Source organism: Balaenoptera physalus (genome assembly GCF_965194825.1).
Source record: "Balaenoptera physalus genome assembly, chromosome: 4".
Taxonomy (NCBI): domain Eukaryota; kingdom Metazoa; phylum Chordata; class Mammalia; order Artiodactyla; family Balaenopteridae; genus Balaenoptera; species Balaenoptera physalus.
Window position 1 is genome coordinate 75921815 of NC_138891.1, and position 64752 is coordinate 75986566.

The 64752-nt window shown below is 41.3% G+C and overlaps 1 protein-coding gene across 1 annotated transcript; it reads left to right on the forward strand.

Moving 5' to 3' along the window:
- Nucleotides 1–14561: 14561 nt before the first annotated feature.
- On the forward strand, nt 14562–55412 carry MUC13 (mucin 13, cell surface associated; the record flags this gene model as incomplete). The annotated part of the gene is made up of 12 exons (XM_082460979.1): nt 14562–14569; nt 17804–17976; nt 27897–28019; nt 29162–29268; nt 32712–32767; nt 42965–43116; nt 46821–46946; nt 47287–47416; nt 48061–48098; nt 49713–49797; nt 51987–52188; nt 53773–55412. 11 exons carry the CDS (start codon nt 14562–14564, stop codon nt 52186–52188), a joined length of 1200 nt encoding a protein of 399 aa, XP_082317105.1. The 3' UTR covers nt 53773–55412.
- Between the last annotated feature and the right edge of the window lie 9340 nt (nt 55413–64752).

The window sequence follows — 64752 nt, forward strand, 5'->3', positions numbered from 1 at the left end:
ACCCCTTGCTGCTTGGGAAGGACCTCAGCAATTGTGATTATCCTCCTGTTTGTGGGTTGTCTCTCTAGGGTGTGAGTCTTGAGTATATTGCCTCCCCGCCCCTCCTACCCATCTCATTGTGGTTCCTTCTTTATATCTTTAGTTGTGGAAAATTATTTCTGCTGGTCTTCAGGTTGTTCTCATCGATAGTTGCTTTGTAACTAGTTGTAATTTTGGTGTGTCCATGGGAGGAGGTGAGCCCAGGGTTTTCCTACTCCACCACCTTGGCCACACCTAATAGCAGACTTTGTATTAGCAATAGGAAATGAATTTTATGTCCCATCTCTTGTCTCTGAGGAAATGCCAATGCTTCAACATTTTCTTTTTTTCTTTTTTTTTAACATCTTTATTGGAGTATAATTGCTTTACAATGGTGTGTTAGTTTCTGCTTTATAACAAAGTGAATCAGTTATACATATACATATGTTCCCATATCTCTTCCCTCTTGCTTCTCCCTCCCTCCCACCCTCCCTATCCCACCCCTCTAGGTGGTCACAAGTCACAGAGCTGATCTCCCTGTACTATGCAGTTGCTTCCCACTAGCTATCTATTTTACGTTTGGTAGTGTATATATGTCCATGCCACTCTCTCACTTTGTCACATCTTACCCTTCCCCCTCCCCATATCCTCAAGTCCATTCTCTAGTAGGTCTGTGTCTTTATTCCCGTCTTGCCACTAGGTTTTTCATGACCTTTTTTTTCCCCTTAGATTCCGTATATATGTGTTAGCATACTGTATTTGTTTTTCTCTTTCTGACTTACTTCACTCTGTATGACAGACTCTAACTCCATCCACCTCACTACAAATAACTCAATTTCGTTTCGTTTTATGGCTGAGTAATATTCCATTGTATATATGTGCCACATCTTCTTTATCCATTCATCCGATGATGGACACTTAGGTTGCTTCTATGTCCTGGCTATTGTAAATAGAGCGGCAATGAATATTTTGGTACATGACTCTTTTTTTTTTTTTTAAAGTTTAATATTTATTTATTTATTTATTTATGGCTGTGTTGGGTCTTCATTTCTGTGCGAGGGCTTTCTCTAGTTGCGGCAAGTGGGGGCCACTCTTCATCGCGGTGCGCGGGCCTCTCACTATCACGGCCTCTCTTGTCGCGGAGCACAGGCTCCAGACGCGCAGGCTCAGTAGTTGTGGCTCACGGGCCTACTTGCTCCGCGGCATGTGGGATCTTCCCAGACCAGGGCTCGAACCCGCGTCCCCTGCATTGGTAGGCAGACTCTCAACCACTGCGCCACCAGGGAAGCCCCATGACTCTTTTTGAATTATGGTTTTCTCAGGGTATATGTCCAGTAGTGGGATTGCTGGGTCATATGGTAGTTCTATTTTTAGTTTTTTAAGGAACCTCCATACTGTTCTCCATAGTGGCTGTATCAATTTACATTCCCACCAACAGTGCAAGAGGGTTCCCTTTTCTCCACACCCTCTCCAGCATTTATTGTTTGTAGATTTTTTGATGATGGCCGTTCTGACCGGTGTGAGATGATATCTCATTGTAGTTTTGATTTGCATTTCTCTAATGATTAATGATGTTGAGCATTCTTTCATGTGTTTGTTGGCAATCTGTATATCTTCTTTGGAGAAATGTCTGTGTAGGTCTTCTGCCCATTTTTGGATTGGGTTGTTTTTTTTTTGTTATTGAGCTGCATGAGCTGCTTGTAAATTTTGGAGATTAATCCTTTGTCAGTTGCTTCATTTGCAAATATCTTCTCCCATTCTGAGGGTTGTCTTTTGGTCTTGTTTATGGTTTCCTTTGCTGTGCAAAAGCTTTTAAGTTTCATTAGGTCCCATTTGTTTATTTGTGTTTTTATTTCCATTTCTCTAGGAGGTGGGTCAAAAAGGATCTTGCTGTGATTTATGTCATAGAGTGTTCTGCCTATGTTTTCCTCTAAGAGTTTGATAGTGTCTGGCCTTACATTTAGGTCTTTAATCCATTTTGAGTTTATTTTTGTGTATAGTGTTAGGGAGTGTTCTAATTTCATACTTTTACATGTACCTGTCCAGTTTTCCCAGCTCCACTTATTGAAGAGGCTGTCTTTTCTCCACTGTATATGCTTGCCTCCTTTATCAAAGATAAGGTGACCATATGTGCGTGGGTTTATCTCTGGGCTTTCTATCCTGTTCCATTGATCTATGTTTCTGTTTTTGTGCCAGTACCATACTGTCTTGATTACTGTAGCTTTGTAGTATAGTCTGAAGTCAGGCCAGTGCATACCCATCATGTCAAAAAAGAAGAGAAAAGTGGACTTCAAGTGCCATGCTTTTAAATCCCAGTATGGATTATTTTGTAGTATGGAGTATGGATTATTTTGTCATCAAATTCGATGGCAAAGCATTATTTATTATGCAACGACACTATTGGTGGGCTAAACTAATAGATTATGTTACTTTACCCGACTAAGGATGTATCACAGTATTCCCAACTCACAGGAAAGCGGCCATCAGGAAAAATAGAAAATTTTAAATGAATTATCTCATTGCAGCAAAATTTCCCCATAAAATTAAATAATGAAAATGAGGCTGCAGTCAAAGCAAGTTTTCAAGTGGCTCATTTGTTAGCCAAGCGAGGAAAGCCAATTAGGGATGAGTTAATTAAATTGTTTTTGATTGCAGCAGCCAAAGAAATGTGTCCAGATGAAAGAAATTTATTTAAGACTGTTTCAGCAAGAATAGTTGCTCAGAGAGTTGAGAACATTGGGAACAGTGTCAATGGTCAATTAATAAACAAGGCAAATAATTTTGAGTGGTTTTCCTTGGCTCTTGATGAGGTGATAGATGTTACCAGTACTACTCAGTTGTGGTTTATTCAAGGAGCCAGTGACAAGTTTGAAGTGATGAATAATTAGCCTCTATGAATAGCTTCTGTGGAACAACTATAAGAAATAATATTTTCAAAATGAAATTATCCACTTTAAATGGGTAAATATATGATATATAAATTAAATCTCTATAAAGCTATTTGGTAAAAAAATATTTTCAAAGAAATTGTGAGAACACTATTTTCAGTATAAATTGAAGTAGAATCTGCTAAGATATGTTACAACTGAAGGTGGTAGAAATATGTGTGGAGCAGAAAAAGCTATAGTTGGATTCATTTACAAAGCTCGTGAAAATGTTAGACATTTAAAGCCTATGGTTATTCATTATATTATTTATGAGTGAGAATTTTGTGGAGAATATTTGAATATACCCTGTGGTATAGAGCCGGTACTGTTAACGATGAACGTCATTCACTGTCAGTGGACTTAACCATCGCTGGTTCTGTGAATCTTTGTCTAATACAGAAGCTAACATCCTGACTTATCCTACTATAAAGCGGTTTCATGGCCGAGCAGTAGTAAAGTTTTATTGCAAGTTTTTAAGCACAGGGCTAAGATGAAAATCTTTCTGAGTGAGAAGAACTACTCTCAAATACTGTCAACAAACAAGAATGGCTTTTGAAGGTATCTTTTGCTAAAGACTTGGTAATGCTTCTTAATGAATTCAACTTACAATTACAAGGTAAAACAGCACTACATGCAAATTTTATACTATGGTTAAGTTATTTTAACAACAATTTAATAATGTTGTATACTTCACAAGTAATGTCAAGCTACTTTCTATACTTCCCCTGCAGTCAAAATTTAAAATGAGAAGGAAGATCTTCCTATCTAGCCTTTTATTGAACAAGTTTGCTGACCCAGAGCTAAGTCACAGTTCTACCTGTGCTTCAGATTCCTAGCTATAATATATGTATTATAATAGTAAATCTTCTTTATGATTTTGAGTTAATAAGTGTGAAGTGAAGAGTGTAGAATGGTGGCACATGGTAGGTGCTTTTTAAGTGTAAGTTGTTATTAATAACTATATTTCTATAACTTCTTAACTATGCAGAGATGTGGTCATTACAAAAGGTTATCTGTAGGCAGAGGGAGGCCTCTGGTGAATAAAAATTTCCTTTAAGACAGTCCTCTTTTTTTTTTTTTTTATAAATTTATTTATTTATTTATTTATTTTTGGCTGTGTTGGGTCTTCGTTTCTGAGCGAGGGCTTTCTCTAGTTGCGGCAAGCGGGGACCACTCTTCATCACGGTGTGCGGGCCTCTCACTGTCGCGGCCTCTCGTTGCGGAGCACAGGCTCCAGACGCGCAGGCTCAGTAGTTGTGGCTCACGGGCTTAGTTGCTCCGCGGCATGTGGGATCCTCCCAGACCAGGGCTCGAACCCATGTCCCCTGCATCGGCAGGCAGACTCTCAACCACTGCGCCACCAGGGAAGCCCAAGACAGTCTTCTTTAAAATTGCTGGAGGGATTTCCATCTAATCCATCCCAGATTGCATTTTAAATTTTTTACTTTTTGGTGGCAGGTTTATTGAGATATAATTCACATACCGTACAGTTCACTGATTTAAATTCAATGCATCATCACAGCCAATTTTAGAATATTTCCATCATCCCAGAAAGAAGCCCATACTTCTTAGCCATCATCCCCTAATCCTCCCGCTTCCCCCTAGCCCTAGGCAACAACTGATCTACTTTCTGTCTCTACAGATTTGCCTATTCTGGACATTTAATATAAATGGAATTATACGATATATGGTCTTTGTGACTGGTTTGTTTCACTTAGCCTATTATTTTCAAGCTTTATCCACATTGTACTTTATTCCTTTTTATGGTGGAATAATGTTCCACTGTATGAATATACCACATTCTGTTAATCCATTCATCAGTTGATAGACATTGGGTTCTTTCTATCTTTTGGCTATTGTGAATAATGAACTTTCATGTACAAATTTTTGTGTGGACATTTTTTTTCACTTCCCTTAGGAATATATCTGGAAGTGGAATTGCTGGGTGAAATGGGAACTCTAACTTTCTGAGGAATTACCAGACTTTTGTCTAGAGTGGCTGTACCATTTTGCATCCCTACCAGAAGTATATGAGGATTCCAATTCCCCACATCCTCACCAACACTTGCAATTATCTGTCTTTTTGCTTATAGCCATCTTAGTGACGATAAAGTGATATCCAGCTCACTTTCAATTGTCTGGGATGATGTATTGGGGAAAACTACTCTTCCCACCACTCCACACTGGGTCCGTGTGGGAACAACACCCTGGGGGCCCAGCCCTGCAAGAGCGTCAGGGTATTTGCACTAAAACGTAACTTTTTCTCAGAGGAGAAAAGATTCCCAGAGATTGTGCCCCATTGGTAATTAGTTTTCAATTCACAAACCCACACATTTATACTACCCTCTAAGTAAGCATTATTGAGAGATGAGGAAATATTTTTCAAGGGACTACAAATAGTTACAGGGCAGATTATTACAAGGCATCTTGACTCAACAGGAGCCAGGACAAGATCACTTCTAGAGAGAAGTTCTGTAGACACTACTGCCCAACCCTACCTCCCACCACCCACTCCCCATCCTTGTGATTTCCAGAGACACCAAGGAGTCTTCTGGGGAGAGGGACCAGGGCCGGTGGGAGAGAATTTCCAGAAAGGAAGGGAGAGTCTCCCTGAGGAGGCAGACCTCCCCTCATGGCAGGAGGTCAGAGGGAAGGGTGGTTTCTGGTCCTGCCCTGTATGACAGCTGCCACCCAGAGTGGAGCAGAGATTGGGATATTTGCCTCCAAAGGAAGCCTGCCAATCGGGGGCGGTTTATTGCTTGCCTATGTGCACTGGCCTCTGCTGGGTGTTGTGCTTATCAGGTGCACTTTGCAGAGAGGGTTTCAAGGTGAGGTCTTCCCATTACGTGCTCCCACCCCACCCTGCGTGTGCCCTGCATAGCACTTTCACAGTTATCGCAGAAACGCTAATTTCAGGTCATTGCTCTATCCGCAGAGCCTGGAACAGCATCTGGCAGTTGTAGATGCGCTAAAGTGTTCAGTGAGTGAAGGAAAAAACCTAGACTTGACACTGGCTGGTGGAACCCAAGCGTAACACCTCACTGTATCTATTGTTTTGTAATTTATTTATACTTAGTAAATACAGTATTGCTGAAAATTTCCTTTGTCATAGTGACTATGTAATATTCTTCTCACGAACTCAATAAATTTGTCTTGACCAAGCTCTAGCTTTTGGACATTTTCATAGTTTAAATTTTTTTCCTATGAAGAATAATACATCCTTGTATAGATGTTTTTGAGCACAGGTCTGACTGTTTCCTTAGGATAAATTCCTAGAATGGAATTGCTGGGTCGAGTGGTAGGTCCACTGTTAGAGGCCTGTGATGCATATCGCCAAATGTCCCTTCCCCCAAAGGCTGTGTATGAGGGCTGTTTCCCACACACCATTGTCTTCAGCAAGCATTGTCATTCTTTTCATCTTCTCAGTAAAATAGGCCCATAATCAGAGCATCTAACTGACTCCTGATGCTATGCAGCCTCTCAGGAGATTGCTTATGAATGCATGCCCAAGTTTTATTTCAAATTTGTCATAAAGAAAATAGTTCCTGAGATAGCCAGATCAAAGATTCCTTCTTGGAAGAGACATTTTATAGGTAATGAAGAACAACAGCAACCAAAAAGAATGTCTGGTTAAAGATCATTGGGAAAGTTGCAGGTCGAGTTGGAGCCTTGAATGTCAAGTTAAATGTCATTACACTCTCCACAGACTGACAGTAAGCTGGCGGTGGGGGGCAACTTCCCAGGAACAGGTGCTTATCTGAGAATAATTCAGTTATCAGAAAATAACTCAGAGTTCAGCTCCAACACAGGCTTGGTTCAATTTTCTCTTTTACTACTTTCATGTGACATTTGTCATGTTGTTGATATTTCATATTTCTGTTTACTTATTTCTATTTACCTGTTTGTTTCCCCCGCCCCCATGCTTTTAAAAGCCCTCCTCCTCAACATCCACCCAATGATGTGTCCTAACATCGTGTTTTCCATACAGGATTCTTGACAAACCATATATTGTCTCTACTCTTTTCTTCCATAATTTGTTTTCTTGATATCGACATTTTTTCAAGACCTAAATGAATTGACTTTTAAAATAAACTTTACATCATCACCTCAAATAAAACACTAGTTTCATTTTCCATGAATAGAAAGTCACCATAAAATAAATACAATAAAAGTGAAGTGTGATTGGATTCTAGGTGGGTATCTGTGATTACAAAAGGCTCTTTGAGCAGTTCTCTTCCTTGTAGTGGGAAATAACGCAAGAAAGAGAACAGTTAAAGATATATTAGCCGTAAATGAGATTTTACAATCAGAATGACTGAAATAAATTTGAAATTGCAATTAACTTCCCCTTCTAAGTGAACCAGTATTCTCGAATGCTGTGTCCATGGACCATTTAAAATTGTCTGTGTGCCATGAGCACAGTGGCTCTCACACCTGAGCTGCAGCAGCTTTCCTGGAGTCTTGTTAAAACACAGATCACCAATTCAGTAAGTCTGGGCTAGGGCTTGAAATGTGCATTTCTTTCTCCCTCCCTCCCTCCCTCCCTCCTCCCTTCCTTCCTTCCTTCCTTCCTTCCTTCCTTCCTTCCTTCCTTCCTTCCTTCCTTCCTTCCTTCCTTCCTTCCTTCCTTCCTTTCTTTCTTTCTTTCTTTCTTTCTTTCTTTCTTTCTTTCTTTCCTTCTTTCTTTCTTTCTTTCTTTCTTTCTTTCTTTCTTTTCTTTCTTTCTTTCTTTCTTTCTTTCTTCTTTCTTTCTTTCTTTCTTTCTTTCTTCTTTCTCTCTTTCTTTCTTTTCTTTCTTTTCTTGCTGCGTTGGGTCTCCATTGCTGTGCGCCAGCTTTCTCTAGTTGCAGCAAGCGGGAGCTACTCTTCTCTTTGTTGTGGTGTGCGTACTTCTCATTGCAGTGGCTTCTCTTGTTGCAGCGCACGGGCTCTAGGCACGCGGGCTTCAGTAGCTGCAGCATGCAGGCTCAGTAGTTGTGGCGCACAGGCTTAGTTGCTCCGCGGCATGTGGGATCTTCCTGGACCAGGGCTCAAACCCGTGTCCCCTGCATTGGCAGGCAGATTCTTAACCACTGCGCCACCAGGGAATGTGCATTTCTAAAAAGTGCTCAGGCCATGCTGGTCCAGGGCACATACTCCAAAAGGCACAGCCCTCATTGCCTCGCATCTCACTTTAGGAAGAACTGGCTGGGGGAGGCCGACAGGTGCAAACCAGAAACAACTGCAACTCCAAACAGGTGCAAACCTACTCCCGTTCATTGTGACCATTTTCCTCTCAAAGAGCAACAAGCCCAGGCCCAAGGCTGGCATCCCTGAGAGCAGTGCTGTAATTTCTAGAACCACCCACTTCCTCTAGGAGGAAAGCTGAATTACAGTGTGTGGCCAGGAGAGAGCTTTCTGGCCTTCATAAAACCTCCCCAAAATTGGCAAGCAGAGGAGGAAGTAGATGAGAAGCCACACTACATCCTTGGGAATGCCCCTCCATATGACTTCTCCCAGAGCTGAATTTTCTGAAGACCGATATTCAAATGGAATTAATGAGTCCACAAAATGTGACTCTCTCCATGATGAGAAAAAAAATTTTTATTGAGAACTGACTAAACTCAGTGAAGTGAGTAGATAAGTGATTGTGAAGTTTTACAAGCCACACCTCCAAAAGCCAGTGCCTCGTCCTTTTGAAGGCCGAGGTGTTTGAAACGCAGTTCCAGGGATGGAATGCCCACGTGTTGGCATTGGAACCTTCCTCTGAGCCCTTGACATCACCTGTATGTGAGAAGAGAAAATCTCAAGAAGAGAGCTCAACCATGATACTGCCTCCCAACAAGTCAATCACGTTAATTGGTCCATGTTTCTCTTTAGGGCCTATCTTTATAGAGGCATATTTTTCACATAATTAGATATATAATGAAAACCTTGCCTTTAAAAAAAATTTTTTATTGAAGTATATGAAGTGTAGTTGATTTACAATGTTGTGTTAATTTCTGGTGTACAGCAAAGTGATTCAGTTATACATATTTATTCTTTCCCATTATGTTTTATCACAGGATGTTAACTATAGTTCCCTGTGCTATGCAGTAGGACGTTGTTGTTTATCTATTTTATATATAGTAGTTTGTATCTGCTAATCCCAAACTCCTAATTTATCCCTCCTCCTCCCCCTTTCCCCTTTGGTAACCATAAGTTTGTTCTCTATGTCTGTGAGTCTGTTTCTGTTTTGTAAATAAGGTCATATGTATCATATTTTAGATTCTACATGTAAATGATATCATCTGGTATTTGTCTTTCTCTGTCTGACTTACTTCACTTAGCATTATAATCTCTAGGTCCATCCCAGTTGCTGCAAATGACATTATTTCATTCATTTTTATGGCTAAGTAATATTCCATTGTAGATATGTACCACTTCTTCTTTATCCATTCATCTGTTGATGCACATTTAGGTTGCTTCCATGTCTTGGCTACTGTAACTAGTGCTGCTATGAACATTGGGATGCATTTATATTTTCGAATTAGAGTTTTCTCCAGACATATGCCCAGGAGTGGGATTTGTTATATCATATGGCAACTCTGTTTCTGGTGTTTTAAGGAACCTCCATACTGTTCTCCATAGTGGCTGCACCAATTTACATTCCCACCAACTGTCAGTGTAGGAGAGAGAACCCTGCCTTTTTCACACACTGTCACAGTAGAAGAAGCACTCTCCCTTATTGCTGTATCTAGGCTTCCCTTGTGCAATGCTGTCATGTGTTTCATCAAGGATAGTCACCACATTTATTGCTCTGTTCTTGAATATTAAAAGTTGTCTTAAACTTTTTATAATATACATAATAGTGCAGCAAATGTATTTGTACATATACTTTTCCCTTGAACTGAAAACATTTCCTTAGGATACAGTCTTAGAAGTGAATTTCTCAGTCAAAAGGTAAGAACATTTTTATGGCTCTTAATATTTGTTGCTGAATTGCCTTTTGGAGGGGGGTGGTGTAGCATTTGCAAGCATGTTAAATTATCTGCACCCTCACCAGAACTGAACATTATCCGTGTGAACACTTTTAACAGATGTAAAATGTCATTTCTTTTTTGTTCTAGTTAGTAGCATGTCTTTAAAATGAGTGAAAATTTGAGTATTTTCCCCATATTTCTTTTTTTTTGAATGTTATTTTATTTATTTTTTTATACAGCAGGTTCTTATTAGTTATCCACTTTATCCCGTATTTGTTTACTAACTTTATTTTCTCTCTGTGAATAATTTGATTATGACAATCAACTTCTGGAAAAGAAATTATCCAAATGCATGGTGAGTCTGAAGACCCAGAACGATATCTTATTTACTTGCATTCCCTGCTCCCTGAACCTTCGTCCATTCTTTCCTTTAATCCATAAACATTTCCTGAGCACCTGCTATGTGCCAGGTGTTCTGGGTGCTGGGGACAGAGGAGTGAACGTGGCAGGGAAGCTCTCATGGGAGATGTGGCATGAGACGGCTCTCATGGGCAATAGACAACCAAAACAACAAAGAGACAAAGTCATTTCATACATATTGAGGCCATCGAGGAAATGAACTGGGCTTGGATAGTCAGGTGTCTCTTTTAGTCGAGACCACCAAGAAGAACCCTCCTGTCATTCTCCTGCTTAAATGTCCCCAAAGCTTCCTGGTTTTGCATGTAGAATAAAATACGCATTCCCTGCAGGATCAGGCCACAGTGTGCTTCTCTGACGTTACCTCCTTCCAATCTCCTCCAAAATGACAGTGCTCCTCAAACACCAAAGTTGTACTCATTGTTCCCTCTGCCGTCAATGTTCTTCTCCGATGTTTGAATGGTAGCCTCTTTCTTAATATCAGGTCTGAGTTCAGACATCAGCTCCCATGAGAAGATTCTGCTTACCATCCTTTATATAATAAAGAAGTACCTTCTACCCCACAGGTCACTATCCCGTTATGTTTTATTTTCTTCATAGCATTTATCACGCTCTGAAATTATTTTGTTTTCTACCCACCCCTTGGCCCCTGTAAGGTCCAGGAGAATAGAGACCACCACCATCTTGTTCACTGCTTCATAGATGTGCCTGACAGATGTACAGAAGTGCCTCAAACATCTGATATCAATTGAACAGCCACCTGAACTTTATTCCTGTAAAGTATCCATTAGGTGAAAACTTAATTTCAGTAGATATGAATGCCAGGATTGGAAATGGTTTTGTCAAAGTGTCACCAGTTAAACACTTGAGTTGGGAATATCGCTTTCCCACAAGCCATTTCTCTGGGAATGGTTTACTGAATTAGAGAGGAAAATAACTGATCAGCTTCATTTATTATCCAAGCATGATACTGATAATCAGTATTAGTGAATCTGAGAAGACTATGTATCAAGGGACTAGAATTAGTGAGAAGCAGTTAAGGGCAGTTGAAATTTCTTGCAACATTTGATTCTGTAGACAAAAAATTCTGTGGGCCTAGTTATTTAATCTCGATAGAGATTTTAGGTTTCTAATGCCTTGGAGCCTTATGATGATACCACCATGTTGCAGAATCAAAGTAGCTGAAGAGGGGCTCTTGGCAAATCAAATTCCAATCCTAAATGGCTTTGACACAGCTCTCTTCTGTTTACCCTATGTCTGGATAGTCGGATATAATTTAAATTAATGGGCCCGTCCTGTCCCTCTCCATAGCCAGTAGATCATTGATAAGGTCCCTGCTGAAGTGTAGTTCTCTGGTGACCAGGTAATTGTGGGTAAACTTAGCTCTTTTTAGATGATTCTGTGACAAAGTCACCTAAACAGACCGTTGTTTCTATGGGAAAATGGAGTCTGTGTTTTCCACTTACAGGTATCTAGAATATAGCTGGTGTGGTGCTAATAAATACCACCCTTTTCCTTGCCCACATTTTGAATCATGTGAGAATTGAGACAAAGAATATGGCAGATGGAGACAAAATATCACTTTCAACAGGAGCTTATTTTGGAGAATGTGATTTAGGGCTTTCTAATACTGAATCCTTACCTCCCAGCTACAACAGTCCTGAATACCCAGGTTCTCTCCCAGAAGGGTAAGGCAGGATTGGAGATGAGTATTCCCAGTTTATGCTTCTGAAATAAGTCAGCACACCTCACTTAGGGCAGAGTCAGTAAAGGCACTGAGAGGCCAGGAGCGTGGCGCTCACTGAGCTGCTCCACAGGGAAGGAAACATCAGCAATGAGGAAGAAGCATTTCCACAACTGAGAAGCTCTATGTACTTGTCTCTATAGTCCTGGCGTGTTGCAGTCTGGTGTGGCCTGGGTTCAAGGAGGCCTAAGAAAAGACGACTGTGGATTCATACGTTCAGGACTACCTGACCTTCTTGTTGCACACGTTTTGCCAGGTAAGGCCAGGGAAGAGTCAGGAAAGCAGATGCCTAGCAGACCTCCATCCCTTCCTGGTCATACTTCCTTGCGTCCTCAGCAGAGAAGTGGAGTAGAAAACCACAGTAGATATCGACACTGTTGTAATAGAGTGGCATTAGCGGACCCTGGCGGTAGTGCTCTGTGGATACTACTCTCTTGATATCTTGAAACCAGAAAAAGGTAGAGCAGTGAGACAGGATTTGAGACCCTGCAGCTAATTATGTGACCTCAGGCCACTTTCTCAATTTTCCTAAATTCCTGGTTAGGCTTTTATAAAGTGAATGCACTAGGTTGAAATGCCATGTAAAAATGGCAGAAAGGGAGAACATATTTGCAATACATATATAAAGAATACTTGACAACTCAAAAATAAGGAGACAACTCCACTAAAAATGGACAAATGATTTGAAACAAATATTTTTAAAAAGAAGCGATATGAGTGGCTAAGAAGCACATGATAAGGTGCTCCATATCATTTGTCATCAGGAGATGCAAATTAAAACCAAAGTGAGATACCACTACATACCCTTTAGAATGGTTAATATTATAAAGACTGAGAGTAACCAAGTGTTGGCAAGGATGGGTAGCAACTGGAACTCATATGTTGCTGATGGGAATGTAAAATGGAACAGCTTTGGAAAACAGTTTGAGAGTTTGTTAAAAGTTAAACATATACCTGTCATATGCTACAGCCATTCCACACCTAAGTACTTACCCAAGAGAAATGAAAGCATATGACCACACAAAGACCTGTGCATGAATATTCATAGCACCTTTGTAATAGTCAAAACCTGAAACAACCCAAATGTCCATCAACAGATGACTAGATAAACAAACTGTAGTATGTTCACCATATCTATACAATGGAATACTCTTCAGAAATAGGAAAAAACAAACTATTAATATATACAATAACATAGATGACTCTCAAAATAATTGTGCTGAGTCAAAGAAGCCAGACCAAAGAATAACCCCCTCCCAAATGCAGTGCATCTGTATGACTCCATTTGTATCAAATTCTAGAAAATACAAATTAATCTGTAGTGACAGAAAGCAATCAGTGGTTACCTTAGACTGGAGGTGTGGGGAAGGATGAACACAAGAAAACTTTGGGGAGTTATGAGAACATTTGATATCTTGATTATGGTGATGGTTTCATGGGTGTGTGTACGTGTCAACGCTTTAAATATGTGAGTTTACATAAATTGTACCTCAATAAAGTTGCAAAAGAAGGGAAAAATAAAGAAAGGAAGCAGGGAAGGAAGAAGAACTGACACACAGTAATACGGATGAATTTCACAAAACATCGTGCTGAGGGAGAGAAGCTGGACATAAAATAACACATACTGTACGACTCTGTTTATATACAATTCTAGAAAAAGCAAACTAATCTCTAGTGACAGAAAGCAGGTTGGCAGTTGCCTGGGGTTGGGGGTGGAGGAAAGAATAGACTGCAAAAGGGCAAGAGGAAACTTTTGGGTGTGATAGAAATGTTCTGTATCTTGATTGTAATGGTGGTTTGACATGAATATACATCTATCAAAGCTCATTGAGTTTTACACTTCAAATGGATTGATTTATTGAAGTAAATTATACCTACCTAAATAAAGTGAGTTTTAAAAGACAAAAAGAATTTTAAAAGGGCTTTGTTTAACTCTTGCTGCCAGGAATCATTCAAGCTGAGAATAATGTACCACGTATGGGCCCAAGAGGTGTCTTTGCTCAGGGAAAAATATTTAAATGAGCCTCTCAGCTGTGAAGAGTAAATCCCAAATCCTATTCCTGAATGAAGATTTTTGGGACAACAGGGAACTCGCCTGCTGTGTAATATAAAAATTTTTGTTTTCACTAAGGTTAGAGTGAAAACTCTGGCTAATATTCACGAGGTGTTATTGGCTTCATTCCTCTGCCTGGGGCCAAATGCAGGGGGGTGGGGGTCCTGGATTTTAAAGAGGGAGGACTGGATTAAGAAGAGCTTCATCCAAGTGATAAAGCTGGTTCCGGAAACGTGGTGAGAGGTCAGGGGCTGAGGAATAAGAGGTGAGTAGAGGACCTGCGAAGGGGGACCTGGCCCATGAACAACCACGAGTCAAGAGATCAAGTCATCTGTTTTAAGCTATTCTCTTTCTGCACTGTATTTTCCCCTCCTTGATCTGTCACACACAAACTCTCAGTAAAGTTAAGTTAAAGGTTACAATTTGATATTCACTGCTTTTGAGGACATTAATGGGGGGTCATGTCCAGGTACAGTGATATCTGGGGAGCCAGGGAAGCTTGGAGACATGAATACAAAGTTGCTAGAAGTGACCGTCAGAGAGGCCCAGAGTGGTGGTCCACAGCGAAAGGTGATAAAAGCTCAGCAACAAACAGTCTGGAGAAACACATGAGGACTCCTCAGGGATTCTCAGAACTATAGCTGGAGGAAACTATGGATTTCCTGCACTCCAGTGGAGTGAGAAGAGCACAGACTATATTACTGGGTGTTTAAAGGAATGGTGACCTCCTAAAAGGTGGTAGCTTGGGGATGTTTGGAATATAAAGAGATTAACTGACACCCCCCCTCTGCCCCCCAATCTCCCAAGGATGTTTGGACTGTCCTGAGTTATTTTGGACTATGAGACAAAAATAATCCGTAACTCCTGGTTCGCCTCTTCTATCTCAAAAGCTCGGAAGGGACCTACGCTATATGACCAAACCCTAACTAGTAATTGCCTTTGTCTGGTTTGACGTCAGTTAATTACTGGACTTTGAACCTGAGAGAGAGTTAAAAAGAAAGATAGCTGGAGGGAAATCATTTTCTCCCTGGATTACCTAGCAAGAACATCTAAAATGAAAGCCTTCATTCACCTCAGTCTTCTTGCCCTCCTGCTTTCTCTAATCTCAGGTAAGGAACATTTAAAAATTTTAAATTCTTTTAATCATGTTTGTTGTCTCTGGGATAGAATCAGCAGGCTTAAGCTTAATTCCCACGGCCCCATTAGGTGGACTATTTTGTGGATGAAGTTTCCTCTCCAACTGGGCTCAAAGACACAAGGCATTTCAGTCTGTGATGAAGGCAGGTAGAAGAGTAGTAAAAGAGGCTTCTGGACTAAGATTTGGGGTTCAGCAAGCCAGAGATTTGTCCCTGAGAATCCTGAGGCCAGACAAGAACAACTTGGTAGTTCCAAGGGCTCAGTGCCCTAGAATCTCCTTCTCTTTAACCTCCAGATGTCATTTGGGTCCTAATGCAGAGCAGGGACCTGGTTTAATCCCTGAATGTGGCATCAAGAGTTCTTTTTTGCCCCTTACTCATGGGAGTCAAGGCTTACCTCTGGGCAAATCCCTTAATCCCTCTGAGTATTGGTGGGCGTTCCTGTCAAATGTGGATGCTCATATCTATTCCACAGGCCTGCTGGGCACAGAGTAAGCCCTTGATAAGTGAGAATAGTAGGAGGAACGGGGTAGCAGCTGTTGAGATGGCCAGCTGGTGAACTATTTTCTTGCTCCTGGGAGAGCATTTGCCTATGAATGACTGGTTAAGCCCAGCCCTGTTCAAGGTGAAGAGCCAGATTCTGTCATCCAGGGGCTTCCAGACCCAAGGGGGAATTAGGTAACATCTTCAGCAGTTTTCTATATCCAAAGGTTTACGAATAGCTTCCTCACTAAAACTTTTCCTTTTAATAATTTTTTTAACCGATTATCATTGTCAGAGCTCTTAGAGACAATTAAGCGTTCTAGAAAAGTGATTATAGGATCACTAAGAGTGCACTACCCCATGTGTCCAGGGGTTCCTAAGATTTGAAAAAAGGCAGCTTTGATGATCAGCATAGCCCTTAGGGCAAAAACCATCTATATTCATCTTATTCTTTAAAAAGTTCATGTCTCTAGCATTATGAATGGGTAAACATCACTAGAAAACATTTTGAAGAAGTTTAATACATTAAATACCTTAATGAGGTATTTTTATTTCATCATTCTTTAAACACAACCCCTTCCCTACCATCCCTCAGCTAATAAGCAATGTAATGGAAAATTGGGGCAATTGCTATAAACTGTAAAAAGACAAAAGGAGGCCATGTGAGGTAGTAAACAGCTCCACCTGGTGGCATTTTCAATTGCCCTCACTGAGAACTGCTCTGAGGAATATTAAACTCAGATTGACAGTTCTGCAACTACAGGCATAAATGATATTACATCTTGTAATAATATGACATGTTGATATTAATATATAATTAATATTTCACATTATAAATTATATTAATATGTTATAATTAATAATAATACAATAAATAATATTAACTCTTCATCATATTTTTCTACAAGTTGAGCTAACAGGCCAGATACCATCATATTTTTCAGTAACTTTTTTTTTTTTTTGCCGTGTCTCGCGGCTTGCGGGATCTCAATTCCCTGACCAGGAGTGGAACCTGGGCCACGGCAGTGAAAGCCTGGAATCCTAACCTCTAGGCCACCAGGGAACTCCCTAGTAACATTTTTCCAGTTTTGTCTGTTTAATTTTTAATTTTATTTATTGTGGGTTTTTTTTTAAAAAAGTAGTCATGTATTTTCATTTTTAATGTAATCCACTACATTTATTTTTCAGAAAAAAAACGGATTGGGTACTAATTAGTATTAAATAATAGCAACTGTCATTATATATTCAATGTTATGTCTTCTGAAACTTAATATCTTTGTTCCTCCGGCCAAGAACCAAACTGTTTCAACCTCAGCTGCCTCTTCTGCCACAGGTATTCCTACAGCTGCTACCACCACCGCGAGCGATCCTACTTCTACCACAAACACTACTACTCCTACCACCACCACGAGCGATCCTACTTCTACCACAAACACTACTACTCCTACCACCACCACGAGCGATCCTACTTCTACCACAAACACTACTACTCCTACCACCACCACGAGCTCTCCTACTTCTACCACAAACACTACTACTCCTACCACCACCACGAGCTCTCCTACTTCTACCACAAACACTACTACTCCTACCACCACCACGAGCTCTCCTACTTCTACCACAAACACTACTACTCCTACCACCACCACGAGCGATCCTACTTCTACCACAAACACTACTACTCCTACCACCACCACGAGCTCTCCTACTTCTACCACAAACACTACTACTCCTACCACCACCACGAGCTCTCCTACTTCTACCACAAACACTACTACTCCTACCACCACCACGAGCTCTCCTACTTCTACCACAAACACTACTACTCCTACCACCACCACGAGCTCTCCTACTTCTACCACAAACACTACTACTCCTACCACCACCACGAGCTCTCCTACTTCTACCACAAACACTACTACTCCTACCACCACCACGAGCTCTCCTACTTCTACCACAAACACTACTACTCCTACCACCACCACGAGCTCTCCTACTTCTACCACAAACACTACTACTCCTACCACCACCACGAGCTCTCCTACTTCTACCACAAACACTACTACTCCTACCACCACCACGAGCTCTCCTACTTCTACCACAAACACTACTACTCCTACCACCACCACGAGCTCTCCTACTTCTACCACAAACACTACTACTCCTACCACCACCACGAGCTCTCCTACTTCTACCACAGACACTACTACTCCTACCACCAAAACGAGTACACCTACTCCCTCCACAAATATCTCAGGTAAGAGCAATTCCCTCAAAGCTTCTCACTGAGGAGTCACAGTATTGTGGAGGATGGTAGGTAAGTTTGTTCTACCAGCGTAGGGAAGTGCATATAAAGAGACCCAAGGTGTCCTTGGATATGAACCCCTGGAATTAAAAAGTCTGGGTCGCACAGGCTAATAGTAATGGCAGACATGCTAAAAGATTACCTGCAGTTCCATTCTCCTTTCCTCAAGTTATTTGCTAGATGTGGAATATTTTTATGAACTTGGACTTTATAAAAGCTACTTTTCCAGCTTCCCTCTCCCTAGTAGATTTTTGCAAATAGTTTCAGCTTCTCTGAGGTCAGGTGCAAATAAGCACTGATTCTCCAGCCCCACTGGTCTAGATCCCTGGTCTACTGAAGGAAAGAGTCACTTCTACCCTGATTCCTCATCAAATGTTATGGAAAAATATGACATTACAAAGGTAGCTGATCACAATTTAGAATTTGAGTTAATTCATGGAATTTGAGCCTAAGAGATTAAAAAGCCAAACAACAGCAGTACTCAAACAGTCCTAGACATGATCAGAGCCATGGTCCAAAGGACAGATGTTTGGGGATACTATCTAAGAGATGATGATTGACCTCAAGCCCAAGTTACTGAAACAGAAAGCACTTGCCTCATTTACCAAAGTTTAGAGCAGTGGTCAGTAAACCTTATCAGTGAAGGCAAACTAATAAATATTTCAGGTTTTGTGGGCCATGATAAGGTCTCTCTTACAACTACTCCACTCTGCCATATTAGCATCAAAGCAGCCATGGACAATATACAAATGAATGTGCCTGATTGTGTATCAGTAAAACTTTATTTACAAAAACAGAGGACTGGCCAGAATTGGCTCACAAGTTATAGTTTGCCAACCCCTGGTCTTAAAGAATCCTCAAACCTAGGCTTAAAGGGTCTAGATAAACCCTGTTATTCTCAGTTAGGGAAACTGAGGCCCAGTGAGGGCAGCAACTTGCCCAGGGTCAAAGAGCAAGTTGATGTTTCCCTATACTTTCTTCTTTTGGCTTCCCCAGTGTTTTGCAATAGATCTAAGAAATGGATGGTTAAGCAAATGGAGCCAGAGCCTGTATCAAAACCTGGTTCCCAATCATCTTTCATGTTTGCAGGGGCCGCTCTGAAGGCTAGGTCAAGAGGGACACAGCTACACAATCAGTTCTCCTGCAGTCAGGAAAGCGAGCTCTTCTAAGCTATTTCTGCTTCCCCAGACACTCTCTCAGAGTAAGGCAGTCTTCTTGTGCTCTGACCCTACACTAACTATGGGGCATGGGCCAAATCACTTCTCTCTTGGCTTCAACATACTCACTGGTAATAAGATGTGATTGAACTAAATAGCCACCAAAATCCTTTTCCCACTGTAACATCCTGTGATTTTATTCCTGGCACACAGAAAAACTAACAAGTCTGTCCTCTATTGCCAGGGAGAAAGCACACCAGGAGTTATCTGACCAGTATATCCAGAATGGAGCTGCCCTCAATTTCTTCCCTAGGATTTGCCAAATCATCCTGGCAATGTGGCTGAGGCTTTTTAAAAAGCCATTTACTTTACTTAGAATATTGGTTTACACCTTCTCAGAGAGGTGACCCTTACTGTTATTTATGAGGTACTGCACTACGCCTCCTGTGTCCCATGTAGACTGTTTTTTTCACTCTTAAAAATTTTATTTTCAATAGACTTTGTTTTTAGAGCAGCTTTAGATTCACAGCAAAATCAAAAGGAAGGTAGAGTTCGCATATTTCCCTACCCCCACAGCTTCATAGCCTCCCTTATTATCAACTTTCCTCACCAGAGGGTACATTTGTGACAATTGATGAATCTACATTGACACATAATAATCACCCCAAGTCCAGTTTACATTAGGGTTTACTGTTGGTGTTGTATATTCTGTAGGATTGGACAAACGTATAATGACATGTATCCATCATTATGGTATCATAAAGACTATTTTCACCTTCCTAACAATCTACTGTACTCTGCCCATTCATCCCTTCCTCCCTGCTAACCCCTGGCAACCCCTGATCTTTTTACTGTTGCCATAGTTTTGCCTTTTTCAGAACGTCATGTAGTTGGAATCACACAGTATGTAGCGTTTTCAGATTGGCTTCTTTCATTTAGTAATATGCATTTAAGATTCCTCCATGTCGATTTTCAAGGCTTGAACACTGACTAATATTCCATTGTCTGGCTGTACCAGTTTGTTTATCCACTCACCTACTGAAGGACATGTTGGTTGCTTCCAGGTTTTGGCAGTCACGAAGAAAACGGCTATAAGTATTCGTTTGCAGGGTTTTGAGTGGATATAAGTTGATAAATAATAAGTGATTACTTAGCATTTACACTGAGTAAATACTAAAGCATGCACTTGTGGGGTCATATAGTTAAGAGTATGTTTAGTTCTGTAAGAAACTGCCTACCTGTCTTCTAAAGTGGCTGCACCATTTTACACTCCCAACCAGTATCAGAGCTCCTCACCAGTACTGTTTTATTTATTTTTTATAAAAGTTAATTAGGCCCATAGTTATGGAAAAAGAAGCTTAAATGGGGCAAAAGTATATGCAGTAAAAACTAAATAACCCTCCTATCCTAGACCCCTAGGACCCAGACCCCCAGTTTTCTTCCCCAAAGGCAACTTCTGTGGCCAGTTTTTTGTGTTTGTGCAAATACAAACACATAGACTTATATGTTTCTATGTATTCCCTCCTTTTTAAAAAATATTTATTTAGTTAGTTAGCTTTGGCTGCATTGGGTCTTCGTTGCTGCATGCAGGCTTTTCTCTAGTTGCGGTGAGCAGGGGCTACTCTTTGTTGCGGTGTGCGGGCTTCTCATTGCGGTGGCTTCTCTTGTTGTGGAGCACGGGCTCTAGGCACGTGGGTTTCAGTAGTTGTGGCATGTGGGCTCAGTAGTTGTGGCTCACGGGCTCTAGAGCAAAGGCTCAGTAGTTGTGGCATGTGGGCTCAGTAGTTGTGGCTCACAGGCTCTAGAGCACAGGCTCAGTAGTTGTGGCGCACGGGCTTAGTTGATCCGCGGCATGTGGAATCTTCCCAGACCAGGGCTTGAACCAGTGTCCCCTGCATTGGCAGGCAGATTCTTTTTTTTTTTTTTTTTTAAGATTTTTAGAAATTTCATGTAAAGTCTGAAACATTTATATTAACATATTTCCATACAAATAACACAATGAAAGTTTAGTATTAGTTGTTTTGTTTGTTTTTTTATACTGCAGGTTCTTATTAGGCATCAGTTTTATACACATCAGTGTATACATGTCAATCCCAATCCCCCAATTCAGCACACCACCATCCCCACCCCACCGCAGTTTTCCCCCCTTGGTGTCCATATGTCCATTCTCTACATCTGTGTCTCAATTTCTGCCCTGCAAACCGGCTCATCTGTACCATTTTTCTAGGTTCCACATACATGCATTAATATACGATATTTGTTTTTCTCTTTCTGACTTACTTCACTCTGTATGACAGTCTCTAGATCCATCCACTTCTCAACAAATGACTCAATTTCGTTCCTTTTTATGGCTGAGTAATATTCCATTGTATATATGTACCACATCTTCCTTATCCATTCATCTGTTGATGGGCATTTAGGTTGCTTCCATGACCTGGCTATTGTAAATAGTGCTGCAATGAACATTCCGGTGCATGTGTCTTTTTGAATTACGGTTTTCTCTGGGTATATGCCCAGTAGTGGGATTGCTGGGTCATATGGTAATTCTATTTTTAGTTTTTAAAGGAACCTCCATATTGTTCTCCTTAGTGGCTGTATCAATTTACATTCCCACCAACAGTGCAAGAAGGTTCCCTTTTCTCCACACCCTTTCCAGCATTTGTTGTTTGTAGATTTTCTGATGATGCTCATTCTAACAGGAGTGAGGTGATACCTCATTGTAGTTTTGATTTGCATTTCTCTAATAATTAGTGATGTTGAGCATCTTTTCATGTGCTTCGTGGCCATCTGTATGTCTTCTTTGGAGAAATGTCTATTTAGGTCTTCTGCCCATTTTTGCATTGGGGTGTTTGTTTCTTTAATATTGAGCTGAATGAGCTGTTTATATATTTTGGAGATTAATCCTTTGTCCGTTGATTCGTTTGCAAATATTTTCTCCCATTCCGAGGGTTGTCTTTTCGTCTTGTTTATGGTTTCCTTTGCTGTGCAAAAGCTTTGAAGTTTCATTAGGTCCCATTTGTTTATTTTTGTTTTTATTTCCATTACTCTAGGAGGTGGATCAAAAAAGATCTTGCTGTGATTTATGTCAAAGAGTGTTCTTCCTATGTTTTCCTCTAAGAGTTTTATAGTGTCCAGTCTTATATTTAGGTCTCTAATCCATTTTGAGTTTATTTTTGTGTATGGTGTTAGGGAGTATTCTAATTTCATTCTTTTACATGTAGCTGTCCAGTTTTCCCAGCACCACTTATTGAAGAGACTGTCTTTTCTCCATTGTATATCTTTGCCTCCTTTGTCATAGATTACTTGACCATAGGTGCGTGGGTTAATCTCTGGGCTTTCTATCTTGTTCCATTGATCTATGTTTCTGTTTTTGTGCCAGTACCATATTGTCTTGATTACTGTAGCTTTGTAGTAGAGTCTGAAGTCAGGGAGTCTGATTCCTCCAGCTCCATTTTTTTCCCTCAAGACTGCTTTGGCTATTCGGGGTCTTTTGTGTCTCCATACAAATTTTAAGATGATTTCTTCTAGCTCCGTAAAAAATGCCATTGGTAATTTGATAGGGATTGCATTGAATCTGTAGATTGCTTTGGGTAGTATACTCATTTTCACAATGTTGATTCTTCCAATCCAAGAACATGGTATATCTCTCCATCTGTTGGTATCATCTTTAATTTCTTTCATCAGTGTCTTATAGTTTTCTGCATACAGGTCTTTTGTCTCCCTAGGTAGGTTTATTCCTAGGTATTTTATTCTTTTTGTTGCAATGGTAAATGGGAGTGTTTCCATAATTTCTCTTTCAGATTTTTCATCATTAGTGTATAGGAATGCAAGAGATTTCTGTGCATTAATTTTGTATCCTGCAACGTTACCATATTCATTAATTAGCTCTAGCAGTTTTCTGGTGGCAGTTTTAGGATTCTCTATGTATAGTATCATGTCATCCGCAAACAGTGACAGTTTTACTTCTTCTTTTCCAATTTGTATTCCTTTTATTTCTTTTTCTTCTCTGATTGCCGTGGCTAGGACTTCCAGAACGATGTTGAATAATAGTGGTGAGAGTGGACATCCTTGTCTCGTTCCTGATCTTAGAGGAAATGCTTTCAGTTTTTCACCATTGAGAATGATGTTTGCTGTGGGTTTGTCATATATGGCCTTTATTATGTTGAGGTAGGTTCCCTCTATGCCCACTTTCTGGAGAGTGTTTATCATAAATGGGTGTTGAATTTTGTCAAAAGCTTTTTCTGCATCTATTGAGATGATCATATGGTTTTTCTTCTTCAATTTGTTAATATGGTGTATCACATTGATTGATTTCTGTATATTGAAGAATCCTTGCATCCCTGGGATAAATCCCACTTGATCGTGGTGTATGATCCTTTTAATGTGTTGTTGGATTCTGTTTGCTAGTATTTTGTTGAGGATTTTTGCATCTATATTCATCAGTGATATTGGTCTGTAATTTTCTTTTTTGTAGTGTCTTTGTCTGGTTTTGGTGTCAGGGTGATGGTGGCCTCATAGAACGAGTTTGGGAGTGTTCCTTCCTCTGCAATTTTTTGGAAGTTTGAGAAGGATAGGTGTTAGCTCTTCTCTAAATGTTTGATAGAATTCACCTGTGAAGCCATCTGGTCCTGGACTTTTGTTTGTTGGAAGATTTTTAATCACAGTTTCAATTTCATTACTTGTGATTGGTCTGTTCATATTTTCTGTTTCTTCCTGGTTCAGTCTTGGAAGGTTATACCTTTCTAAGAATTTGTCCATTTCTTCCAGGTGGTCCATTTTATTGGCATAAAGTTGCTTGTAGTAGTCTCTTAGGATGCTTTGTATTTCTGCGGTGTCTGTTGCAACTTCTCCTTTTTCATTTCTGATTTTATTGATTTGAGTCCTCTCCCTATTTTTCTTGATGAGTCTGGCTAATGGCTTATCAATTTTGTTTATCTTCTCAAAGAACCAGCTTTTAGTTTTATTGATCTTTGCTATTGTTTTCTTTGTTTCTATTTCATTTATTTCTGCTCTGATCTTTATGATTTCTTTCCTTCTGCTAACTTTGGGTTTTGTTTGTTCTTCTTTCTCTAGTTTCTTTAGGTGTAAGGTTAGATTGTTTACTTGAGATTTTTCTTGTTTCTTTAGGTAGGCTTGTATAGCTATAAACTTCCCTCTTAGAACTGCTTTTGCTGCATCCCATAGGCTTTGGGTCGTCGTGTTTTCATTGTCATTTGTCTCTAGGTATTTTTTTATTTCCTCTTTGATTTCTTCAGTGATCTCTTGGTTATTTAGTAACGTATTGTTTAGCCTCCATGTGTTTGTCTTTTTAACGTTTTTTTCCCTGTAATTCATTTCTAATCTCATAGCGTTGTGGTCAGAAAAGATGCTTGATATGATTTCAATTTTCTTAAATTTACTGAGGCTTGATTTGTGACCCAAGATGTGATCTATCCTGGAGAATGTTCCGTGCGCACTTGAGAAGAACGTGTAATCTGCTGTTTTTGGATGGAATGTCCTATATATATCAATTAAATCTATCTGGTCTATTGTGTCATTTAAAGCTTCTGTTTCCTTATTTATTTTCATTTTGGATGATCTGTCCATTGGTGTAAGTGAGGTGTTAAAGTCCCCCACTATGATTGTGTTACTGTCAATTTCCTCTTTTATAGCTGTTAGCATTTGCCTTATGTATTGAGGTGCTCCTATGTTGAGTGCATATATATTTATAATTGTTATATATTCTTCTTGGATTGATCCCTTGATCATTATGTAGTGTCCTTCCTTGTCTCTTGTAACATTCTTTATTTTAAAGTCTATTTTATCTGATATGAGTATAGCTACTCCAGCTTTCTTTTGATTTCCATTTGCATGGAATATCTTTTTCCATCCCCTCACTTTCAGTCTGTATGTGTCCCTAGATCTGACATGGGTCTCTTGTAGACAGCATATATATGGGTCTTGTTTTTGTATCCATTCAGCCAGTCTATGTCTTTTGGTTGGGGCATTTAATCCATTCACGTTTAAGGTAATTATCGATATGTACGTTCCTATGACCATTTTCTTAATTGTTTTGGGTTTGTTTTTGTAGGTCCTTTTCTTCTCTTGTGTTTCCCACTTAGAGAAGTTCCTTTAGCATTTGTTGTAGAGCTGGTTTGGTGGTGCTGAATTCTCTTAGCTTTTGCTTGTCTGTAAAGCTTTTGATTTCTCCATCAAATCTAAATGAGATCCTTGCCGGGTAGAGTAATCTTGGTTGTAGGTTCTTCCCTTTCATCACTTTAAGTATATCATGCCACTCCCTTCTGGCTTGCAGAGTTTCTGCTGAGAAATCAGCTGTTAACCTTATGGGAGTTCCCTTGTATGTTATTTGTCGTTTTTCCCTTGCTGCTTTCAATAAGTTTTCTTTGTCTTTAGTTTTTGCCACTTTGATTACTATGTGTCTCGGCGTGTTTCTCCTTGGGTTTATCCTGTATGGGACTCTCTGCGCTTCCTGGACTTGGGTGGCTATTTCCTTTCCCATGTTAGGGAAGTTTTTGACTATGATCTCTTCAAATATTTTCTCAGGTCCTTTCTCTCTCTCTTCTCCTTCTGGGACCCCTATAATGCGAATGTTGTTGCGTTTAATGTTGTCCCAGAGGTCTCTTAGGCTGTCTTCATTTCTTTTCATTCTTTTATCTTTAGTCTGTTCCGCAGCAGTGAATTCCACCATTCTGTCTTCCAGGTCACTTATCCGTTCTTCTGCCTCAGTTATTCTGCTCTTGATTCCTTCTAGTGTAGTTTTCATTTCAGTTATTGTATTGGTCATCTCTGTTTGTTTGTTCTTTAATTCTTCTAGGTCTTTGTTAATCATTTCTTGCATCTTCTCAATCTTTGCCTCCATTCTTTTTCTGAGGTCCTGGATCATCTTCACTATCATTATTCTGAATTCTTCTTCTGGAAGGTTGCCTATCTCCACTTCATTTAGTTGTTTTTCTGGGGTTTTATCTTGTTCCTTCATCTGGTACATAGCCCTCTGCCTTTTCATCTTGTCTATCTTTCTGTAACTGTGGTTTTTGGTCCACAGGCTGCAGGATTGTAGTTTTTCTTGCTTCTGCTGTCTGCCCTCTGGTGGTTGAGGCTATCTAAGAGGCTTAATGGGAGGCTCTGCTGGCAGGCGGATTCTTAACCACTGTGCCACCAGGAAAGTCCCCCCAGTTTTTGTTTTTTTTTTTTTATCATAAGAGAGAGCATGTTATTTCTGGCTATATACCCAGGAATGGAATTGCTGGATCATATGGTAGTTCTATTTTCAGTTTTTACCACATGATCCAGCAATTCCATTCCCGGGTATATATCCAGAGAAACAAAAACACCAATTTGAAAAGATATATGCGCATGATAGAATATTACTCAGCCATAAAAAGAATGAAATTCTGCCTTTTGCAGCATTGTAGACGGACCTAGAGAATATTACGCTTAGTGAAATAAGTCAGAGAAAGACAAATACTGTATGATATCACTTATATGTGGAATCTAAAAAATAATACAAGTGAGTGTATATGCAAAACAAAAACCGACTCACAGATAGAGAAAACAAACTTATGGTTACCAAAGGGGAGAGGGACAAATTAGGGGTATGGGATTAACAGATACAAACTACTATGTATAAAATAGATAAGCAACAATGATATATTATATAGCACAGTGAATTATAGCCATTATCTTGTAATAACTTATAATGTAGTATAATCTCCAAACATACTGAACCACTGTACTGTGTACTTGAAACTAATGTAATATTGTAAATCAACTATACTTCAAAAAAAAAGAGACCATGTTATACACACTGTACCTCATATGTAGTCTCTTTTTTTTTTTTTCTAAGCAACAGTTTGCACCTACAGGATTATTAGAATCTTAAGACAGTTCTGAAGGTTGTCAGTTACTTGATCTATTCTGAAATCAAAGCTCAGGATCATTTCATTTGACAGAGATAAAGGAAATGGCTAGCCAATATCACCATTTGGCCACTGACCTAATTTCCCTTCTTGGATCCCATCAGTTCTCCAAAGATAAGGAAGATGCTGCACCCTGCCTGCTCCAGGAGTCCTGGCCAGTGGTATAGAAACCATTGTAATATTCTTCTCTCCATTTATTCAGGTCATCCACTCAGAAAGCCAGAGAGTAGAGTGGCCCTTCATCACTTCCTCTTAGAATTTTCAATGAGTTAATCCACATTGTTCCCTTACTCTCCCTTGCCTTTCCTCGTGGGTCTGTATACCATGTATGCTAACCAGAATATCTAGTTTCTTTGGGGAGCTTTTGGCGTGGTCTTCCCTATAAGTCAATTATTCATATCTTCCAAAAACAAATATGATGCTTTCTCTAAAATGGTTTTGGAGAGCTCTACCTAGTGTTAGAGAACCAGACATCAAGGTTCTGGAGGATCCTTGAGGTCCAAAGTATTTCTTTACTCCTTGGAGTTAGAAGACTGCTGTCTCTCTCTGAGCAGACTCTTACCCACCAACCTCTGACCTTTACTGTTGACAAGTGCTTGGCTCCAGAATTTTAGCAACAAGCTTCCTAGAAACATAAGAAAATATGTATTTGTTATGTATTTGTTTCAGCTGTTCTAAGGGTGTGCCATGGAGTAACATAGCCAAGGAATAGAAAGTGCCCAGGAGATTTAAAAGTATGTTTCTTGGTGTTTTTTGTTGTCATCCTATGGATTTTTAATCTCTTTCTACTGTATCTCAGGTCCCAGCAAACCTTGCCAAGTGGATCCCTGTGAGGGTGGTTCTTCATGTGTTAATCTGCATGATAGACATTTTTGCCTGTGTTCAGAAGGGTTTTACTATAACTCTTCTACATGCAATAAAGGTGAGTTACAAAGGATGAATCATGGAGAGTTGTACCTCAGACCTAAGTGGAATAGAAAACTTAAAATAATGGCAAAAAGAGCTTCCATAATACTAAAGTTAGAGGAAAATTTAGAGGCAACAAAGGCCAGCCAAGTAGAAAAAAGGTTCCTGTCTTTATCTCAATGGAACCTAGTGGGAGAGGAAATAGACCAATTCAGATTTGTGAGCTAGTCCTAGAGGTACGGGAGTAGATGCGTCCCTTCACTTAAACTGTTCAAGGGAATGGTGCCATGGGGTCAAAATGAGAATGACAGATGTCGGAGTCCCTGGAAAAGTACACAGGCTGCATAAATACAAAGTGGTGCTGTTACATGGGGACACTGATGCAGAATAAGGTGATTTCCTAAAACCACAGAGTCAGACAAACCAGGAACCTGGTCTCTGACCTTGGTTCAGTTCTCCGTCATAGGATTTGCTTGTTCTATAATAGCAAACCCTATTTTTGGAGACTTGAGAGCCTCTCAGCTCTGGAAATGAACTTTAAGAGCAAATCGACCCTATACTTTTTTGGTTATATCAGCTGGGTGCTATGAAAGTCCAAGGTTGTTTCCTGAGTTACATGTTTTTGTCTGTTTTATGAATGAGAAATATCCCTCCTTGCCAGAACAGACCAACTGTACAGGAGATGAATGCATTGTGTTGGCCACAGAAATTAGAGATATCCCCAAAGCCAAAAGAATGTTCCTGTTTTTAGCACTAATACTCTCATTTCTGGGGAGCCACTCTAAGTAAATGACTCCATATGTAGAAAGGTTTGTGCATGAAGATGTTCATTGCAACTGTTTTTTTCCCTCTTAAATAACTAAAAGCACTGAAAACAAAAAAACAAACTTGGAATTATAACGATGTAAATTAAGCGCACACACACACACACACACACACACACACACACACACGCACACACAGAGCTGGGAGAAATATACCAAAATGAGAATAGTTGTGGTAGGTTAGGTCAGGTTTGGGGTAATGTTTTTCATATTTCCAGATTTCCTGTAGTATCATCATACGTTTAGAATTTTTAAAAATAAACTATGCTTTAAACAAAATGGAAATGACCCTCTTTACATTAAATATCACAGAGAGATTCTGCTTGAATTTCAGGAAAGATATTCCCTGGTATGATTACGGTCAAAATATCATCTACATCCGGCTTGGAAGATGAAAAGTCTGTGGCCTATCAGGAATTATACCTTAATATTACTACATTTGTAAGTATTTTCCAAACATCCTTCCTCTATAAATATTCTTTACTCTAACACTGACTTATAGAGTGTAGACTGGTGTTCGGGTGGTACATGCTGGTACAGCTATACCGGTGGTTCAAGTAGTGAAATGCATGCTTATTGGTTTGTAAACAGTAGTTGTTCCAAACTCCTGGGGGCCACTGCTTCCTGGTTGCCCAGGCTCCTCCTCTGGGACCCTGGTTCCTCACCGTGATCCTGCACCTAGAGGGGTAACATCTGGCACAGCAGAGGGCCTTTAGAAGCTACCTCCAGCCATGCCATACTCATTCATACAGAAATATTCTTAAATATTTTTAAGTGGACAGAGAAATGTAATGCTGTTTTAAAATAAATTACTTCCATAGAATTGAAGAGAAAAAAAAATTAAAGATGATGATTTTTTTTTTCCTTTTTACAATCAAATTTGCATACTAGTCTGGCTTTTTTCATGTCTGGAAGAGGAACTCCATCTGAATTAGTATGTTACTTCTTTTTCCCATTGTCAAAAATGTCAAAATGAACAACAGCTTCATTTCATTTTGATTATTGTGAGTGTGTCGACATGAAAGAGATGGAGATCTCTATTTTGGAACCACAGATGTCAGACCTGGAAGGTCTTAGAGAGGGTGTCCAGCCAGTGTTTCTCAAAATTTAGTTTTGAAGGGAAAAATGTTAGCTTGGAAATATGTCTTAGAACTCTAGGTGGAGAAACACTTTATTTTTGTTTTAACATCTTTATTGGAGTATAATTTCTTTACAATGGTGTGTTAGTTTCTGCTTTATAACAAAGTGAATCAGCTATACATATACATATATCCCCATATCTCCTCCCTCTTGCGTCTCCCTCCCACCCTCCCTATCCCACCCCTCTAGGTGGTCACAAAGCACCGAGCTGATTCCCTGTGCTATGCGGCTGCTTCCCACTAGCTATCTATTTTACATTTGGTAGTGTATATATGTCCATGACACTCTCTCACTTCGTCCCAGCTTACCCTTCCCCCTCCCCTTATCCTCAAGTCCATTCTCTACATCTGCATTTATTCCCGTCCTGCTCCGAGGTTCTTCATGACCTTTTTTTTTTTTTTTTTTTTAGATTCCATATATGTGTGTTAGCATACTGTATTTGTTTTTCTCTTTCTGACTTACTTCACTCTGTATGACAGACTCTAGGTCCATCCACCTCACTACAGATAACTCAATTTCAGTTCTTTTTATGGCTGAATAATATTCCATTGTATATATGTGCCACATCTTCTTTATCCATTCATCTGTCGATGGACACTTAGGTTGCTTCCATGTCCTGGCTATTGTAAATAGAGCTGCAGTGAACATTGTGGTACATGACTCTTTTTGAATTATGGTTTTCTCAGGGTATATGCCCAGTAGTGGGATTGCTGGGTGGTATGGGTAGTTCTATTTCTAGTTTTTTAAGGAACCTGCATACTGTTCTCCATAGTGGCTGTATCAATTTACATTCCCACCAACAGTGCAAGAGGGTTCTCTTGGAGAAACACTTTAAAAAACTAACATCTTAATGGGGGCCCAGGAAGCACGGTGGCCATGAAAATGGACCAGAAAGTACAGAATAACAGTCAAGGATCAGGAAGGCTCAGTAACTGACCGAAGGTCACTCAGCTGATGAGTGAGGATGGGGGATTTGAACCCAGACCTGCGTGACCTCAGGGCTGCTTCTCCTTCCCTACTGGCTCCGTTGTGCAATGAGGTCCGGGCAGGCCTGTTAGCATAGTTCATGCCCTCCTGCCCAGTCTTGCAGCCCTTCAGACTGAGAGGTGTATATCCCCAAATCCTCAACGGGTGACCTGATAGAAGAAAAAAAAAGGAAAACCTTTTTCCTATGCCAGACGCTAATTTTGCAATCTCATTTTTTGGGATTAAGAAATTTGAAAGTGCTATGATCAGTAGGGGAGTTGGATAGAACCTTGGAGGTCATCCAGTGAACTTGTTCCTAAGTAGATTCCCAGGGCCCTGATGGTTTACAGAAATACCCGCTCTTCCTGATATTTAAAGGAATTAAAAGGAATATGGACATATTCTGGATACAAGGTTGCCCAGACTAACTAGAGCATCAAATATATTTGAATTTGACTAGAATAAAAGAGAAATGATTTAACATCTTTTTAAATGACATTGGTTGCCATGATTTTTTAAAATGTGGGATCCCTGTGGGAGAAAAATAATAAAATTCTTGGATTATATAATAAAAAAATTTGCACCAACCCAGTTCAACATTCATGTAATAAATATGGAGATGGGGTCCAAAGAGAGGAAGACATGTCCAGGGTCATGTCTTTCACAGTTAAGTCATTCAATCATCGGTCAACTGGTGTTTGTTGAGTGTTTCCTAGGCATTGCCCTGTGCTGAGTCCTATGGAATAGGGATGGGGATGGGCAGGCGGTAGGGGGTGTCATAAGAAAGAGAAAACGAACCCCATTCTTGGCATCAAAGAACTTATGTTCTAATTGAGACCCCCATCCTACCTCCACCTCACCCCTGCCAGAGGTCCCAGCTTAATCTCTGGCCACTTGTTAACAAGTGTCTAGAATTGTCTCTGCTCTTAGAACGCAACTCAGGCCTAAGAAGATCTACCTGTGCTGGAGCCCCTTCCAGCTCACAAAGCCATGTATCATATATTCTCTCTCACTTTCTCCACATGATAGCAATATGTGGTGGGAATTACTGCTATCTCAAATTTTCCAATGAGAAAGTGAGGTTCAAAGCAATTAAATTTTGCAAAAGCTAAGCGGAGAAGTTTGGCACTTCAGCCTGCTGCCTTCTGAGCCGCACTGCTTCTGAGCATTGGTGTGGGCTGCTCCTTCTTCCACTTGCTGGCCCCGCACTACCTACTGAAATGCTTTACAGCCCATTTCCTCTATGAAGCCCTCTCTGGTTCTCTGCGACTAGATGAGAGTTTCTTTGCACTTCCACGGTAGATTCTACTCTCTCTGGCACTTACCTCTCTCAACTTCATGGTGTAACCTCTTATTTGATCAGAGGCTGGGTCTGCCCATCTTGGTAATCTCTATGTCTCAGGCATGATGCCTTGGTAAGGTAGGCATTTAAGTCTTCCTTAGGTAAATTGATGAGTGTACAAAGTATGCATATAGGTAAGTCTAACAGTAACTTTGAAAAGACAAAACAAGTCAGTCACATTATTTTTAAGAGTATTGATTTGGCTGGGTGCTTCAGGTTTCCATCTTCTTCCTGGGTGGCTCTGAATTATATCAGAATCTTCCTATGTTAGAGCAAAAGTTACTGAAAGGTATTAGAGCGCATGGAAAGAATAAATAATTTGTTGTGTTATAGTTACATAATGAGTTTAGAAATGGATTTATGTTAAAACCTAGATGTAATATCACTTGTCCTCCCTCTTTGTAGTTGTTCTTAATTCTGTTCTTCTTCTCCACAGTTTAAAAATGCATTTAACAATACTGATTACGGACAGACTGTAATTGGTAAATTAAGGTAAGTTTGCTGTGGACCGATGGGGTACTTTGGAAGCAGGTTGTGTTTGCCTAACTTCTGTGTTCTCTTGCATACCCCATGTGGCACTGAGGCCCTAGGATGGCTAGTCACAGGTCAAGAAGAGATGATTAGTCTGAGTACCACGGAGGTTCCTGCCTCTGTTGTCACATTGACCCTGGCCTGGGTGGGCAGGGTGTAACCTGGGGATAGCAAGATGCTGCCTGTGATTGGCTACTCAGCAACTTGCACATATAGTCCAGGGCATTACCTGGTTCTGTTTGTTTGGTTTGATGCCTTGGCTACAAACCACACCTGGTCAATCCCTGGAATGTGCATTCAATGGGGTCAGGAGGAGAATGAATGGCTCACGGCCATCTCTTCCCTCATAGGGGGGAATGAGGCAGACAGGAAGACCCCAGTCATGCACCTGGCTACTGAAGGGCCTGTCGTGAGCTCTTTCTACAGTAAGAACAAGCATGCAGTGAGCTTATCAACATGCAGTGACCAGGGTTGCATGCTATTTGGGAACCCAAAGAGGCAGAGGATTCTCAAGAAGTCAGTGATTCCATCTTGGCCTTCTCTGAAACGTATTGATACACGAGTGCTACAGGCTGAGGAAAGAATGCTCTAAGGCAGGGGTCCTCAACCCCCGGGGGCAGCACAGCAGAAGGTGAGCGGCAAGCGAGCAAAGCTTCATCTGCCGCTCCCCATCGCTCCCCATTGCTCCCCATGGCTCCCCATCGCTCGAATTACCATCTGAACCATACCTGCCCCCATCGGTGGAAAAATTGTGTTCCATGAAACCGGTGCCTGGTGCCAAAAACACTGGGGACCACTGCTCTAAGGTGAACAGAACCATGCAGGAAAAGCAGCTTTAATGTATTTATATTTTATGGCTTTACTATTGCATCTATCTTTATAAACTTTGTCAAGTCGTTTGTGGAAAAACATACTATATATATTTAGATATGTGAATTCAGAGAAGACCTCCTAAAAGTGGTGAGTTTTGATCTTGGCGGTGAGCAAGGTGCACATGTGATGGGTAGCCAGAAGGCCAGCAGGCAGCTTAATGGGAGGCACGGTGCAAGCAGCAGGCAGAGAGGCTGGGCCCCGACGCAGAGGCTGGAAGCTGGAGGTACAGCAGACTGCTGAAGGTCTATGCATTGTTGAAGGGCATCAGGTTTGATTTAGGGGACAACAGGGAGTTCATGCGTCGGGATGACTGGATAAAAACAGTAACAGTGAGGTGTAAATCTGTGCTTGGATCCCTGCCTTGGCACATTATTGCTGTGTGACTGGGTAGGCATTTTAACCTCTCTGAACTTTTGTTGCCTCATCTCTGTAACTGGGATAATCTGATCAACCTTCCCAGAACCCTGGGAGGAGCAAATGAGATACCTTTGGAAAGATTCCCTGTGCAAAGTGCCTGGCACATAGTCAGTTTCAACAAGTTAGTTCCCCTTCTGTTTCCCTTCCAGAATATGGGACCCTGCAAGTATGATGGAGAGCTGGTCCCACAGAGTCACCTGGGGAAACTGTGGCACTCCTTGCATTCTTAAGGAGTTACTGAAAGGGGAGTTTGGAGGCAACCCCTTACCTGTGAGCTCAGTGTCCTGACAGGAGGGACTCCCCCAGCAGGGGGGCCATGGCAGGCAGATAGACCTCAGTCTCACCTCAGAAGGCATTTCTTAGGCTCCATACCAGTGCTCTCTCCTCTGAATCCCCAAGCTCTTTATTTACTGTCCAAATGTTGGAATTGGAAGGATCCTCAGAATTTCTCTAACTCTCAAACTTCTCTTTGGACAGAGGAGGACACTCAGGCTGAGGGAAGCTGGGACTGGTCTTGGACCACAAAAGATGGTGGCTATCCTGGGTCTAGATCTCTGGGCTCTTAACTCAGAGGCTAGTGCTCTAGTCATTTATACTACAGCTTTTTGTCACTTAAGAACACGGCCGCTCCATCATTTCCTTGAACTGTTCTGTAAGTGTCATGTCTTGTCTCCTGAATTGAGAGTATGCTAGCAGCTTCTTTAAATGAATGAATTATGGATGGCATTTCTTTCCTAGCCCCACTGCAAAACTATACCATAGATCTCTGGTCATCTTTCAACTGATAAAGAAAGCTTGTATCAAGTACCGCTTTCTCACTGCCCTATACCTTCCACTGTCACCTCCAAATCCCATCACGAACAAAGCATGATAGGAAATGTTAAATTAGAACTCTGAAGCCCATTTTGCTTTTTAGACTCCCTTTTGAGGTGATCATTCCTAAAAACAGAATTTGGTTCATGTTTTGGATTTTCTGGATTGTTCTGCAGAACCCACATGGCTGTGAACATTTTCTAAGTAGGCTGGCTATGTTTTCAAGCTTCTCTATTTCTTTAAAAGTCAGAAAGGAGTATTGGAAAACAATTGGACAGGAAAAATATATCCCGAGTCTTAAAAACACACAGCCACAAATCAGAGAGGGAAGAAGTTTTTTTTGTTGTGGTGGTTTTTTGTTTTTTGTTTTTTTGTCACAGAAGTCCCTTTTACTAGTGAAAGACTGAAAATAACCTCAATATCATAATAGGAGGTTGGTTAAGTACATTATGATACATGCATGGGATGGAATATTATGCAGCCATTTCAAATGATGTACACATTTTAAATGATGACAGGAAGATATTCACAACGTACCAAAAAATGAAAATGTACGCTAAAAAGAAGCATGTATAAAGGATTTTACCTTGCAAAAGTAAAATATATGCATGAAAAAAGACTGGTAATATTTAGAATCAGAAAAACAATTATTTAAAAATAAGAGTAATATATGTTTATTGTAAAAACTTTGGAAAAAACAGAAAATATGAATAGAAGACAAAAAAATCACTGACAGTCTCTCAACTCAGGGATATTTATGCATTTTGGTATATTTCCTTCTACTCTTTTTTTTTTAATAAATTTTTATTTATTTATTTATTTATTTTTGGCTGCATTGGGTCTTCGTTGCTGCGTGCAGGCTTTCTCTAGTTGTGGCGAGCAGGGGCTACTCTTTGTTGCGGTGCATGGGCTTCTCATTGCAGTGGCTTCTCTTGTTGCAGAGCATGGGCTCTAGTCACGTGGGCTTCAGTAGTTGTGGCTCGCAGGCTCTAGAGTGCAGGTTCAGTAGTTGTGGCGCACAGGCTTAGTTGCTCCACGGCATGTGGGATCTTCCCGGACCAGGGATCGAACCTGTATCCCCTGCATTGGCAGGCGGATTCTTAACCACTGTGCCACCAGGGAAGTCCCTTTCCTTCTATCTCCATTTCTATGAAAGCTGCTTCATCTGGTAGGGCCCGAGGGATCACTCCAGGATCACTGAAGCTGGTCCTCAACAGTGTAGCCATGGAGAAAAGGAAGAGCATGGCAGCAAACACAGGGATGGCAGGAGACAGCTGGACAGCCAGGTAGCGGCATTCGAAGACGAAGAAGAGTGTACATGTCCCCAGGATGAGGAAGAGGGTCAAATAGAAGATGCCCTTTTGCTGGGCCATCATCACACGGCCATCACAGCAGAAGGTGTTCCTGCCTAGGAGTTTCTCCCATTTCCGTGTCACCTTTCTCACCACCATCACAGACATGATTGGAATTCCTGGTCCAAAATGGGTTTTGTGATTACAAGAGGGAAGAAACAAAAGCTGAGCCCAGCTTTGAAATCACGTTGCCAGCTATTGCTTCCGCTGGGTCAAACATCATCAGAAGTCCAATTTCTAGCCCTGGAAAACAGTCTTCTCCTGATAAACTGGCCCAGCAAGAGAAGAAAGACCAGGAAGGGGAGCTGGGCCTGAACCTCGGAGACCGAACTCGGCCGGGAACCGAGGCCAGGAAGTGCACTGTCCCAGGGCACCGCGTTGGCCGCCCGAGGTGGCAGCAGCTTCTCCCCAGCCCGGAGGCTGCCTCCTCCTGACAAGGGGCCCCAGTGGTCGGGGCCCTAAACCAGCTGTGGCAACCGCCCACTGTGGGGCGAATGGCAGGAAGAAGTTTTTTAAAGTCCTTTTTTTTCTCTCAGTGGTTGTATCACTTGATTCTTTTTTGGATAATGAAAGAATTAGAACTTGGTACAGCTGATCTCAGGGCCCCAAGTTGCAGCGCTGATTAGAGAGATTCTTATGATGTCTTGCTCATAGCAAGCACTTAGTGTCTGGTGAAATGATTTGGTATTATATTCTATAAATTTATTTATTTATTTATTTATTATTTTTAGCTGTGTGGGGTCTTCGTTCCTATGTGAGGGCTTTCTCTAGTTGCGGCGAGCGGGGGCCACTCTTCATCGCGGTGCGCGGGCCTCTCACTATCGCGGCCTCTCTTGTTGCAGAGCACAGGCTGCAGACGCGCAGGCTCAGTAGTTGTGGCTCACGGGCCCAGTTGCTCCGTGGCATGTGGGATCCTCCCAGACCAGGGCTCGAACCCATGTCTCCTGCATTGGCAGGCAGATTCTCAACCACTGCGCCACCAGGGAAGCCCTTGGTATTATATTCTGATACTTCTCACCGCCCCATCCCTCCTTGGGATCAGTTCTCCTCTGGGTCAGGTGTGCCCAGGTCCAATCACACACACACACACACACACACACACACACACACACACACACACTTTGAAGCTGACTTCTGGCTTCCTGGGCCCTTTCTGGGAATGATCTAGACTCTGTATGGTTGATTACTGCTCTCTCTGTGCACAGGGAGGAACACACACCCCTCTGTCTCTCTCAAAGCACAAATCTGAGATTTTACAGCTCATCAAGAGACCTACTCTTGACTTTCTGCAGAAAGTGACAGCTTACTGTTTCAGATGTCACTTATTCTCCTTCTGGTTCACTCCAGGCTCCTCAATCCTAAGAATGATTGTCCACAATTTTTCTAAGTATCTTCCAACAAGACCTTGCTATAGTCCTAGATTTCCTCCGAATGCATGCTGAATAGAGATCTCTAGGCCTATAAATGGCCATCTTATGGCAACCCCATGCCTCCCTATGTGAGCCTAAAACAATGGGTAGGGACTAGTGCTGGGAGATCTGAGAGTCTGGGAGGTCTGAAGACCAATTTTTTTCTCTTTTTGGAATTTTATTTATTTTTTATACAGCAGGTTCTTATTAGTTATCTATTTTATACATATTAGTGTATATATGTCAATCAAAATCTCCCAAATCATCCCACCGCCACACCCCCCCTCCAGTTTCCCCCCTTGGTGTCCATATGTTTGTTCTCTACATCTGTGTCTCTATTTCTGCCCTGCAAACTGCTTCATCTGTACCATTTTTCTAGGTTCCACATATATGCGGTAATATGCGATATTTGCTTTTCTCTTTCTGACTTACTTCACTCTGTATGACAGTCTCTAGATCCATCCACGTCTCTACAAATGACCCAGTTTAGTTCCTTTCTATGGCTGAGTAATAGTCCATTGTATATATGTACCACATCTTCTTTATCCATTTGTCTGTCGATGGACATTTAGGTTGCTTCCATGACCTGGCTATTGTAAATAGTGCTGCAATGAACATTGGGGTGCATGTGTTTTTTTGAATTATGGCTTTCTCTGGGTATATGCCCAGTAATGAGATTGCTGGGTCATATGGTAATTCTATTTTTAGTTTTTTAAGGAACCTCCATACTGTTCTCCATAGTGGCTGTATCAATTTACATTCCCACCAACAGTTCAAGAGGGTTCCCTTTTCTCCACACCCTCTCCAGCATTTGCTGTTTGTAGATTTTCTGATGATCACCATTCTAACTGGTGTGAGGTGATACCTCATTGTAGTTTTGATTTGCATTTCTCTAATAATTAGTGATGTTGAGCAGCTTTTCATGTGCTTCTTGGCTATCTGTATGTCTTCTTTGGAGAAATGTCTGTTTAGGTCTTCTGCCCATTTTTTGATTGGGTTGTTTGTGTTTTTAATATTAAGCTGCATGAGCTGTTTATATATTTTGGAGATTAATCCTTTGTCCGTTGATTCATTTGCAAATATTTTCTCCCATTCTGAGGGTTGTCTTTTCATCTTGTTTGTAGTTTGCTTTGCAAAAGCTTTTAAGTTTCATTAGGTCCAATTTGATTATTTTTGATTTTATTTCCATTACTCTAGGAGATAGATCAAAAAAAATCTTGCTGTGATTTATGTCAAAGAGTGTTCTTCCTATGTTTTCCTCTAAGAGTTTTATAGTGTCTGGTCTTACATTTAGGTCTCTAATCCATTTTGAGTTTATTTTTGTGTATGGTGTTAGGGAGTGTTCTAATTTCATTCTTTTACATGTAACTGTCCAGTTTTCCCAGCACCACTTATTGAACAGACTGTCTTTTCTCCATTGTACATCCTTGCCTCCTTTGTCATAGATTAGTTGACCATAGGTGCGTAGGTGTATCTCTGGGCTTTCTATCCTGTTCCATTGATCTATATTTCTGTTTTTGTGCCAGTACCATATTGTCTTGATTACTGTAGCTTTGTAGTATAGTCTGAAGTCAGGGAGTCTGACACCTCCAGCTTCATTTTTTTCCCTCAAGACTGCTTTGGCTATTCGGGGTCTTTTGTGTCTCCATACAAATTTTAAGATTTTTTGTTCTAGTTCTGTAAAAAATGCCATTGGTAATTTGATAGGGATTGCATTGAATCTGTAGATTGCTTTGGGTAGTATAGTCATTTTCAGAATATTGATTCTTCCAATCCAAGAACTTGGTATATCTCTCCTTCTGTTGGTATCATCTTTAATTTCTTTCATCAATGTCTTATAGTTTTCTGCATACAGGTCTTTTGTCTCCCTAGGTAGGTTTATTCCTAGGTATTTTATTGTTTTTGTTGCAATGGTAAATGGGAGTGTTTCCTTAATTTCTCTTTCAGATTTTTCATCATTAGTGTATAGGAATGCAACAGGTTTCTGTGCATTAATTTTGTATCCTGCAAATTTACCAAATTCATTGATTAGCTCTAGTAGTTTTCTAGTGGCATCTTTAGGATTCTCTATGTATAGTATCATGTCATCTGCAAACAGTGACAGTTTTACTTCTTCTTTTCCAATTTGTATTCCTTTTATTTCTTTTTCTTCTCTGATTGCCGTGGCTAGGACTTCCAAAGCTATGTTGAATAATAGTGGTGAGAGTGGACATCCTTGTCTTGTTCCCGATCTTAGAGGAAATGTTTTCAGTTTTTCGCCATTGAGAATGATGTTTGCTGTGGGTTTGTTGTATATGGCCTTCATTATGTTGAGGTAGGTTCCCTCTATGCCCACTTTCTGGAGAGTGTTTATCATAAATGGGTGTTGAATTTTGTCAAAAGCTTTTTCTGCATCTATTGAGATGATCATATGGTTTTTATTCTTCAATTTGTTAATATGGTGTATCACATTGATTGATTTCTGTATATTGAAGAATCCTTGCATCCCTGGGATAAATCCCACTTGATATGGTGTATGATCCTTTTAATGTGTTGTTGGATTCTGTTTGCTAGTATTTTGTTGAGGATTTTTGCATCTATATTCATCAGTGATATTGGTCTGTAAGTTTCTTTTTTTGGAGTATCTTTGTCTGGTTTTGGTAACAGGGTGATGGTGGCCTCATAGAATGAGTTTGGGAGTGTTCCTTCCCCTGCAATTTTTTGGGAAGAGTTTGAGAAGGATGGGTGTTAGCTCTTCTCTAAATGTTTGATAGAATTCACCTGTGAAGCCATCTGGTCCTGGACTTTTGTTTGTTGGAAGATTTTTAATCACAGTTTCAATTTCATTACTTGTGATTGGTCTGTTCATATTTTCTATTTCTTCCTGGTTCAGTCCTGGGAGGTTATACCCTTCTAAGAATTTGTCCATTTCTTCCAGGTTGTCCATTTTATTGGCATAGCGTTGCTTGTAGTAGTCTCTTAGGATGCTTTGTATTTCTGCGGTGTCTGTTGTAACTTCTCCTTTTTCCTTTCTAATTTTATTAATTTGAGTCCTTTCCCTCTTTTTCTTGATGAGTCTGGCTAAAAGTTTATCAATTTTGTTTATCTTCTCAAAGAACCAACTTTTAGTTTTATTGATCTTTGCTATTGTTTTCTTTGTTTCTATTTCATTTATTTCTGCTCTAATCTTTATGATTTCTTTCCTTCTACTAACTTTGGGTTTTGTTTGTTCTTCTTTCTCTAGTTCCTTTAGGTGTAAGGTTAGATTGTTTATTTGAGGTGTTTCTTGTTTCTTGAGGTAGGCTTGTATTGCTATAAACTTCCCTCTTAGAACTGCTTTTGCTGCATCCCATAGGTTTTGGATTGTCATGTTTTCATTGTAGTTTGTCTTTATATTTTTTGATTTCCTCTTTGATTTCTTCAGTGATCTCTTGGTTATTTAGTAACGTATTGTTTAGCCTCCATGTGTTTGTGTCTTTTACATTTTTTTCCTCTGTATTTGATTTCTAATCTCATAGCGTTGTGATCGGAAAAGATGCTTGATATGATTTCAATTTTCTTAAATTTACCGAAGCTTGATTTGTGACCCAAGATGTGATCTATCCTGGAGAATGTTCCGTGTGCACTTGAGAAGAAAGTGTAATCTGCTCTTTTTGGATGGAATGTCCTATAAATTTCAATTAAATCTATCTGGTCTATTGTGTCATTTAAAGCTTATGTTTCCTTATTAATTTTCTGTGTGGATGATCTGTCCATTGGTGTGAGGTGTTAAAGTCCCCCACTATAATTGTGTTGCTGTCGATTTCCTCTTTTAGAGCTGTTAGCAGTTGCCTTATGTATTGAGGTGCTCCTATGTTGGGTGCATATATATTTATAATTGTTATATTTTCTTGGACTGATCCCTTGATCATTATGTAGTGTCCTTCCTTGTCTCTTGTAACATTCTTTATTTTAAAGTCTATTTTATCTGATATGAATATTGCTACTCCAGCTTTCTTTTGATTTCATTTGCATGGAATATCTTTTTCCATCCCCTCACTTTCAGTCTGTATGTGTCCATAGGTCTGAAGTGGGTCTCTTGTAGACAGCATATATATGGGTCTTGCTTTTGTATCCATTCAGCAAGCCTGTGTGTTTTGGTTGAAGCATTTAATCCATTCATGTTTAAGGTAATTATGTATGTTCCTATGACCATTTTCTTAATTGTTTTGGGTTTGTTTTTGTAGGCCCTTTACTTCTCTTGTGTTTCCCACTTAGAGAAGTTCCTTTAGCATTTGTTGTAGAGCTGGTTTGGTGGTGCTGAGTTCTCTTAGCTTTTGCTTGTCTGTAAAGCTTTTGATTTCTCCATCGAATCTGAATGAGATCCTTGCCAGGTAGAGTAATCTTGGTTGTAGGTTCTTCCCTTTCATCACTTTAAATATATCATGCCACTTCCTTCTGGCTTGTAGAGTTTCTGCTGAGAAATCAGCTATTAACCTTATGGGAGTTCCCTTGTATGTTATTTGTCATTTTTCCCTTGCTGCTTTCAATAATTTTTCTTTGTCTTTATTTTTTGTCAGTTTGATTACTATGTGTCTCAGCGTGTTTCTCCTTGTGTTTATCCTGTATGGGATTCTCTGCACTTCCTGGACTTGGGTGGCTATTTCCTTTCCCATGTTAGGGAAGATTTTGACTATAATCTCTTCAAATATTTTCTCAGGTCCTTTCTCTCTCTCTTCTCCTTCTGGAACCCCTATAATGCAAATGTTGTTATGTTTAATGTCTCAGAGGTCTCTTGGGCTTTCTTCATTTCTTTTCATTCTTTTTTCTTTAGTCTGTTCTGTGGCAGTGAATTCCACAATTCTGTCTTCCAGGTCACTTACCTGTTCTTCTGCCTCAGTTATTCTGCTATTGATTCCTTCTAGTGTAGTTTTCATTTCAGTTATTGTATTGTTCATCTCTGTTTGTTTGTTCTTTAATTCTTCTAGGTTTTTGTTCTTTAATTCTTCTAGGTCTTTGTTAAACATTTCTTGCATCTTCTTGATCTTTGCCTCCGTTCTTTTTCCTAGGTCCTGGATCATCTTCACTATCATTATTCTGAATTCTTTTTCTGGAAGGTTGCCTATTTCCACTTCATTTAGTTGTTTTTCTGGGGTTTTATCTTGTTCTTTCATCTGGTACAAAGTCCTCTGCCTTTTCATCTTGTCTATCTTTCTGTGAATGTGGTTTTCCTTCCACAGGCTGCAGAATTGTATTTCTTCTTGCTTCTGCTGTGAAGACTAATTTGTTGATGCTTCAGTTCAATTCATCAAGTAATGGATTCATTTCATTTTTAGCACATCTCCTTCAGCAAGATCTGAAATTCGTACTGTTCGTGTAGAAGTAGTAAACATTTTTATAGAAACTACAAAAGAAACTGAAGAAAACATATCACGTGCCATTGAAAAGGCAATTGCAAACAGCCCAACTGAGTTTGCAGAATACAAAAGTAAGTATGAAATAATTTTATACAACGATTACCTGAAGACCTATCTACTTTTTCATAAATTTTTCTATTATATATTTGAAGGGGGCCAGAAGCACTGGATAATTGAATCCACGACATCTCCCAGTTTCCTTTGAATCTGTCCTTTCTTCCTCCCTCCCTTTCCCCTGTCATTTGGCTTCTGCTCCTTTATAACCATCCCCCAAGTCATCAGACTGACTAGTTTGTTCCTCTTCTTGGAAGGTAGTCTTGGACAAACAGCTTCTGAACCAGGAAAGATGAAGAAAGGAGAAACAAGAAGGCTCTATACCAAGTTTTAGCTTTCCAAATGCTATAGAAAGTTTTATCTATACTGTTTCCCCTTTAGGCGGACACACACCCCCATAGGACAGCTGTTAACAGTTCATTTTTACTGTGTTACAAACACCCCAAATCTTAGTGGCCTAAACAACAACCATTTATTTATTATAACGCTATAATTCTGTGGGTCAGAATTTGGGCTGGGCTTACCTGGGCGGTTCCGCTCATCTAGGCGGGGCTTGGCTGATCTCTGCTGGGCTCACTGAAGCATCAGCCATTAGCTGCCAGGTAGATCAGCTGAGGGCTGACTGATCTAAAATGGCTCAGCTGGACGGTTTGTCTCTGCTCCGCATGATCTCTCATCCTCCAGCAGGTTAGTCCAAAAGGGTTTCAAGAGCAGCAAGAGGGCACATTTCAGTACACAGGTGCTTCTCACTCTCTGCTAATGTTATATTTACAACTGTCCTGATGGCCAAAGCAATTCACATGACAAAGCACAGTGTGGCAGGCCCTACCAAGGGGCATGGACACAGGAAGGCAGGAATAAACTGGTACTATTACTGCAATCACCACAGCAGTCTTCAGGAGTTCCTCATCTCAGAGGTGTCCAGGGCCAGCCCTGGGGGCAGCTCTGTGCAACTGGTTCTCAGTCCTGGTTGCCAAACCCATAGGCCTCTGTTGAGACACAACTTATCTGACTTTTCTGTAGCATTTGATACTAGTATCCTCCCATTCCTGAAGTCCTCTTCTCTCTGGACCTCTGCTCACCATTCTCCTGATCCCATTCTGCCTTCCTCATCTTTCATTTTGATCCTTCTACGACTCCTTCTTTAGTCTCTTAAATTTTTGCTTTTGGCTTATTGTAACCTCCATGTCCTAGTTTGCAAAACTTATTTCTCTTTTTGAAAATATAATCAAATTCTGTTCATTTATAGTTTTCTAGCACCTTCTCTCTTTTTCGAGATTTCACAGATGCTCACTGTTATCTCAGGACCTGGAATGTAAATGCTCTGGAATAAAACACTTAAAAGTCTATCAGAAAGGATGGGGGCTCCCCTGCACTGTACCTGCTCCATGGGCTGTGGTCCCTTTAGCAATGTCCATTCAACTCTTTTCCATCCAAGTATTATTTCCTGGCAGAAGAGACTGGAGAAAAATTGTTCTGAAGCCATTCTGTTTTTTTCATGTCATTCATCAACATTACACCAACCAGGCCTGGCCTTTCCATGAGCCCCTGTAACATGGAAAACATACACACCCTTTCATTCATTTGCCCATTTTAATTTTTAACCCTTTGCTCTTTGTTGTTGGATTTTTGTTGTTGTTGTTGTTTTGGGTTTTGTTTGTGGCAAGCCTGAGCTCATTTGGGACTCTAGACTGTCTCTGTCACACTTTTAATATTCCATCTTTGGTTATGGGACCTTCTTTTTATATTTTATGTCTCTCATCTGAGAGCTTCCTGTGCAAACTATGCCAGTTTCTTATATTACCTGGCCCTCTCCCATTTTTTTTTTTTTCTTTATAGCTTGTTGGGATCATCTGCAGCTGCACAGTTAGAATTACATTTTCAGAGCTTCTTACTTTCCTGAACTGTTTTCATCTTCCGGAGTCTCATGCCATGGAACTACACCTTATCCTTTTTGAACATTTCAATATTTACTCTCTCAAAGTCATTATCCTCTTTCTGGCTATCACTTGGTCCTTGTCTTCCAAGGGACTCATCACTTCTACCTGCCAATAAATTTCTCCTCAGGGTCAGAATTTGGTCCAGAGTAGCAATTCATGCCGTCAGAACCTCTATCACCGGAAGATGAAATTGTCAGCAAAGCAAGACAAAAACCTTATCATATGCTCTGCTTTTGGCTGAATGAGACTTCTAGCAAGTGTGAGGAAGTTGAGGATCCCCATCAGCATGGGGACTGACCACTCCAAGTGGTTGTCAGATGAAAATAACCAGTGCATTCTTCAAAATAAAGTTGGGGACCCATGCAATTCTCTCATTTGGCTCTACTTAGTAACTGCCTTGGTTCTGAGCCCTGGAAGACTTGAAACCATCTGGTCTCAGTGCTGAGAATTGCTCTGTTTTTGGACAACTCTTCTCAACATCTCTCCACTCTGAGACCAGGCATGTGCTCTTAGGTACATTAACAGATTACCAAATGATGCCAGCTAGAGATGGCCACAGGAGCATGAGCTGCCCAGCACATGGAAGGGAGAGCTCAGAACTTTTAGAGAAAAACACCTTTTCCTGCTCTCTTGCTTCTGCTGCAAAGACAGATTCTCTTTTCTGTGTCAAAAGTTGTAGAATCTCTTTCTCTGGTTTTTATTTAGAGGCATTTTCAAATGGCAGGTAATGAAGGAAGGTTAGTTACAGGTTTGGGATGTTTAGAAGAGAGTAACCACATATCTGTTCTACCTGCTCCTATTCTCTCCCCCTAATCTATTCTCAGATTCATCTTTTTGTCCCTAATGTCTTCCAATCTGCTTCTAGACTAACATTCTTAAAAGATGGCTTTCTCATGCCATGCTTCTGTTCAGAATCTATCAATGGATTCTCAGGCTTGTAGGATAAAAGTCAGTGTCCGTAACCTGACATTCAAACCCTGCTATACCAATGAGTGAACAAAAGAATGATTACTTGTTGAGTATCTTATATTGGACAATTGCATTTACATTAGTTCATTCAGTTCTCACAACAATCATGTGAAACAAGAATCATTAGCCCATTTCATAGATGGAGGGAACTTGGACCCACCACAAATTAAGATTGAACAAAAAGCCCACGGCCAATCAACGGTAGAGCCAAGAGTTCTCACTTTTGTTCCTCCTCACCACACTGCCTCTCCCCTGCCCAAGTACAACTCCATCACTCCCGGACAAGAATCCTTTACTTCTTTTCATGCTTTGTTTACTCCACTTAGACCTTGCCTCTCCTTTGACTGTTCAAATCTTTCCTATCTTTCAAGACTTAGCCCAATTTCCACCTCCTCCACGATGTTACCTTTAGCTACTTGAGCCCCTGAATTCCCACTGTACTTAAAGTCTGTATTATGAGTTGCTGGATGCAACTCTCTAAGGGTGTAAACAGGTAAGTCTCCAAAGATGGGGTCCAAAACTTATGCAGCTACTGTGTCCCTTGTGGAACCTAGCAAAGAGGTAGGTGCAAAAGAGATTTGGAACATCATTGCATTGCACTGGATTGAATTAATTTTAATTGAATAATATAAGGAAATAGTTATAGAAGAGATCCCCTGGGGAGTTGAATTTCAGAATCTCAGATTTTCATTGGTTGAATCCCAAAATGTGTTAAAAGGCAACAATAACCACAATGGAATGGGGTGCTTTCACAGGTTACCTTATCCATATTGTCTTGCTAAATATGTCTTTGAATTATTTGTACCTCTTAGAGCAAGATTGGTGTGATTATTATGGCTGTAAGAAAAAGGATGCGCAAGATGACTGCGCCAGTGGTTTACTATGTCAGTGCAAACCGGGGCTGCAGAGACCGAGACCACAGATCCCTCTGTGTGTTGGTAAGTGTTCCACCTGCTTCTAAATGTTCTTCGTGCCTCCTCCACTCTCTCCTTTTGCATTTGCAAAGTACACACTTTCCTGCTGAGGTTTCCATGTGCATTTCAGAGTCCGAGGGATGTGAATTTTGGCTTTAGTCCTGTGGGCCTGGATAGGGCCTTGGCTAAGAGCTGGTGAGGAGGCCCTCATGCCACTTCACAGGGCACACGTCAAGTGCAGAGCCACTGAGCACCTTGTTTTACCCAGAAAAAGCAACGTGAAAAAATTGTATTATGTGATGTGTCACTTTGGTGTTGAAGGGGTTGTTTCTGAAAATTACCCAGAAATCACTCTCTTTTGAAGCTTTGGATCCAAAGTGTCCTGGTAACTGCAACACAGAGAACAAGAGGCAATGCCTAGTGAAGAACAGCGGGGAAGCTAAATGCGTGTGCCTGCCAGGCTACAAGGAAGATAATCGTAGGATCTGTCAACCGTAAGAGAAATCACTCCTTTTTCATCTTGTCATAGCTGAAGCTAGGCAAAAAGGATAGCGCTTGTCACATATGTGTGAGTTTAGGGTCTGGAAGTTGGTTCGCTGGCATAAGTTGGTAGGTACAGAGCATCACCATCACCACCATCATCATCATCATCAGTTTTTGAACATTCTCCGTGTGCTGGGAACCAGAGCAGGTAATGCTTCTCATACAACAACAGTCAGGAATGTATTTATTCCCCATTTTCAAGTGAGGAAACTGAAGCTCGGAGAATATAAATGACATGTCCCCACTCACAGGGCAGAGCCAGGTGGTCTCGCAGCCCGAGGGGGTCCCACTAAGCTCCATGCCTCTGGGACTCGGCTTCGCCCAGACTGCTGAATCCTCCTGGCGCTCAGAAGATGGAGCGTTCAGTTGCTAGCAAATGGAACCACACGGGATTGTGTACCCCCTCAACCTTCCAGAGTGCCATGAAAGGTGCTCACCTGGAAGAATGGGAGCGTAAGGAAGAAAAGAGAAAGAGGAGACGGAACGGGGAGGAGAGAATGAAAGAAAGATGCAAGGAAGACATGGAGGTTGGGTGGGAACTCTGACCTGCTCCCACAAGGCTCCTTACCATGGTCTCCTACTCCTTGTATTTTAGGTGTGCGTTTGGCTACAGCGGAGTTGATTGTGAAGACTGTGAGTAGAAGAGTCTTGCTTTGTTAATAAGCTTCTAAGAAACAGACATTGACCACATTCAAAATTCTGTCCAGTTCCCCAAAGTCTCTGGCTTGTTTCATAAAGAGAGAGAAAATCTACCTGGGAGTTTGTCTTCTGGGTCAGGCCACTCCATGCTCACACTTAGGTTGTGGGCAGAGCCTCTCTGTTATGGGAAATAATAGAACTCAGCCCAAGAGGTGGGCTGGTGCCTCTGGACTTGTCCCAGGCCAAAGAAGGTTGTCCCAACATTATATTCATTTCCTACATTAGATTAAATATGCATTGTCTGTTACTAAAAAGGATAAAGACCAGTATATCCCAAAAATGTTTATGTTCACAGTAGAGCAGAACTAGAAACCAGACGTTCAAATACTCAAATCATCTTTTTGTCTCAGAGCTATTTACTAATTTGGGATGTGTTGTCATAAATTCAGTTGCTTGGTTCCCTCCCAGGCCCTACCCCCACCAGATTGGGACAATACTAACTGTATATTTTAAATGATTTCATATTTTAAATTTTATATAATGAACTAAAAGATCAATGATCCAAGATGAAGGGAGTATTCCTGTTAGCCTCCCAGCCAGCCACAAAGTTAGTGATAAGAAATGCTTTTAATTTCTACTGTATTTTGTTGTAAGGCTGGGTTTGCTAAGTCATTTCTTCTGGGCTTTCAGTGTCTACACCTATAAAATGAGAAGTTTGGATCAGCTAACCTTTGAGGGATTTTCCAGACTTAATAGTCGATGACCCCTTGCATCCTGGTTAGAGGTGGCATATATGGCAGTCATGTAGCAGAAAGAATCAAAGGGATCTAGAGCAGCACTGTCCAATAGAAATGTAACACGAGCTTCAGATTTAATTTCAGATTTTAAAAGCTCTAAGTAAAATTTAAAAAGTAAAGAGGAATAGGTGAAATTGATTTTAATAACATTTTATTTCACTCAACATATAGAAAATAATATCATTTCAATAGGCAATCAATACAAGCATGATTAATGAGATATTTTACATTTTTTTCATACTGTGTGTTTGAAATCTGCTGTGTATGTTAAAATTGCACTTACATGCCACCCCATAGCCATATTTCAAGTGCTCAAGAGCGTTAAACAAGCAGATTTAGCGGAGAGTGGGTGGTAATGAACCTCCAGACTCTTCCCTCATCAATTCCATCAAGCTCCTCTGTTAGTGACAAATTTAACTCCAACCTAGTTCCCCTAGTTTATCAGCAAAGTCCGTTATGGCAGGCAGGCAAAGGCAGCAGAGGTAAGGAGGTAGTGTGGACCTCTGATGAGATCTCACCCCCCACAAAGCCCAGGAAGGTCCTGCCACCATGGCCTCCTCTGTGCTTATGGACTTCTTTTATCTGGCAAGGTTGTCTCTTTTGATTGGGTTCTGAAGACACAGTTGGGGGTGGGCAGACAGAGGGCTAAAGGAGGTGAGCCACCCACCCATCCTGGTCCTGGAAGAGGGTCAGAAACCAGAGCCCAATTGTCCTCTTGGCCAGGAACCACTGGGAACACATGTACCTGTGCAGTAGACAGTGGGAGTCTGCTTGGGGGAAGCCGTTCCTACTCTTCTCTTTTCCCTTTCAGCATTTCAGCTGATCCTCACGATCGTGGGCACCATTGCTGGCATCCTCATTCTCGGCATGGTGATTGCACTCATCTTCTCAGTGAGGTACGGGGTGAAGTGTCCCTTTCCTGGGGCACAGTGCCACTGGCATTACACTCTGGTTTCCAAACATGCCCAGCCTTTCCTGGGCAAGAGAAGAAAAATAGGGCGAGGCCTCTCTAATACCATTGCCCTTTTTGTCTTACCTGAATTTTCTTCTGATTCTATAAGCTACACATGATCACTGAAGAAAATAGAAAATGTGTAAAGGAGCAGACTAAAAAGTCACCCACAAAACCCACCACCCTGAAGCAACCAACATTTTGGCATACATCCTTCCAGGTTTTTTGCTACTTTTTAAAATGATGTTATATATGTAATTTAGTATCTTTTGTGCTTTAAAATTTTTTTTGTTGAGGTTTGTTTTTGCTTAATACTATAAAGTGACATAGCAACCATTTTCTGCTGTCATTAAAAACTCTTTTGGGAGTTCAGGGTTTTTTTTTTTTTTTGAGCACAAGCCACCCATTCTCCTTGCTTGGCCCTGCAATAAACCTTTATCTGCTCAAAAACAAAACAAAACAAAACAAAACACTCTTTTGTTAGCAGTATTTAACTCCACTGATGTTGTCAGATATAATTTTCATTAAGTCACTCCCCTGCCCAGGACCTCGCTGCAAATAGCCTAACATCCACCTCAACTGAGCCGCCTGGGTTTTAAGTAGAAACGTTATCTCTGCATGACCTTTTCTCAGCTTGTGCCTTAAGTGACCTTCTTAAAAACTTAAGTAGGGTCCATTCATTTAGTCTACAAACATTTAGATAAAGTTCCCTCCATTAATAGAGATGGAATACTATCATCTATTCCATTCTAAATGTGCCAAGTGAGGAACCACTCTGATTTAAAAAAAAGCTACTTTTTGAAAATTACCTTTAGCTAATATCTTATATTTTGGCAAAATAGGTTTTTTTGCACTGTAATGTGAGAGGATAGAGTTTACATTCCTAAAATATTTTGTTTCTTTTTTTTTTCTTCTTTTACTCCATTTTGATATTAACTCTTCCCCAGAGACTTGATTATAAGGATGCCAAGCTGGGAACTGAGAACACGACTTCCCCTTTTCCAGGGGTGGGGGTATGGGGGACAGGACATTCGACTCTGGAGCAAGGCTGCTTCCTCCACAGTGGACCAGCTCACTGCCCCAGTCTCCAGGGTCCTCAGGGACTGTGATAGAGCTTGTGCCCCTTGAGAGCCTTGGTTCTCAGTTCCCCTTCCTGCTGCAGAGCCCCGTTTGCTCTTTGCTCAGCCACAGATTCATGACTCTTGGGAGCTCTCCAAGAATTATAATTTCTTGCCCATTCCAAAGGGAAGGAAGCCTCTTGTCAGTCACCTTAGATGGGAGTGCTGTCACAGGGCAGGAACTCAGTGGCGGGCTGGGCTGACCATCAGGGTCACCAGGTGAGTGGGTCTTCCTTTCTGACATTCCAGTGTCTGAAAGTCACCCCAGAACTGCCCTGTGGCCATAATGGATGCCTCTGGCCCCACTACCCATATTCTAACAGGGCAGGACTGTCGCTGCAGGCCAGAAGGAGAGAAGGGTCATGATCAGAGTTAATTGGGGGACAGGTGCCTCCCTCACCTGCAAGTCCTCCCACTTGGCTTTGAATGCTTACACTTGAGGTCCTTGAGGGCCCACAGAACAACCTGGGAAACTCCTATTTCTCCTTAAGACCTTTATGCCTTGAACTCATTTTATTCACTGAGGTGCTTCTGTAGACATTGACTTTGCCTGAATGAAAAATTGTATCACAAATCATCTTTTTCTTTGACTTTTATTATCATTTCCATAAATAATGCGAAGGCACACTGAAAAATTCTAACATTATTAGCAAAATGTAAATGGGACTGGAGGAATTAGATGGTAATGTTGGATCAGGGTTAACATTCTGGTTTTGATGGTTACATGGAGCTTATGAGGAGACTTAGGGAATCTACACTGAATGAAGTAATGAAGTGTTACCAGTAATGGACATCAGGTCTGCAGTTTATTCTTAAATGGTTCAGAAATGTTAACAGTCGGGGAATCTGGGTGATAGATGTATGGGAGCTCTGTGTAATTTTTTTTTTTTTGGTAACTTACATGTAAATTTGAAATTATTTCAAAAATTTAAAACATTTTGAAGAAAGAATATTAACATTTGCTTCAAGGAACTTGCCGCCATTGTCAGATCCTAATTCCTGTTACTGATTACAGATCAAAGAACAAAAGCAGGAATGTGGAAGAAGAGAACTTGATTGAGAACGATTTTCGAAATCTGAAACTGCGGGAGACCGGCTTTAGCAATCTAGGAGCAGATGGGAGCATCTTCCCTAGGATCAGGGTGAACCTACCCAAAGAGAGTCAGCCACAGAATCCCTACGTAGTCCAGGGTGGTCTACCCCGCGCAGACTATTAGGTGAGTCTTTGCATGCTTTCTGTTTGCCTTTGCAGAGTGAAATTTCCCAGGGCCGACTTGGGACCTGACTATTGTATCATCAGCAGCCCTGGCTGCCCAGTAGACTTTTTTTTTTAATCGAAAGCTATTGAAAATAGCCACCACTTGGTCCCTAACACTGACCATCTATGTGACTTTAGACACACCACTTAATTTCTCTATTCATCTATTTCCTCAGCTATAAAAAAGGAAGCTTAATTCAGATGCCCTTAAGGTCTCCTTAAATTATATGTTTCTTGGGATACAACTCCAGTGGTTGTGATGACAATTCCCAGACTGCTGAAGGGCCTAGGACCTAGGTCAGGCCTGGGGAGGACTGTTGGATGTAAACATGGTTCTGTTTACGTGGATCCTTTCCAGCCAGCCCACATGAAGGCAAATCTCTCCTTTCCTCCCCGCCCTGCCCCAGACCACAAGGCCACCCTATCAATTTCTAAAGCGACAAGGCAAGTGAGGCTGATAATATTTTCTTTCCCTTGGGAGGACTTTCAAGGCAAGTAGCTTGTCCTTGTTAGATTTGTTTTGGAGAATCGTAGCTGGCATTGCTCAGTGTGACCAAATGAAATGCTGAAAGGAGAAAGCCTGTCAGAGAGGACTCCCTCAGGGAGGAGTGACAAGACAGAAGGAAGAGGAAAAGTGGCCAGAGAAGAGAGAGGGGGAAGAAGAGAGGAAAGGAGAGAAATGACTTGTTTAAAAGAGGAAGAGTGGGGAGAAAGGGAAAGAAGGAGGAGTAAGTTATCCCCAGGAGAGAAGAAAAATAAAGAGGCTGAAAGAGAAGGGGGACCCTCGAGGGTGGTAGAGGGGCCGGGGAAGGGGAGAACAGTATCCCCACTCCCTGTGTGCGAGCTTTGCTTCTGCAGGCGGCCCAGGTGAGCGGGTCATCCTTTGCGGATCTTAACACACTTTGAATATTCTGGGAAAATCTGACTTATTTTTCGTTTGAAATCCCACGGTTGATTTTACATATCAAGTTTCCTTCAGTCATGGAATCTAAGTGTTCCATGCATGCACGAAGGGATGACTTGCACAAAATGTGCCATGTAGGGTCGGACACAGGGTCTAGCCAGCAAGAGCCGAGAATGGACCTCCCTTTGGTCCTACCTGAGGTGAACCTTAACCATGGAACTCATTTCAAACCTCCCTTTCCCCACAGTGGAGCCCTTACTTCAAGTATAACCTCTGAAGAAAGCTCTTTAGTGGCTGAGCAGGCATGGGATTTAGAATCAGACAGACCTGTGTTCACAGCCTGGCCCTTCCTGCTACGAGCTGTGTGATCTCAGACAAGTTATTTGACTTCTCTGGGTTTGTTTTCTCATCTGTGAAATGGTTAAAATGAAGCCTACCTCAGAGGGTAAAGATCAAATAAGTCAAAATGCATAAAGAACACAGCACGATGGGTTCTAATTTGAATAATAGTATTCAAATTGTGTTAATTACAGTAATGTTAATCATTTATGAATCTAAATTTTCTCATATGTTTCTGTTGGAATACTTCTTTTCTAAGAGTTTTTCCCCCTCTCTTTCTCTCTCTCTCGTTTTGTCTAGAACGGTAAAAATTTGGAACCATCCACCCCTCAACCCAACATATGAGCTTTTATTTTGAGTGTTTCAAAGACTGATGGAGAAGGGAGCAGCCATGAAGATCTGGCCTTTGGTATTCCCCTTCCATCCAGCCTCTCTGAATGGGAGTTGTGACTGTTTGCAATGAATACAGCTTGTTTGCTAACTAAGTACCTATGAAATTAAATGCACATAGATGCTATTAGTAAGCATCTATACTTAAGATAGTTGATTTACTCCAATCAGTACAATGGTTAGGTTTGTTTTTCCTGGCTGTGCAACAGTAATCATTCTATCTATCTAGAGGGAAGCTCCCCAGGATTTTTCACTCCTGAAAGAGTCTAGAAGACTGTTGCTTTGAGTTGATACCCTGTAGATAATTGACGTATTCTGGGAGACTCTTACATATCAGCTGTGGACGTCCCAGGAGATGGGAGGAGATACCATCCTTGAAGATGCTCAGGTTCATTCTCTGGCAAGTTAAAACAGGGAAGCTGGGGCTTCCCTGGTGGCGCAGTGGTTAAGAATCCGCCTGCCAATGCAGGGGACACGGGTTCAAGCCCTGGCCCGGGAAGATCCCACATGCCGCAGAGCAACTAAGCCCGTGCGCCACAACTACTGAAGCCCGCGCGCCTAGAGCCCATGCTCCTCAACGAGAGAAGCCACCGCAATGAGAAGCCCGCGCACCGCAGCGAAGAGTGGCCCCCGCTCACTGCAACTAGAGAAAGCCTGCGCACAGCAACGGAGACCCAACACAGCCAAAAATGAAAATAAAAAATAAATAAATTAAAAAAAAAAAAGAAGTGGTGTGTTACACTTTATGTCAAAAGAATGGTATTTAAAAAAAAAAAAAAACAAGGAAGCTGCTTCTTTTCCTCAAATGTAGGGATTTCATTACCCTTGAACTGCCAGGAGCTTGTGCCCTGGGCTCAAATCAAGAGGACAGATAAAAAGAGACAGGTCTCTTAGCTTTTTGGGAGCAGTTACTGGCAACCCAGGGCCTTCTTAATGTCAACTGGAAGGCCTGAACTAGAAATGTCCTCTGTGGGGGTACATTCTAGAGGTTTTGAAATGCCGGTAGGTAGGGGAGTCAGTGGGGACAAATGTGACCAGGAGTAGGAGGAACAGAGGTAGAAGGAAGCTGGGCTGGTAGGCTGAGTAAGGGAGAAGGTTCCCAGGGCCCACCTTCATCCTCAATGAGCAAATGGGCATTTCCTCTAATTCATGCCCTACCCAAGATTTAGAACCTAGGAGAGGATGTGAAGACAAACCCCCCAGAGCAAGAGCTTGAAGTCACTTTGAAATTGTAGACATTCTGACTGGCTGATGGTGAGAGAGGGAGCTTGTGCTCTGGATCCAAATGTTCAGCCTCGTGATACAGACTCCAGAGGTATTCCACCAAAACCTCAGCCTTCCCTGGGGACAGAGCCTTAGCCGTGGTCACTGACACACACACAGCCAAGAATGGGGGCAGCACCTCCGGCACAGCTTTCTTTTATGTTAGTAGTATCCTTGTTTATGTCTAATATCTGGTCTTTTGCAAGTTATTGTTATTTGTTGTTATTATTATTATTTGTTCTTGACTGTTAACTATAAACAGTAACAAATAAAGTGTCTTTAATAGATGGTGTCCTCCCTTGTGTTTGGGACTTTGGGTGATGCACGTAGCAGTTAAATTTCACTTTCAATAGCAAACATGACACATGGTAAACCGAATTGATTAACATCTGCTCATTAGGGGCTGTTGGATTACCCAAGGTAATTTTTTTTTATCATGGAATAGACATTTTTGGCTGCTTCCCCATGCATATCCCACAACTCTTCCATTATGAAGCAACCAAGCATTTTGGGTGGGATTGATTCAACCCCTAGCTCCAAATGTGGGCCTTGGTTGGCCCAAGCCAATCAGTGGAATCCCATGCCCTCTTGCCACAGTGATTGCCTTAGCAAGCACATGGCACAAGTGGATACGATCAGAATAAATCTCAAATGTTGGTAGGAGGCTTGGAGGAGGAGAAACTCGTTGTTCTGGAGAGTGGGGTTGAGGATGTGAGGCCTCGAACTGCTTCAGTTTTGCTGAGCTGACACATAGAGGAGGGCAAAGCTGAGAGAACCATGGAAAAATGGAGCTGGTGCTCTGATCAGACCATCCCTGAAGGCTCTGGACTTTACTGTTAGGACAGTTTGAGTAGTTGCTTCTGTTTTTGCAGGTGAGAGCATCCTCACTGATACAGCTTGTGATTACTCTTGTATTCTCAAGGCTAGCTGGTGAACGTAATAAAAGAAACTCGTATGACCTATTAATGCCCACAGTAAAAATATTAGTCAGCAATCAATAGGTTAACAGAATTAATGAAGACATAACTTAAAATTGGCTGACCACTGTAACTTGACATCACAGACTCTAGTTCTGACCTGCATGTTACCTTCTTTACATTTGAAGATGATTCTGGATTTAGCGCTAAAAGTAGGCTATTTGAACCTCTTTTCTTTTTTCTTTCTTTTTTTTAAAAAAATATTTATTTATTTATTTATTTGGTTGCACTGGGTCTTAGTTGCAGCAGGTGGGCTCCTTAGTTGCGGCAGGTGGGTTCCTTAGTTGCGGCTCGTGGGCTCCTTAGTTGCGGCTCACTGGCTCCTTAGTTGTGGCATGCGAACTTTTAGTTGCAGCATGCCTGTGGGATCTAGTTCCCTGACCAGGGATCAAACCCGGGCCCCCTGCATTGGGAGCGCAGTGTCTTATCCACTGCGCCTCCAGGGAAGTCCCTGAACCTCTTTTCTAAAGAGTCCCTCCTCTCTCGTGCCCCTCTGCCCTACACCATGTCAGTTTCCGTCACTTCTCAAAGGTCCTGGGCCATACAAAACTCTGGGCTTCATGGACCAGAGTACATCCATTCTTGGGAGAATTTCATTGCTATTGTTTGAATAAAAATAATGCTCCAAATATGTATATGTGTAATATTTATGAAAATGGCTTTTGCCTCCAAAGTTGCTTTTGATCTTACATAATAGGACGTGTAATTCATTTGCTTCCGCTCACAGAGACCTTTGCAAAGGTTTTCTAACTGACTGTCCTGCAACCTTGGAGGGCTGTCAGAATGAACTTTCTAAGATGTGAATCTGATCATGACACTCCCTTGCTTAAGGCTCTCAGGGGTTCTCCACTGAGAGAATCAAGCTCAGAGATTCAAGCCAGACTCCTTGTGGCTCAAGTGCTCCAGAGTTGCCTCTCCTCCCCCGTCCCCATCCCCCCACCCCCCGCAGTGCACTAACACTGGCATACCTGCTGTTCCCTAAACATGCCACCTCCTCCTACTGCCATTTTTTTCTGAATTTTTGAATTCATTTTATTTTATTTTTTTTATACAGCAGGTTCTTATTAGTTATCTATTTTATACTACCTCCATTTTTTTGCCTGTGCTGTGCCCTGCACTTGAAATGCCCCTTTCCTTCAACTGCCTAATAAACATCTCCAACTGTCTAGATCAGCTAAAACACCATCTCTTCTGACCAGCTTTTTTGAATCCTCCCCTTCTCCACACAGCCCTCTCAAGCAGAAGTATCGCCTCTCTCATGTCAGCCGGGTCCTGGAACTCATTTCCCTGGTAAAGAGGTCCTGCATAGTAAGTCTGTGTTTCCTTCTCACCCAGCACAATGCCTGGCATAGAATATTAAATAGTTATGAAACAGTATAAAGCGGGACTCTTCCAGCTCAATCATGAAGGGTATGTTCATTATCTTGATGGTGGTGAAGGTTACCACGGGTATAGCAAAACTTAAATTACAAACGTTACATATGTACAGTTTATTGTATATATACCTCAATTGAGCTGTTTTTGTTTCTTTTTTTAAGTGGGGTGTGGACACTCCTGCGGGAGCCTCTCTGACCTTGAGGGAGGCATCCTCTGATCACTGCCCTCAGACAGCACAGGAGCACATACATATTCTGCTGATCTCTGCTTCAGCCTGAAGGCTCTCTGAGGTCAGCGTTGGGTAAAACCAGCTGGGGATGGACCATTGCCCCGACAGCAGCAGGTCTCGGCTGTACACTGGAGTCACTGGAGAAGATTTAAAAATCACTGATGCCTGGGTCCCATCCCAGAGCACTTCATTGGTCTAGAGCATCCGGCTGGGTAAAGCTCCGCAAGTGATTCGAATGTGCAGGGGAGTTTGAGAATCACTACTCTCGACCAGCGGTTTGGCTCCTTGAGGTCAAGCCCCAGATCACATCATTTCCCATTCCTTCCCCAGAGATTCTAGAAACCAGGAATCTATTATGCATAAGAAGCTTCAGTGGTCTCTGAGCTTCCTTATGGAGGAGGAGGTCAATCGTCCAGGTGGCATCAACACCAAAACAGCTTGAAACTTAAATCTTTGGGGCAATTTTACCCCTGAACTACCCACCACCCTCTTCCTTCTTCCTAGCTGCTGGGCAAATTCTGCAGCCAGTAGGTGGTGCTGTCTCCTATGGCTTGCAAAAACCCAACTTCCGGTGGGACAGTTGTTTTAAAAGCCTTGTTGGAAATCACTCACTTTTAATGCAACAATTCTAAACAATTCCCCCTTGACTTTTTCTTGGTCTCTTCATTCCTTGCTCTTGTGCCAGGGAAACATGAATGTTATCAGTTCACTCTTGTTGCACATTTGCATAATTTTTACTGGATCATTAGAATCATACATTGTTTCTTTCCAGTGGTCCTATAATAACTTAAGAATTGAAGTAATGTTAATGTCATCTTAATGATGCATAAAATTTGGTACAATTATTCAGATAATCAATGTTTTATTTAATGGCTTTCCAAAATAAAAAAGAAGATAAATCAATTTGCATTGAAAAATTCATCATTTTAGGTTTAAAAAAAAATGCCACCAGTGGGAGATTTCTGTCTTTCATCAGCTTTTATGAGGTGAGCAAGGTCTGGCTGGATTTTTCAGAGAATGAGGTTGGGAAGAGCCCTGGGGCACTGTATGGGGAACTTTTCTTCAACCTCCAGGTTGTGACATGTGTGCACTTTTATTCAAAGACAAAGCTTGGAGCAAACCATCAAAGCCTTCATTATTCCTGCAGGCTCAGTAACATTTTCTGAGCCCACAATCAGAACATGTGGTCTAATAAAAGAATTCTCTCCTGCTTCCAGATGAGAGCCAGTTTGAAAAAACAACAATAATAATAGTCAATATATTATGGAGTATTTAATATAGGCCACGCACAATTCTTCCTTTCATTCTCACAATAATCGTGAAGTAATACTCTTATTACCCTTGTTCAATAGTTGGGGAGATAGAGGCAAGAAACTTGCCCAAAGTTTTGTGGGTAGTAATTAGCACAGCTCTCTGTCATTTAATGCCAAAATATTAACATATGTAGGATATTTCAATGGTTCGTAGAGACTATGAGACGTATATTTGAAACTGAGAGTGTCCTATATTTACTAGGCCTGGGGCCAGATACAAACAGATCTTCCTGGAGTGTATAGCTTAACGGGCCTTTATTACCAAAAATGAAAAATTCTGTCCTTATGTAATTGTTCAGATTTCAGAACATATTCTCTCCGTTAAAGTAATTCATCTAAAATCATCTGCAAAACGCCTGCTGTGCATTACTGATGGCCCCAGCTGTAGCTGTGGCTTCCCTCTCTGTTTGGGTGTGGGGCCTCCAGTTTCTCTCTAATGAAAAGTCTCTCCATTCTCTCTCGGCCCAGCTGTGGTATCCTGCCCATATGTGGTGACAGAGGAATCTTTGAGGCTTCTTTCCTTATGCTGGAAACAATAACCTCCTGACAGGGTCCAAGGCCCCGCTGGGTTGACACTGAACACCTCCAACCCCCACCCCTGCTTAGTACCACCTTTATCAGCCAGTCCTTCTCTGCTCCTGAGCTTCTGGAGAAAAACCCTCTGTCTTATTTCTCTGGTATGTAGAAGGTCCTCAACAAGACAAGAAAGAATGAAGGCCCTATTTCAGTGAAGTAACATCCTCGAGCAAGGAATATCCTGGACTATGGAAGCAAAGAATAGATTTAGGGCAAAACAAGAGGAGAAGTCTCTGGATTATAATAGGGTCGATTGTCCAAATGTCTATTTGTAATGACACCTCTGAAGTATTTTTTTTTTTTTTTAAGCTTAGTCCATAATAGAAAGCCTCTCTTAGCCAGTCCTAACTAACCAGCTTTACCATTTTCTTGAGAGGAATTAACTTATACAATACCCTCTAAATTGTACGTAATTCTTATTCCATAATGGAATGTCTATCATTTTAAACTAATCTTTTAAAATTTTCTATTGTTATTATTCTAAGTCTCAAGCTTAAAACAAAACGCACACCTCAAAAGGGTCAACACAAGTAGACATTCGGACAGTGGACAGCATTACAGTCCAGAGACGTCTATTCTTGCTCCTGCGTGCTCCTCATGAGCCCTCTGCTCTCCTCTAAGTGGTGATCCAGGCTCCTTCCTGCTACGGCTTCCTCATTTTGAACATGTTTCCCAAGGTCACACTGTACTCATCTGCATCAATCTACTGGAAAGGGAAAAAGCATGGAGGATCATGCAAGAGAGATTTTTATGGGTCAGGTCTGGTGTTAATACCTCTCATTTTTTCCCACATCACATTGGCTTAGAACGTAGTCACATAACTACACCCAACACACCCAGGGAGACAGAGGAATATAGGAGAGCTCCATGTCCAGGAAGACCAGGAAATGGGTGCTTTGTGAACAGCTATCCCGTCTCTGTTCCTCTCCCTCCCTCTATCTTACAACATTATGTCACCCTTCAAGGTTCTGCATAAATATCACAATTCCATCCCTAACCTAGAGCAGTATCTAGCACAGAGTATACACTCAATAAATATTTGTTTAAAAAATGAGGCATGCCACAAATACTTTTTTTAAAATTTATTTTATTGAAGTATAGTTGATTTACAATGTTGAGTTAGTTTCTGCTGTACAGCAAAGTTATACATATACATATATATTCTTTTTCATATTCTTTTCCATTATGGTTTGTTACAGGATATTGAATATATTAATAGTTCCCTATGCTATACAGTAGGACCTTGTTGTTTATCCCACAGATACTTAAGTGCCTACTCTCTTAATTCTCAATTAAGTCAGAGAGTCAGTTGTGCCATAAGCAAGTAATTTCAAATTCAACTCATCTGATAGAGCAAGGACCAAGCCGTTTGAGAACATGGAGGAAAACGTTCTATGAACATCAGTTCTGGAAGGCTTGAGCTGGGTATGGAAAGAGGAGTCAAGTTTACTAGCTGGAAAGAGCAGGAACATGACCATCTATGGAGAAGAAACACGATGTGCAAAGGTGGGAATGTGTTTGTGAGGGTGGGTGTCGGGGCCAGGCTCTGAAGGGCCTTGTGTGTTGCATAATCATCTGATTCCTGGTGTGCTGATCTTTCAGTTATACCAACTATGTGCCCTACCTGCTTTTTCTGAAGAGAAGGCTGAACAACTATACCTAATAAAGCATTCACTCAAGTCCTGCCTTCTTGTGTGGAGACAATTGCAATGCCCTCCCTGGTCTCTTTGGAAGGAGGGAGCCCAGCTACCTCAAGTTATAGTTTGCAGGCATCCTGCTTTGGGTCTGGCTTGGCTTTGTCCTTCAGCTGCATTTGGAAAACATGATTTGGGTGCCCTAGTCTGGGGAGTCACAGATCTCCACAGCTAACTACACTTCAGCCTATTGACCTAAGGGTAAAAGGCCCTGTGTTTGCTGTTAATTGTGGTTTGGGGATGAATGTTACAAGGGTAGCTATAAAGCATGGGGCTCCATGTAATGAAAGGTCCGCTGTCCCCCTGGATGGCCACCCTGTATAACATAACATGGCTCAGAAGAATAGTGGGTCAAAGCTGTTACCCTAAGAAATCAGGTGGGGACCCAATTTAGGAAGTACAAGGCAGATTCAATAAATAGTTATTGAATGCCTACTGTGTGCCAGGTATTTTCAGATGTATTTGCTAATTTAACCTGCATGTAAATATTTTCTGAAATGATCACAAATAAGCCCAATTATGAGATAACATTGCACTTTCGAAAATATTAAGATATATTTCTTTTAAGTACACTCGAATTAAGACTATGTCCTAGTCATAGTGAAGATCAGAGTTCCATTCAAAATGAGGCAGCTGTGATAGAACAGAAAGAACTGTGGACCTTGGAGTCAGGAGATCTTGGCTCTATCACTTATCCCTTCTCTAAGCCCCAGCGTCCAAATGGGGAGAATGAGGTATGTTTTACAGCATTGATTTGTACTGTAAATACCTGACTGAGCTATAAATATTTGGCTGGGCTCCATTCTCTCTGAGTGTGGGGACTTTTTGAGCTGTGCTTGTCTTTGTGAGGAACCTGGAAACTCTACTCCTAGAGTTATTACAAAATATGATGGCTTCTAAGCTGGGGAGGGGCCTACACCTGAGCAACGAGGCTCTTAGCTCCTGCACCTGAGCTGACTGCTATGCTAGACTGACAGCAGAGCTCCCATGAGATGAACTCTCAATGCTGCCAGGCTGGCCAGCTGTGGTTCCTCCCTACATTGTCTTGACTTTTAAAGCCAAGTGTGGCCTCTAGAAGGCTTGTGAGTCTGAATATTGAGTTGACCCTCGGAGGAACCTCTGGTGGGTACTGCAGGCATCATGTTTTATTGTATCATCTCTGAAATGTTGGAGCAGATAGTGGCCTATCTCCAGTGAGGCTGGGGAAGCGGAAACTACCAAAGAAGGAATTGGGTTACATGGAATGAAGAACTTGCTGTGATTGATGATTAAATAATCAGAGTAGATTAGCCAGGGAGCTGATGACGGCTCCTTGGGACATCCCTTAAAGAGGTGAAATGGTCATTTTCAGAGTCTACTCTCAAGACAGGCCCTCACAATCTTCCCACATAGCGAATGTGTTCAACCAAGTCCTGTATCCTATTAAAGGGCAGTAGTTTTTTGAAGGACAATTTTTAGTTGGTAGAACAGGTTATGTAAACCAGAGCCTGCTGCCAAGTGCCAAACACATTTGAGTTCACAAGAAGTAATTATAGAGCCAGCTCTGGCATGGACCAGATCCTTTGCTTTCCAGCTGAGCAAACTGAGGTCCAGAGCGGGGCAGGTAATTGCACGGTTGCTCAGCTAGTTGATAGCACTGAGGACCAGAACTGAATTCTTCTGAGTCCAGATTTATAGTTTTCCTCTGCTAGCAATCAAAAATGAAGAGCTATAGTCTACAAAAGGTGCAGTAGCCCCTGTACACAGGCCAAAGTTGGGTCCCGGGCTGGAGGCTTTTTGCAGGGCTGTTGGCCCTTGACTCCTGTAGACCTGGTCCTTCAGCAAGCTGCTCAGCCTCCACCCCCCCATCACACCCCCAAACCTGGCCCCCAGAAAGGGGTAAGGGTCAGAAGCTTGTCCTACCTTTTGAAAAGCTGTTGAATTCCTAGCTCCAGCATTGTTTGAAGGACCACTGATAGAGCTAAGACAAGGCAGAAGAGAAAGGCAAGACGAAAGTGGGGGTTGGCACGGAGGGGATTGTAGATGAAAAGGAGGATTAAAAAAAAGTGGTACTCAAGTGGCCGAGGCAGAATGCTGGCTCAACCTCCAAGAGCATTCCCAAGTTCCCGCCGCTTCCTCCTGCTCTTCAGATATCTCCATCCTTGCCAGCGTCTATGGTGTTCACTTCCCTCTATCCCATCACACCCCCCTCATTCTGTGGCATTTCTTCCCAGGCCACATCTGCATGGACCATACCTGTTCTGTGCTCCTTCCCCATTCCCTACTCACTCCTTGTTTCCTGGTATTTACGCTAGAAGTCTCTAGATATGATTAAAAAGGGGTATGTATGTGTGAGTGTGTCTGTGTGTGTCTGTGTACTTGTCTTCATTCATTGTACTTTTTATTTAAATAACTGGAAAAGCATCTGTGCCCTTTAGATGGTGTGAGATAACTTCTAGGAAAAGAGAAACAAATTGTAATGGCTTTGCCAGAGTGGAAAAGGGGCATTTAGAGAAAGACTCTAGCAGTCTCCTCTGGGTCTAAGCTCTACAGACAATTTTTTTTTTTTTAAAGATGACATCTTTTTTTTAAAAAATTTATTTATTATTTTTATCTTTGGCTGTGTTGGGTCTTCGTTTCTGTGCGAGGGCTTTCTCTAGTTGCGGCAAGCGGGGGCCACTCTTCATCGCGATGTGTGGGCCTCTCACTATCGCGGCCTCTCTTGTTGCGGAGCACAGGCTCCAGACGCGCAGGCTCAGTAGTTGTGGCTCACGGGCCCAGTTGCTCCGCGGCATGTGGGATCTTCCCAGACCAGGGCTCGAACCCGTGTCCCCTGCATTGGCAGGCAGATCCTCAACCACTGCGCCACCAGGGAATCCCCTCTACAGACAATTTTAAAGAAAAGTTTTCTAAAAAGGAAAAAAAAAAAAAAGGAAACATATGCCAAAATTCATTGAAAAATATCACAAATTTTACTGTAATTTTATTAATGGACACTGTTTTAAAATATTTCAGTTCATGAAAGCTGGAAAACATACATTCCCTCTGGAATATATAATCTTAAAAATATTTTCAAAACTAACCTTTGAAAATTGGTTACAGAAAGATATACTAATTCACGAGCGTTTTCAGAATTGGTAATTCTATGAATAGAGAGGTTGAAAGCACACGACTTATTTATCGAGGGTGTGCTAGCTGCTCCGTAAATAAGGTTAAAATGTTTGTATGTGCGTCTCGGCTTCAGAGAAATGGTGCATTTCTATGACACATTTGTACATTAAAAGCAACAACAACAAAGAGAAACACCTTTCCTCACTGTTGAAAATTTCCATCAAGACTTGTTTTGTATCCGTCTCTCAATATGAAATTCCAGCCGTCTCAGCTGTGGCGTGACCACGATGTCCATGCTTAACCCCAAAATAAACAAACAAAAACTGCTGAGAGATCTACTATATGCCAGTTAACATAATAGGCTATTTTCA